The sequence below is a fragment of the Gymnoscopelus microlampas genome, assembly GCF_963454915.1.
Source record: "Gymnoscopelus microlampas genome assembly, chromosome: 15".
Classification (NCBI taxonomy): Eukaryota; Metazoa; Chordata; class Actinopteri; order Myctophiformes; family Myctophidae; genus Gymnoscopelus; species Gymnoscopelus microlampas.
The window spans coordinates 40793638-40854585 of record NC_139952.1 but is presented as its reverse complement, the minus strand read 5'-3'; the positions used below and the strand labels follow the sequence as shown (position 1 = coordinate 40854585).

Here is a 60948-nt window from a genome sequence, read left to right as displayed (position 1 = left end):
AGCATAAATATATATTAACAGATGTAAATAAGCGTTACATTTCAACCAAGGGAAAGGTGAATTCTCTTTTTAACCCACTACATTATGTTAAACTATAATCCACCCTTGCAGGCTAACTCACTACGTTTCTTTCAAATAATAACAAATGACCCTGTCTAATATAGACCCTCCAAAAAGCGCGGGCAAAAATCCTTGATTTTGCAGGCTAAAGTCCTTGATTTTGCGGGCTAAAATCCTTGATTTTGCGGGCTAAAATCCTTGATTTTGCGGGCTAAAATCAATGAAATATGTGTGAAATTGCGGGAAGTTGTGAAATATGCAGAAAGTTGCGAAATATGCGAAAAGTGGCGAAATATGTGAAATGTGCAAAAATAAAATCCATCGCAATTACCCCTGCATAATCTGCGCCATTTCGCGGATTATGCGATAAATTATGAAATAGCATAATCAATTTTTTTTCTGGAGGGTCTAATAGTTAATAATAATAATAATAATAATAATAATAATAACTGATAGCATGTTATTTAGACAGATGCAAGGTTACCTGGTAGCCTATATGTATATCTTGTTGTTTACACAGATGTTATAGGTTCATTGTTTCCCTGGTATCCTAATTTCTTGAGCCACTGAGTCACACTGTTCTCTCGGCATCCTATTCATATGATTATTTACCTTGTGTATAAGTTTATCTGGATAAGAGCGTCTGCTAAACGCTTACCTTGTAAATTGTATAATGACACATGTCATGGGTCTAAACTAATATCAAACTAATGTCAAACGGGCCAGTGTGGCTTATATTGTGATTAATAAACATGTTTATTTCCTCCTGTGTTAATGTGTGTGGGTAGTTTGTTCTCCTATGGTGTCAAACATGTGCAGGGCAATTAGTGCAGCAGATCAGATGTGTCATACATGCAGCATCTCTCTCTCCACGCAGGTCCCTGAGTCACTGCTGTGTTGATGCTGATCCTTAGTTTCAGAACCAAGGAGAGCTCCTTGACCCCGAGTATCTTCTTAACCACACACACACACACACACACACACACACACACACACACACACACACACACACACACACACACACACACACACACACACACACACACACACACACACACACACTTTTCAAGGTCCTTGAAGGGGTTCCAGGGGGTCCCAGCTAAAAGATTAGTTAATATAGCATAAAAATCATTTTAACCCTGTTTTATAGGCTATTCGAAAATAGCCGATCTACAAGCTCACAAGGTGTTGCATGACAATGTGCTGTGCATGAGCATGTTGATCTGCTATTTTTGAAAAAACTATAAATTGTGAAGAATTTTGGATATATTTTTTACACAAAGCTTTTTTTTATGGGGTGTCCCTGGTACCTTTTCCAGATGGGGGTCCGCGGACGAAATAGGCCACCTATATACAGTACACATCAATTTGGGCGGTCCTTGACATGAAAATGTTTCATAACCACTGGCCTTTACAGTAAAAGTAACAGGCACTAGGCGTGTGCACGCGCGTGCGTGTGTGTACAAGATGAGGGGGGGGGGGGGCTGGCCCATTATTTACAAGAAGTGAGGCACACAGTCACAAAGTAGCCGCAGTGGGCGGAGCGATACAGATGCCGCATTTTTCTGAATGAAATTACTCCAGTCTGGCCCCCACCCTACTCACCATCCTCTGTAGCGGCTCCTGATTGGTCGAGCCCCCCCACATGAAGTCCACTGACGTCAGGAGCTCGGTCTCATCTATGTGTGACGGCGCGCCAGAGATCCATTCATTCTGCAACCCTGAGCCCTGAGAGAGAGAGAGAGAGAGGAGAAACTCTCTGGTTGTACAAGCAGCCACATAAGGAGAGGAGAGGAGATACAACCAGCTATAAGCTTTTGATACAACCTTTGATACACAAGGCACAGCATCAGGCTTCGAAGATATCACAGACAATTAAAGAGCCAGGATTTTATACCTTATTGTTATTCTAAAGAAGAAGTACCACGGACCCGGTGAATAATTATAATAGGCATCGCTGCGCGTCTCTCCATCATCGCTTTAATTGGCTCGGATAATTAGGCTATAGTCGTGCTGATTTTATATTGGAGAGGAATCTTTGAGACTGAAGCACAAAGGAAATCGGCGATTATTGCATAAGGTAAGCTGCATGTGCATTCCATCTCTCTCTCTCATTCATTCTCTCCCTCCCTCTCTCTCTCTGTCTGTCTGTGCGTGCATGTGCCGTGATCGTGCACCTTTGGGACATCCTCTGGTGCAGCGGACCTGCAATTCTATTATACAACACAGTGCATGTGTCCTCGATCCTCTCTCCGCACGGGTAGGCTGGGGTATACCCACCCACCCCGCATGCAGGGGCATGGAATACATAATTCATTTTTACATTGATTGAACCGCAAAACGCGTTCTATGGTGGTTATAGGCTACAGCAAGCAACTGCCCGCCACGTTTTTCCACTTAAAAGAAAAGCGCGCTGCAGAATCAGCTGTTATTTATTATTATTATGACTCCGATGAGTGGAATCTTCATTCATTCATTGAATAGTTTGGCTATAATGTGCATCCATCGCAGCACTAGAAGAACACGTGCCGCTGGTACAAAGCACAGAAAGACACGGGGGGTCGGGTCAGTGAGATATGAGGCAGACAGACAGACAGACAGACAGACAGACAGACAGACAGACAGACAGACAGAAGGAAGGCAGTGTGATATCAGACAGACAGACAGACAGACAGACAGACAGACAGACAGACAGACAGACAGACAGACAGGCTGTAGAGACCCAGTAATTAAAACAAACAACATTATTACAATTCTTGCAATCCACTAATGTCAGCAGAAAAAGGAAATGCATGCAGCGATAAAAATGCATTATAGGTCAAGTGGTTCTCAGTGGGTTTTAATTTCAAAGACCAACCATAACTCTGAGAGCTATACAAATGGAACCAAATGGACCCTTAAAGGGTCCATTTGGTTCCATTCCTACGCTCTCAGAGTTACAGATCTGTAAAGTGTCCACTTGGAACTCCCTCCTCAAGGAACCCTGAGGGTCCCTGGAGGACCCCTATGTGCTGTGAATGTGGCATGCATGGCTGCCATAGAAAAAAAACGGTTAAAAAAAATAAGACAAACAGTGTGTGAAGTTCCTTAAATAACACCCTATAATAGCTGTTCTTCTGCTATGCAAGAAGAGACAGACATACAGTACATCCGGCTTGTAGAATCTCAACACAGAGGATGAAACAAAGGAAGTGATACCTATTGGATTGAAGACTTTCTTGAATTATTAGAACTAACCAGTGCAGGATTAACGGAAGGGCTTTTAGGTGCACCAACTTTGGGGGGGGGGCGAAACGACGGGTAGAAAGTGAAAGAAGACTGAGCTATCGCCGAAAAGCGGCAAAATTTAGAAGCAGCCGCTGCTGAAGGAGCGCTTAAACAGTGAAACGCACCGGTGAAGCGCCAAGCGCACCCCCCCCTCCCCCTGCTGTGACAAAACGGTCCCGAGGGGCACCGAAACGTGTTGTAGTACCAGGTACCACGAAGGGTTAATCCGGCCCATGGAACTAACGGCAGCATTTTGTCTCTTTGTGTCACAGGTGTGTGTGTGTGTGTGAGGTCATGATCCTGAACATCTCCGAGCTGGACTGGGAGGAGTCCTCAGGCTCCGCCCCCGTCCTCTTCGTGGTGGAGCCGCCGGGCCACGCGGGGGCGGCGGCGCCGCCGCCGTACGAGGTCCCGCCCCTCAGCCTGTGGGGCGTGCTCCTGTGCGTCTCCGGGACGCTCATCGTGGCCGAGAACGCCGTGGTGGTCACCACCATCCTGGCCACGCCCTCGCTGCGCGCGCCCGTCTTCCTGCTGCTCGCCAGCCTGGGCCTGGCCGACCTCCTGGCGGGCGTGGCCCTGCTCCTGCACTTCCTCTTCCAGTTCTGCGTGGAGCCCAGCGATTGGTCCGAGCTGCTGACCTCGGGCCTGCTGGTGACGTCACTCACCGCCTCCATCTGCAGCCTGATGGGCGTCGCCCTGGACAGGTACCTCTCCCTGAGCCACGCCTTGACCTACGGCTCCAGCCAGTCGCGGCACCGCGCCGCCGTCCTCCTGGCGCTCACCTGGCTGGCGGCGGCCGCCATAGGCGCCGGCCCGGCCATGGGGTGGCACTGCCTCAGCGAGCCCTCGTCCTGCTCCGTGGCGCGACCCTTGACCCGGACGTACCTGTCGCTCCTGTGCGGCGGCTTCCTGGTGGTGGTCCTGGTGACCCTGCAGCTCTACGCCGGCATCTGCCGCGTGGCCCGGCGCCACGCCCACGCCATCGCCACCCAGAGGCACTTCCTCCCGGCCAAGCAGCAGTCGTCGTCGGCGTACGGTGGCGGCGGCAACAAACACGGCGGGGGACACGGGCCCGGGCGGGGGTTCTCCCGGCTGGTGGTGGTGCTCAGTGTGTTCGTGGGCTGCTGGATGCCCTTCTCGCTGTGGGGGCTGGTGGGCGACGCGTCCAGCCCGCCGCTGTACACCTACGCCACGCTGCTGCCGGCGGCCGGCAGCTCCCTGCTCAACCCGCTGCTGTACAGCCTGCGGAACAAGGACATCCGCAAGGTGCTGATGCAGGCGTGCTGCCCGCACCGCTGCATACAGCGCAACATGAACATACACCGTCCTGTGGACGTGTAGTATAGGGCCTGCTGCTGCCCCTCCCCCCCCGCACCCCGATGCACCGCACACAGCATCGACATACAACCATCCTGTGGATGTGTAGAGACTGACTGACTGCCAACTCCCAAGCTCCCCCCACACCCCAACGCCAGACATATCATCCTTGAATATGCCAGGATTCCACACAGAGCTACAAAGACTGCCAAATGGAGCCACAAGTTCAACACACACAGACACACACACGTATTTGTATTACTTACCCTTGAGCGAGAAATAGACAATCTAAAAGCTGTGCCAACCCCTGAACCTAATCTCTAAATGCCTAGAGTAATCCTCCTAACCCTAATAATTTAAAGCCTAAACTAACCACACATTATTATTATTTTTGTAACCATAAAACAGTTATTTATCCTGCGAGGATCCAGGGAAATTGATCCTCACAATTGTCTATTTCTCAAATTCTACTATACTTGTGGGGACATTTGGCCCTCACACAAGTTTACGCACACACACACTCAAATCGCACATCTATCTATCTCTGAGTGATGGAATCCCAACTGCATATCTGAAAGCAATCAGAATGTACTGTACTGTACTGTCCTTCTGGCCGGTAGCCAGCCACCCACCGTGGAATGGCCGTGCTATCTGTCTATTGCAACAGAGACTGAATGTACCGTCTCTCGTGAAAACTCGTGCCTCATCATACTCTGACAATTGTAACGTCCGTCCACCGGATCCCCAGGATCCACCGAAGAAGATCCTTGGGGGAATCCTCTTAAGTCTACATGGGATTGCACTCCGAGAGAGAAGTATAGGAACTGAAACGAAACAGGCGTCTGCACTTTAAAAAAGAAAAGAAAACTGATAAAAAGAAAGAAACAGACCATTATGGGTTTGATATGGAAGCCGACATGGAACTTGAGATGGACTAATCACGATGGTTCTCAAACTTGTTTTTATTTTTATTTCAAGGACACCCCATAACTCTGAGACTGTATAAACAGAACGAAATGGACCCGTTTATAAGGGTACATTTGGTTCCGTTTGTACAAGTCTCAGAGTTACGGACTTGTGTAAGGGTCTGTTGGGAATGGGAACCCCCCCTCAAGGAATCCTGAGAGGGTCCCTGGACCCCCACTTTTTGAGAACCACTGGACTATCATATTGTTGTAATATCAATCTGTTGATCCAAAGGCCAATTGTTTGATTTACTTGAATGCCTCTTAAAAAAAAAAAAAGACGTCTCAGAGATTCTATTTTTTTGCACATGCTGTGACAGCTAAGGCACTTTGAACGATTCTTCTGACGATAATATGTTCTTGTTGCACAACCTTTTTGAAAAAACGACTGAATGTTTTATAGTGATGAATAATAAATGATTCTTTTTCTACCGAATGTCAGCACTCTCTCTCTCTCTCTGTTTTTACTTACTTACTGCCTATCTCTCTCCCTCAGACACTTAAAATAAATTAACTACAGCCCCCTGAGTGTTCCCTGTAGCTTGTACGCTAAATGATTTGGTAGTTTATAAAAAGAAGCTTGGACGTCATCGCTATCAGTCTATAGCCATCAAGTTCAGTTCCTTTTAAATCTACATTGTTGTCTTGGGACGACCAGGAGAAGAGAACAGTTACGCAAGGCGGATGTCTCGCTCAAATGCTTTCAATTATTTTCACAGTTCACTTCTACTGCCGCACAGTAGATATACATATGTACGTATGTATGTATATATATATAAATAGATTGATATAGTTGCTGTCGAGTAGAAACCTCTTATCTCCCTACCCTACTTGATAATACTACAGCGTCACCCAAAAAAATTAGCAGATCCACAAGCTCGAAACGCGGCGCTAAGCGACGTGTTTTGAGCTTGTAGATCTGCAATTTTTGATTTGAATCCTGAAAAGTAACAGGACATATGAGGTTTCCACCCGACAGATGCGATATATACTGTATAAATAGATGAAAATGATATATTTTGACAAGTGTCATTTGAACATACTGTAGCTAGATAAAACAAAAAATGTAAGGTCAATATACAGGTTGAAGCACATACAACATTATCCTGACTTTGTACATTTATGTTTTGATATAAACGCCAAAAATAATCTGCTCATTTTTGTCAGCTATATCATCTGTTCATTACATAAGTCACCTAAAAAAAACAACTACCATGGATTCAAGAAGCTCAATGGAATGTTTTTTTTCGCAAGGTTGGATGACTTGACAGAATTGAGTTTTTTTTTTTTTTTACAAAATACAATGTTCTCTTGGGAGTCCATAGCAATCTCAGATGTCATTGTAGCAACAACATGGAGCCCAGGGCACAGCTTATGCAGTGGGTTAGGTGGGTTGTGCCAGGTCTTCTGGGCATCCAGCACCACCAGGGGGCATCGCACAACATTCCATCAGATGGAAGGAACAACACGGTCTGCACTGTGATCCACAGGCAGCTGCTGCACATGTCTTCTGGTGTGCATACATACATACATACATACCACTGCAGGCTGCTCCACAACATGCAAGCTATTAGAGCCTAGTTACACTACATATATATTTTGCAGTGGTGGAAAAAGTACTCAAATTTTGTACTTCAGTAAAAGTATCAATACCGCAATGTAGAAGAAGTCCAGAATTCAAAAATGTACTTGAGTAAAAGCACAAAAGTATTGGCATGAAAATGTACTTAAAATACCAAAAGTAAAAGCACTCATTATGCAGAATGTCCCGTTTCACAAGTTATTATAAAAATGTATTAAAATCTTTTGAAAATAGCAGATCTACAAGCTCAGAACGCGTCGCAATGCGACAACGTTGTGAGCTTGGTAGATCTTCTATTTTCAAATAGGCAAAGTTTAAACAGGGCTGAAGTGGTTAATGTATGTTTTGTAATAATAATTCAAATCTACAACTAACTAAGTAACTATTGTAATCAAATGATATCCAAACATTTTCCCAAACAGTTGATCAATTCCAAACTTTTTCCAGGCCTGGAAAAAAATTTTTTTTTTTGAATATCAATATATTTCCAGGAATTTCATGAACTTGAGAACCCTGAACATAGCTATATACAAAGATTGAAGATCAATTTCATGCGATATGCAGGTTGAAGCTCATACACACAGCATCCTGATTTTGTATAGTTGAGAATTTTGCATTTTATCTTTTGATATAAACGGCAAAAGAAATATTTGTCTCATTTTGCCAGTTAAATCAACCTTTAACTGCATGGATTCAAGATACTCAACGGATTGTTTTTCTCAAGGTGGATGACATTAGATAGAGACATACAGTATACTGTATGTGTATCGTCTGTCGGGTGGAAACCTCATGTGTCAATAATCCTTTTCAGGATTCATATTCAAAAATAGCAAAAGTAGCAGATCTACAAGCTCTCAACGCTGCGCTTCGAGCTCGCAGATCTGCTACTTTAGTGTGGCGCTGTAGTGTGATCAAGTATGGTGTTAAAATTACAAAAAAAACACAACAGGTTAGAATATGGAGATAAGAGGTTTCTGCCCGACAGCAACGATAATTATACACACACACACAGTACTGTACATTTATTAGATAAGATACCGCAGGGGGGGAAAAAATACATCCCAAACAGGTCTGATATAATTCAAATTTTATTGATATTAATTATCATCATTTAGAAAGTTTAAGGCAGGAGAAAAAAAAAGAACTTTGGCTAATCATGCTGCTTGATTGCATCCTCAGCAGAGATTTAAGCTTAATTAATACTCTTTAACATCGTACGACAGTGTCACGTTGCCACGCGTTTGTAGATTGGCTATATTATTATTCGCAGAATGTTCGCCCTTCCCGAATAAAAGGAGGACGCTAGGGGTTCATTTGGTTAAAAAAGAAAATCGTTAATATGTTGTCGTTGGAAAGTGACGCCGTCATACTACAGAGTAATAATTAAGGCAATACTTTAGTTTTAAAATAAAAAAAGGCACTTGAACTATATATATATATAATAAACGGCCATGCTAATCAGCACTCCCTTCTGCATTGGGGTTGCCGATGGCAACGGTTAATAACATGGGGAAGAAAGCTAGGCTGATGATCGCAGACCGGTGTGCATAATAATCAAGTTCAGCCTGTAGACACCGACACAGAACATGTACAAAAAGCCTGTAGACACCGACACAGAACATGTACAAAAGGCCTGTAGACACCGACACAGAACATACGTACAAAAGGCACTTACAAGGGAAAAAAAGGGGGATAAAAGTAGATCATTCTATAATAAAGAGCACAAAATGATTGAAGGTCAGTTATCTGATCACCTATACACCAGATTCACCCGCCGAGACCTGCATTTTACTTTGACCAGTAGTCCTCAAAACAAGGACCCCCAAATTCATATGTATTTGACCACGGACAACCCCCCATCGGGAAAGATTTTGTGCCATACAAGATTTGTGTTTTAAAAAATATTCAAAATTTTCCCTTTGAAAATAGCCCATCTACAAGCTCACGAGTCACATCTCCGCGTGTTGTGGAGGTTATTTTCAGGTGGCCGATGTATGCATATATAGGGTTGAGGACCACTGGCCTTTGACCGCGGAGTCAGGAGGAACCACCAATATATTAATTCTCGCCGTTCTTACGATAACATTTAATTTAGGGGGGGTAACAAACAAAGCAGACATCTGCAAACATTAAGAGCCGAGACAAAATGAACCTGTGTGCCGTCTTACATGATAATACCGTTATGTTTGAATTTCTGTCCTAAAAAAATGCTTCTTGGGGATTTTTCAGGAGACACATAATTGTTTGCGAGTAGCTCCTATAATCACATACGATGACAAACACACAAACGACCCCGATTCACCTCTTTGACAGGACGCACGTCACCCTGTGAACAGTTTCCATGACAATCATTTTGAGGGGAATTCTCTAATATCGTCGCCGTCGTCGGACAGGAAACCTTGTATGTCCAAAACTGTTACTTTTCAGAAATTGAAAAAAAATAACCTGTGTTCTAATGGATCTAATGTAGTTATTAGTCACGTTTTTTTTTTTTTAATAAAGCAAAAAATACCCGATATACAAGCTCACATGAGACGCGTTTGTGAGCTTGTATTTTTGCTACTTTTGTGTGACACTCCTGTATGACAAAGTAGGGCATTGATTTATGAAAAACACATATAAAGTTGAAAAACAAGAGATACAAGGTTTTTCTGCCCGACGGCATTGTGTGTCTTTTTATGTGCTTGTGTCCTTAACCCATTAAGACCTGGAACTGTGTCATTTTTAGATTTGAGCTAAAAAGCATTATTTTACACTTTGGGCTATTCAAAAATAGCAGATATACAAGCTCGTAGCGCGGCACCGAGTGCCACGCTACGAGCTTGTAGATCTGCTATTTTTTTTAAATAGTGAAAATGTGTGCAAATCTTTGAATATATATATTTTTAAAGCGAACATTTTTAACTCAAATCTTTTCTTCTGGGGGTCCCTGGAACAAAATATTTTGATGGGGGTCCGCGGCCAAATGTATATAATTTTGGGGGTCCTTGACATGAAAAAGATTGAGCACCACTGATATAGAAACATGCGTTTTTCAGAAAACTGTTGAGATTTAGGCGACATGTAGAATCGGCTTCAGGTCTCAATGGGTTAAAAACTGATTGCATTCATTACCATGGAGTGGATGAGAGAGACATGTGATTTAGATAAACTCTCATCTAATACCATCTATTGTCCATGAAGGTGTGTGTGTGAGCGAGAGGAGAGAGAGAGAATGATTTGACGTCAGTGTTTCCCGCCCTTGCCGTCTCTCCCTCTATTCTCGGAGAGAGTAGCTATAAATACTGAGCACTTTAAGTTTGCATGTACGATACAGAGGCCGTGACACCATGTGAAAGCGTCACGGAGGCAAGCAGCACGGCACCGACACGTGTCATGAGAAAATACACAAAAAGGTCCAAAATAGAACCGACTAGCTGTGAGAAGATGTGTCAACAACAGCTCTTTTGTCTCGACGCATTTATTAGGAATGGGATCCGGGAATCTGAGGAACCGGATCCAACATTGAGGAACCGAAATCGGCCTCCATCACATGATTTGGAACAGTTTCCGGAACCTTTTTTTTTAAAAGTCACGCTGTCAGAGCTGGTTATGTGGACTTATCACGTCTGCTATACAATGCCAATACCGGTGGTTCTCAAACTTGTTTAAGGACCACCATAAATCTGAGAGTGTACAAGACTTGTAAGGGTCCATTTGGAAGGGTCCCCCTCAAGTAACCCAGATGGTTCTTGGGACATCACTTTGAGAACCACTACATTAATATGCACGCAATACTGTAAGTATGATTGATTTTGTGTCGCTACAGTTTTAAAAGGCGGCGATCCCCCCACCCACCCTATTTTTTTACGTGTTGATTTTTACGATTGACGCCTCCAGTGTGGCTGCAGCCGCTGTAAACAACCGGTGTGTTTGATAACGCGCGTGTCTTGACGTTTATGTGTGTGTGTGTGTGTGTGTGTGTGTGTGTGTGTGTGTGTGTCCGTAATTGAGGCATTAAATAGCTTGCTGCTTAGCAGAAATGGAAAGATATTTTAAAATACGGCTTCCTTTCCGGGCTTTCGGGGAGGTGTAGTAGTAGACTCTATATAGCATTCGGAAATTGTGGAAATAGTTGTCTGGCTACCGCAGACTAATATCATAATAACACAATAAAGCAAAACAAAAGCAGGTACTGTAGCTAAACCAATAATAGCGACGATGGATGGATGGATGGATGGATGGGGCGACTAGTCATTCCGGTAAATAGTAAATAGATACACATACAGCACACAGTAGAGTCAGACATCGCCTCTCGCATCAATAACTGTACACGAATAGCAGAAAGAAAACAGGATAATAATATAAGGAAATACACATGCAGCCCGCAAGCCAACACACACACACACACACACACACACACCTTTGAACTTCTGCCTCTTTCTTTGATCTTTGGAATTTTGGCCTTAAAATTGCAAAAACAAAATAAAGAATGTGGGCAGGAATGTAATTACTCTTATATATCAAAGTAGAGGAGACCTGAATAAGTGTACATAACACACACACACACACACACACACACACACACACACACACACACACACACACACACACACACACACAGGTTTGTATTACTATACTTGTGAGGATCTTGGGACATTTTAGGACAGTGATTTTATTTTAACGCCATTTCTTTTAACCATAAGCCTAAAAAATAGCAGATCTACGAGCTTTGCTTATAGATCAGCTATTTTTCGCGGCATGACGGTGGCACGCAACTATACGTATAAATCACGTTTTAACTCTTAATTCCAACCACTAAAACATCTAATCCTAGTCTCAACCCCCGACCTGAATCTTTTCCTAAATGTAAAACCAAAATCTCTAAAAAATATATTTTTCTTACAATAAATAAAACAAAAATTTCTGTTGTGAGGACCAGGATAACGGTCCTCCTCACAATGTCCGTTTCTCAAATTCTACTATACTTATATGGCAGTGGTTCTCAGACTCTTTCATGCCAAGGACCCCTATATTGATATATATTTGTCGACGGACCCCCCATCTGAAAATGTTTTGTGCCAGGGGCCACAAGAAGAGAAGATTTGCGTTTAAAAAATGCTAAATTCGTAAAAATTATTCAAACACTTTCAAGATTTTTTTACGAAAATGTTTAAAAACAATAGCAGATGTACAAGTGACACACTACATCTGCTATTTTTGAATAGCCAAAAAGGTACAAATTATGGATCAAAGGGGTTAAAATATATTAACACATTTTGCTGGGGAGCCCCCTCAAGGACCCTTGGGGGTCGCCGGGACCCCATTTTGAGAAACCAATGCTTATCCCATTAAGACCTGGAACACATCTGTGTCACTTTAGATTTCTTTGGCTATTCGAAAATAGCAGATCTACAAGCTCATAGCGCGGCACCGAGTGCCGCGCTATGAGCTTGTAGATCTGCTATTTTTGAAAAATCTTGAAAACATTTTTTTTTTTCAAAAAACTATTAGAATTTAGAAAACATTTTTAAGAATCGCCTCAGGTCTTAATGGGTTAAGGGAACGTTTGGTCCTCACAAGTAAAGTAATACACACACACACACACACACACACACACACACACACACTGGACCTCTACTCCATTGGCGTTAGAAGATAGGAATGGGACTGGGAATGCTGTGATATGGAGGTGACAGTGTTGCCTGGCAGTTATGATGATGATGATGATGATGACGATTATGTCATTGCTGTTGATCCGGTCGAGGGCGGAGGAGGAGGAGGAGGGCGGGGCTTATCATTCGGACCAATCGTCGTCGTCGAACTCGGAGGAGTCGTCCTCGCTGTCGCTGCATTCCACGGCGATGCGGCGGGACAGGATGGCCGCCACGTCGTTGCCGTAGTGGTCCCTCTTCTCCTGCTCGTGCTGCTCCTCCACCTTGCGGAGGTTTAAGCCTGGATGAAGGAGGAGGAGGTGGTCAGAGAGAGAGAGACGTACACAGATTTTAGTTGCTTGCCGAATATTAGGGCTGTCAAAAAAAATCGATTCATGAATAAATCGCGATTCTTAATGCCACGATTTTAAAAATCGATTCAAAATATTAAAATCGTTTTTTTTTATTTTTATTTTTTTATATAAAATCGCAATAAATCGCAGAATCAAGTATCAATTAATCGCAGAATCGCAATTTTAATCGAATCGGCACCCTAGAAAATCGCAATAAATCGCAGAATCGCAATTTTAATCGAATCGGCACCCTAGAAAATCGCAATAAATCGCAGAATCGAATCGAATATCAATTAATCACAGAATCGCAATTTTAATCGAATCGGCACCCTAGGAATCGATTTTGAATCGAATCGTGAGGTAAGTGAATCGTGACACCCCTACCGAATATAGCAGGAAATAGAAGATCTACAAGCTATGTTCCACTCTAGGCTATAGGTCCCAATGCATGAAAGAAGCCCATCCTAATAATAAATAGTACATTTTATACATACTTTACATGTTACATGGGTTAAAGCAAAAGAAAATCTCACGACTGAACATGTTTGTATGGTCCTTATTTGTGAAACAATATGGACAGAAAGGAGCCCCCCCCCCCCCCCGCCCAACCAGGTGAAGAAATCACAGATTGAGGCTTTAACCTTTGCTTTTACAAGAAATGTTCCCCACACGACAGATAGAGAAGTTAAGTTTTCTCTCTACGTCTCCATTCTCTCTCTCTCTCTCTCTCTCTCCGCCTCCCAAATAGGCTGCAAACGTCATATCCGGGTGGCTGTAGACGTTTTTCCGCCCCGCTGCCGCAGGGCATCTTAGCTTAGCTTATGCTCGGGTTTCAGATCGTTGGTATACACAACGACGATAACTGTTCGTCGTCCAGAGTAAAGAAATATACAACCGGAGCTCTGCTTTCGTTTTTTATACCGTGTGAAAAAAACGTGTTTTGCCCTATTTTGCCTAAAAATCAAAATGTTCAAGCTAAAACCGAAACCGGAAACGGAATCCACTGGATTTTGCATCTGGGTGAGTCAGAAGTAAGTGGAAAGGGAACCTGATCTCGGAATGTACAGAAAACAGCGCGATCGTCTATTAACACATTGGCTGCCATGGACGCAGATCTGCGTTCTTTTGCGCAAAAGACCCGACGCTGCCATGGACGCAGATCTGCGTTCTTTCCAAAGACCAAGGAGATATGATTTTCCAAAGATTTAGACTCCCATCCACTTCCTTGTAACTTAAAACTTAAAGATTCTGTATCTCGGCTCCCAAGTAATTTTTTTTTCTCATTGAAAAAGTCTGGCAGTCTACTGTAGGGAAAAAAAAAAAAAGATGGCAGCCAATGTGTTAAACCACAATTAAACAATAGAACGCAGAACGCAACTCTGGCAGCCCACCGATTAATTCAATAGAACGCAGATCTGCGTCTATGGCAGTCAATGTGTTAAGATTTCATGGAAGATGCTCCTGAACATATTGCAAGTTTGACCACTTCAAATGCTCTGATCTTAATATAATAACCGAAAACAGCCGATCTACAAGCTGACGCATTGAGAGCTGTAGACGTGCTTGTACACACATGTAGACATATCTTCCATATCTACAAGCCCCCCAACACATCGCGCTGCTACACATTGTGTTGTAGATCTTGGGCTATTTTCGGTGCTCAACAAATCCTTGAGAGTACGTCAAGAACTATAGCCAAGAGGACGCGGCGTGTTGTGAGCTCATAGACTGGCTATTTTTGGTGCGCAACTAATTATAAATCAATCCTTTCGATGATGAGAACGCCAAGAGGTAGCCATGAGAACACGGCGCACTGGGGAGTCTGTAGACTGGCTATTTTCGGTGCAAGCAGCCAAGTATGAATCATCCTTGCCAAGAAGAATGTGCCAAGAGTTAGCCAAGAGAAAGACACGAGGGACTCTACTTTTTCATGTCAAGGACCCCGCAAAATGATATGTATTTGGCCGCAGAGCCCAATCTCAAAATATTTTGTTCCGGGGACCCCCCAGAAGCAAACATTTGAGTTAAAAATGTTCGCTTTAAATATATATATATATATTCAAAGGTTTGCACACATTTTCTTGTATATGTGCTATTTTTGAATAGCCAAAGTATAAAAGATTAAAGTGGTAACAACTATTGTGATGCTATATGAACACATTTTGCAGATCTGTTCTTTTTGTCACGTCCGGTAAATGTTAGGCTGCGTTCACGCAGCCTGTTCGGCGAAAAAACACTTATGTTACATATTTCATGTAATGTTAATTACGTAAAAAAAACGATGCATTACGATATTGCCAATGATAGACAAACATTTTTTCCAGGACTCTTGATAAATTCCAAATCTTTTCCAGGACTGGAAAAAGTTTTTTTCAAATTTCAAAATATTTCCAGGAATTTCATGACTGTATCCATGAGGCATAAAAGAGCACCTGTCTACAATTTGAAACTGGACATGTACAAGTCCTCTAGCTCGCCCCCCCACTGTTTTTCTGTAAATATACTTTTACTGCTACGAGTATCGATGGTCTCTTGCACGGCATCGTATGTCTTGATGAATTGAATACACAGGACCACAATGGAATCGGAATTTGTGTTTTTTTGCAAACCAGTAAACCAGGGGTCTTCAACGTTTTCAGGCCAAGGACCCCCTAGCTGAGAGAGAGATGAAGCAGGGACCCCCTCTATATTGTAGTGTAAGTTTTTTTTTTTTACTTAGTCTGCTCTTTTTCCCCTCTACACCTATAGCCTCTTTGCCAAAAATAGCAGATCTACAAGCTCTCAACGCCTCGCAGCGCGAGGCGTTGAGAGCTTGTAGATCTGCTATTTTCGGCTAATGTTCCCCTCAGAAAAGGAATTCTAGTGTTCAAGTGGTTAATGTAAAAAAAACTAAATCCTATCACACAAAGATTTGGTGGACCCCATATAGTAGCTCTGAGGACCCCCTAGGGGTCCCGGACCCCCTGTTGAAGACCCCTGCCGTAAACAAAATCAATCAACCAAAAACTCACCTGATCTAATGGCGCTCAGGAGGTCACTGCGGGGGTCTATCTCGGGCACCGGCTTGGGCTTAGGGGCGGAGCTGGTGCCAGAGGAGGGGAGGAGGGGCGCGGGAGGCCCAGAGGCCGGGGGAGGAGGGCAGGGGGGAGGCGGGGGAGGCGGCGGCGGCGGGGGGCCACCGGCGCCGCCCATGGGCGGGGCCGGCGGAGGGGGAGGAGCCGCCATGGACCCACCACCTCCCCCCATGGGCGGAGGCGGGGGCGGGGCGGGAGGGGAGGGGTAGCCGGACGGGGCGGAGACAAGGGGGGGAGGGGCGGGAGGGTGGGAGGAGTCGAAGCCGCCGCCGCCGCCCATGGGCGGAGGAGGAGGGGGAGGCGCTCCCCCCGGACCCCCGAAGGAAGGGGGAGGGGGAGGCGGGGCGGGGGGAGGGGCCACGTTGGGACGGCCGCCGCTCGGCGGAGGGGAGGTGGCCATGGGGGGTGCGGGGGGAGGGTGGGAGGGGCTCAGCACGCTGGTGCGCTTCCGGTCGGCCGGGGCGCCGTACTGGCCGTCGTTATACCTGCAGACACACAAAAACAAGCATAAAGAAAACGTTAAGATGGAGATGATATTGGGGCGTCCGTGGGCCTAGCGGTACAGGCGCATACCACATATTGCTGGTAATCCAGCTTGACAGCGTGTCGCGGGTTCGACTCCCGATCCCGACGACCTTTGCTGTATGTCACCCCCCCCCCATCTCTCTCATTTCCTGTCAGCCTTCTATCCTATCAATAAAGGCAGAAAAAGACCCAAATAATATATTTTAAAATAAAGAGATAATATTAATAATAATGATATATATGATGAGCTATATAATATTATTATATAGCTCAACACACACATTTTGTTAACGTTTATTTAAAATATCGTGGCTGTTGTCAGGCAGAAACCTTGTATCTCCAAATTACCAACTTTTTATGTTTAACAAGTTGCAACTGCAAGCACTTGCAACAGAATCCAAAAACTGCCAATGTCCTGCAGGGGCGCTCTCACAAAATGTGTAACAGGAAGCGTGTCGGAATCGCTGGGGGAAGTGGGGAAGTCACAACGCGTCGCGCTGCGACACGTTGTGAGCTTGTAGATCGTCTATTTTCAGCACGCAACCAAGTGTAAAATCCAGGCATTACGATGCCATCAAGGCACCGCCAAAATACATTTTAGTCAAACAAACTGTAGATTTATATGTCGACTAATATGTTATATTTAGTCAACTGAAATTAAGACTAAAACATTTCACATGGCTAAAATATGACTAAGACTAAATGGAATTTTATTCAAAACACTATGACTAAAACTAAATCAAACTTTGCTGTCAAAATCAACTCTGCTTTCCAGCCCTAGTGTGTGTGTGTGTGTGTGTGTGTGTGTGTGTGTGTGTGTGTGTGTGTGTGTGTGTGTGTGTGTGTGTGTGTGTGTGTGTGTGTGTGTGTGTGTGTGTGTGTGCGCGCGCGCGCGTGCGTTGCATTCTTCTTACGACATGTCTGGTGGCGGTGGGGGCAGGTAGTCGTCGGGGGCGGGCGGAGGGAGAGGGGAACCGGGCTCAAAGTAGGAGCCCGTGCTCTGCTCCAGCCCGTCGGAAGTGAAGCCGTCCCCGGAGCCGATGCTGCCATTCATGCCGTCCCCCAAGTTCCTGGAACGGAAAGCGTTTGTGTGTTATTTGATGTTGACGGCTCATATCCTCCTCCGTTACTCCACTACGCTGGGGGAATTCTCATACCTCCAAAGTATTTTTCCAATAAAATTGTATTTGTAAGCAAAAAGGCATGGGCCAACTAAATCCCATTATGTGCTCCATTTTTTGCAGATTGTTTTCATTCCATTGCTAGTACAGGAAAAGTCCAACCTTTAGCCCAGTTTTAAACCTGAGACGTTGCAAATATGTTGTTATGTGGCCGAAATGTGATTGAGCTATCTATCATATCAGGACCAAGAGGTTGCATAATTGAATGTGTTCATACTGAACAAAAAAAATGCATACTCCTGCACACCTTTCTCTGCTTTATTAACCCATTAAGAGCGGGAACGCATCTGTTTTTCATTTTAAGATTTCTTTGGGTTACTCAAAAATAGCCCAAATTTTTGATATTTTTTAGTTTTTTTGTTAAAAGGTTAAAGTACTACATTCTGATAGTAATCATTGCTACAGAGAGTTAGTTCGGTCACAGGGGTCTCTCCTGCTCTTTAGTAAACAGAATATAGTACATTTTCAGGTAGGTGACAACATTTAAGCTAATCAGGAGAGAGCACTAAAATGCATTTTCTGTTTCATAAAGAGCTGGAGAGACATGGGAGACTCCTTTTACTGAACAAACACTCTATAGCAATGAGTACTATCAGAATATAGAACTATTTAACACTTATTTTAACCAAAATAAATCACTTACCCTACCTTTAAATAACCGAAAATAGCCTCTCTACAAGCGACCCCCCTCACGTGGGAACCCCTAGGGGTCCCGACCCACAGATTGAGAACCCCTGGCTTAGATCAGTGATTCTCAATCTGTAGGGCCCACTGGTGGGCCACGATAGTATTGCAAGTCAAGTTTTTTTTTTTTTTACCTTGACATTTTTTTTTCCATTGTGATACCAATAAATAATAACTTACAGTATACTAAGTCAGTTCCATTGACCAAAGCTGGGAAAACAATCGTTTGATTGATCATATCAAACTGTTCTGAAAATCACACGTATAATCATATAATCATGCGTGCCAACTTTGTTGGCTAATTGTTGCTTGCTAATCATGTTCTACTAATGTTTAATATTGTGTTACACATAGTTAGATAGGTAGGTACAAAATATAGGAGGCCTCGTATAAGCCCAAAGACCTGCTATATTTTGTACTGTTTTTGTATCATTTAAGAAATGTGTGCTAAATAAATCAAATCAAATCAAGTCATCTTTTTGCCTTTGCTCTATATGTTCAGTTAAGTTCAGCACATGTCTTTAATTGGAATGTGGATGATGTGCGTGACCTCCTTCCTTTGATTCAACATTCACTTCTCCCATTGGAAGTAATGGACTCATCATGACCTACTTCTGGTCTCCTAACGGGGCAGGCTATACCTGCGCCACACTCACGCGTACACAGGAAGTACAGCGAGATGGCCACGCCTGCCTTGCTCATTCCATTGATCTATGGCCCTGCCTTGCTTATTCTATTGTCTTTTTTTTTTGCTTTCTCAATTCTTTCACAAACTAACAAGGTATCGTACTTGGGCTCCACAAACTCCTCGCCCATCTTGAGGCGTTCCCACTCGTCCTTCCTGGTTTTGATCTTGCGAGGATTCAGCGTGCGCGGGTTCAGATTGTCCTTCTTCTCCCTCTACTCGGATGGATGGAATATGAGAGAGAGAGAGAGAGAGAGAGGGAGAGAGAGAAGGTAGGAGAGATAAGAGGAGAGTACTTAATGCTTTCCTGTGATAAGTCTATGAATGATTAATGACCAAATCATTGCTAATGTTTGTCGACTGCCATGACAATCTCTGTGTGTGTGTGTGTGTGTGTGTGTGTGTGTGTGTGTGTGTGTGTGTGTGTGTGTGTGTGTGTGTGTGTGTGTGTGTGTGTGTGTGTGTGTGTCTCTCTCTCACCCTGTGCTTGCGTTTCTCCTTCATGATGTCCTTGGTATCCTGCAGCATTTTCTCCTTCCACAGTTCAAAGAAGTAGGAGGGGTCAGTGTAGAACTTCAGCGCTTCCTTCCCGTCGTCCCTGTGGTCAAGACAAACAAGACTCACATTTAACATCTTTAGATCTCTTAAGATTGTATTTAAATGTCTCTGTTAATCCACACAGTCTGTTTATACATTCCTTGTGTTAGTTATGATATCATCATTTATTCACCAGCCAATCAAAGGATATGATTGAAAACGCAAGTGGAGGCTGAACCACACTCACTTTGCGAGAGAGAGAGAGAGAACTTGGTGATTAAACCACAGGTTCTCATATTGTCCGTCTTATTAACAAAGACAATGCCCACGTAAAAAGGAAACTGGATGGTGTGTTTTGCATCGTAGTTGCTGTCTATCTAGGCTCTCCACAGTGCTGTGGCGCATTTGTGCAGAAAGAGGAGAAGTGTTTCGGACACGTGGCAAAATACAACATATTTTCTTTTTTTTTTGCTGCCGAGCGGAAATCAAGGTGGGCGACAGAGCGAGGGCGAAGTTAACATGAGAGGAGAGCGAGTGTGACAACAGTCTCCTTGAGCGTGGAGCGGCATCCCCCCCCCCCCCCCCCCCCCCCCCGCTCCACTCACATGCTCTGTTCCCAAGGATACTTACTTATCGTTGCTGTCGGGCGGAAACCTTGTATCTCCATATTCTTCGTGTTCTTTCGTAAATTAATGCCCTACTTGATCATACTACAGCGTCACACAACAGTATCAAAAGTAGTAGATCCGCAAGATCCGTAGATCTGCTACTTTTACCGTTTTTGAATTTCAATCCTGAAAACAGTTTTTGACATATGAGGTAGGGATGCACCGATGTGACATTTTGGCCGATATCGATATCCGATATAATATATCGGAGTTATGGCCGATAACCGATATAACCGATGTCGATATGATCGATAAAAAAAATAAAAAATAAGTTTTATCCTTTCAGAAAAACATGTGTAAACACTGAATTTGAAAAAGCAATCCCATGTTTATTCCAAATTATTTTATATTATCATCTGGATAATCCCCAGAGCAAAAAACATTTGTGTCAACTGCAAAACGTACCAGTGACAGCAGCTTAGACACTTGGCAAATATATGTATATATATGATATAAAGAATAATATAATATATGATGTAAAGAATAAAATGTTTGGGCCCCAATACTGACCCCTGGGAGACGCCACAACTTAAGCAATGTCCAAATGATTTGAGCTGTATTTTCCCAGCTTCACAAACTGTTGAAGTCTGTCCAAATAACTTTGTTTTAATCCAGTCTACTGCAATGCCTCTAATACCAATTTCTCCAGTTTGTTTATTGATATGTTGTGATACATATCAATAAACACACACACACACACACACACACACACACACACACACACACACTCTTGAGTCCTGCAGCTGCAACAGCGAGACACAGAGGCAATCATCGGCTGTTCACATCGGCGCAATTTTGATATCGGACCGATACCGATTAATTAAAAAACGACTATATCGGCCGATATATATCGGTTGGCCGATATATCGCGCATCCCTAATATGAGGTTTCCTCCAACCGATAGAGACGTCATAGTATGTCAGCACTTTAAAGGACTTATTGCCATAACCAGGCTATCCACATGCACGTAGTGGCAGTCAACAAATAAGTTCAACGAATACAAGAATGCTCGCCCCAAAACACGCTCGCCCCGGGTCAAATCCGGAGACCGCTCCGAGGTCGCCGGATTTGTATTCCTACGCATAGCCTCAGTAAAACAGTGCCTAAACCTAACCTTATTATTCCTAAACCTAACCTCAGTAAAACTATGCCTAAACCCAACCTTAATATTCCTAAACCTAAACCTCAGTAAAACTATGCCTAAACCTAACCGTATTCCTAAACTTAAACCTCAGTAAAACTATGCCTAAACCTAACATTATTCCTAAACTTAAACCTCAGTAAAACTACGCCTAAACCTAACCGTATTCCTAAACTTTACCTCAGTAAAACTATGCCTAAACCTAATATTATTCCTAAAATTAAACCTCAGTAAAACTATGCCTAAACCTAACCGTATTCCTAAACTTAAACTCAGTAAAAATGAGGGCGAGTGTGTTTTTGGGCGAGCGTTCCGATTACCAGTTAAACAACGCACGTGCATGTGTGTGTGTGTGTGTGTGTGTGTGTGTGTGTGTGTGTGTGTGTGTGTGTGTGTGTGTGTGTGTGTGTGTGTGTGTGTGTGTGTGTGTGTGTGTGTGTGTGTGTGTGTGTGTGTGTGTGTGTGTGTGTGTGTGTTTTCCTACCTGTACTGGCTGAGGTTATTGAGTGGTGGAGGCGGATCACAGGTGACGTAGGTGTCCTGTAGAGGCATGGGCAGAGAGGGCCTGATGAACAACTGCTGGTCCTGGGTCAGATCACTACGGAAGGCTTTACGGGTGGTGATGGCCTGCAAAGAGACTGAGACACAGAGAAAAAGAGGAAGAGAGAGAGAGAGAGAGACAGGGCGATGAATTAAAACAAGACAATGCCAAAAGGTTATTTTAGGATGAAGTAATTTTGGCATATTTCACATTGTGTAACCCATGCTAATACAATGGGTAAAAGTTAACATTGCATTTAATAATTAAACCTTGAGTTTAATATTTAGTTTTTTTTGTAATGTTTAGTTAGATAAAAGAGTCAAGCGTGGCACGAGCTGGTATAATATGACTTATAATATGTCATTCTTGTTTTAACTACTTAAACCCTATATACACTGGACTGACCGGAGTCCCACAAGGGTCTACACTAGGACCTCTCCTTTTTCCCTCTACACTAAATTAGCCATTCTACAAGCTCACAACATGCTGCAACATTTGAAGTTAGTTTGGCTATTATTGCAGAATGTTCGCCCCCTGTAGAGTCTCTTGCCGTTTGAAAAGTAGTCAATATGCAGGCTGAGGATTAATAGATGTAGTTGTAACATCAATAAAAGTCTAATATCTATATTTAACCCATTTAGACCTGGAAAGCCTATACGTTGAATCCGGGAAAGCATCTATGTCTATGACATTTTAGTTGTTACTATATTTGTATGTTTTTTGTAAATTAAAGCCCTACTTCATCATACAAGAGTGTCGCACAAAAGTACTGAAAATGGGAGATCGGTCGGCTAGTTTAAATAGTTCCTATAAAATAATAAAAAGGAACAGTTTTGGGCATAAAAAGTTTCCACCCAACAACAACAAAATATATCAACATGATTTAAAACAAGTTGTTCAGAAATCTTAGGTTAGGATCTTGGCGTATGTAGAATCAGCCTCAATTTAGCCCCTAAATGGGTTAAAAGGTTGTATAAGTAAGTAATAATATAACAGTGTGCTGCTCACCTTCCTCCTCTTTGGGGTCCAGCTTGGTGACTTTGACCTGCAGCCGGTCCACTCGCTCTCCCAGAGTGTTCACTCTGATGGCGAACGCCCCAGCCTGCACAAACAGCTCGCCGAACACATCCTCTGCATACTTACCTACACACACACACACACACACACACACACACACACACACACAGACAGACACACACGCACACAGACAGACAGACACACACGCACACACACACACACACACGCACACACGGAATGAAGAAAATTAAATCTGATGACTGAAAATGTAATGATGATGTTAAGGTGTATCATTGTAAACCAAACATGGGCAACTGGCGGCCCGGGGGGCCACATGCGGTCCCCACCTTCACTTAATGTGGCCCGCAGGTTAATATGGGAATACTGATATATTATTGATTTCAGCTGTTAGATTTCCAAACATGCAAACGTGACCCGCTTTAATTACTTCAGTCTATGTTATAGTAGCTTAATGACTAGTATTAAAATTCCATTGTCTTTTTTATGTCCAATGTATTTGTATTTAAGTTCATAAAGTTAACATAAGAATAACTAAATGCATTTGAAATCAAATAAAAATGGTACTTTCCAGGATTCCAATTAAAAAATTGCAACAAAGGGGAGGCGGGAGGGTCCCTTTGTTTTTTGCTTAAGTTTGAGTTTTTTTTTTTCATGTTACCTGTCTGTTTTGTGTTTATGTCTGTTTGTTTTTGTTTTTTTTAAAAAGGAAGCTAAATGTACAACTATAACCAGGGGTGCACATAACTGGTGCGCATGCGCACCCAAAATAAAAAATGCGCACCACATCAGGCGACGCGAGGCGCTTTTGCGCACCAACAGCTGGGACAGGAATTTCCAAGCTTTTATTTTTTAGCAAAACTAAAAAATAAAAGCCTGGAGATCGAGGCTAGGAATTTACTTCCTGAAGCCACACTCACGCAATCACTCTAAAGCACCCGTCGGCCCCATGTACAGCCATTAGGCACAGGGGTAGAGATATGACTCGCGTCGCCTCGCATCGCCTCGCATTGCCTCGTTGCGTGCACGCAGCCAGCAGCGGCTGTTAGAGGCACTCGTCACCGATGATGAACGCACCGTAATGGTGCAAAATATGCCGCGAACGTCCCAATCTGGCGGATAAAATCAGCGCAGCAGCACAGGGCACCAACCTTGGGGGCTTTATCTAACAGCATGAGAAAAAAAAAACGGCGAAAATCGGCGGAATTTAGAAGCAGAGCGTCCTTTTTTTCTCGCCCCCCCCCCCCCCGGTTGACAAAACTGTCCGGTGGGCACCGTGCTGAACCCCCCCCCCCCCCGTTGACAAAACTGTCCGGGCTGAACCCCCCCCCCCCCCCCCCCCCCCGTTGACAAAACGGGACGGGCGCCATGCGCACCAAGTCACATGTCCAGGTGCTCTTCTGCGTACCAGACCTAAAAAGTTATGTGCACCCCTGACTATAACCTGTGCTTCACAATAAAAATATTTGAAACAAAAAATTGCAACAAAAAAACAATCAGGATTCCAATTCAAAAATAGCCGATCTACAAGCACAAAACGCGTCGCACTTTTGTGCTTGCAGATCGGCTATTTTTGCCCTCTCCATTGCCCTCTCCATCATCAAAGTTGCCCAGGCCTGTTGTAAACCTATGTTCTTACTGTTACAGCCAACCAGTTGAAGAAATCACAGATTGACGCTTTAACCTTTTATGACATTTCTGAGACCATTCATGTTCATGGAAGATGCTTCTGATTCTGAACACGTATTCTATTGCTAGTGTGACCAGTTCAAATACTCTTTCATGTTTAAATAACTAATAGCCGTAAAATAGACGATCTACAAGCTCACAACGCGTCGCAGTGTTGAGAGCTTGTAGATCGGCTATTTTCGGTGCATGACACGCTTCCATAGAGACATGCTGGCTTCTACAGAATCAGTCAGAACTTTAACACACACAGACACACAGAGCATGCAAGCAATTTATAATTCACAACAAGAACATTAAAGTTACATGAATACATGACAATTCAAACACCTTACTGTAGCACAAGCAAAATACTGTAAATTCTCACTTTTTTTTACACAATTCATAATGCACGACTACATTTACTTAACCCATTAAAGGCCTTTGCAGACAGGGTGCGATTTTTCACACGGAAAAAACGGACAATATAATTTTTTAAATGAACACATGGTTCTCAATGACCTCATGCACACCGGCACCGAGTGCCGCGCTATGAGCTTGTAGTCTGGTTGAAAACCACTGCTCTAAACACACAGATACTCACTGAGGCTGCCTAGCTGGCGGATGATGTTGGCCAGGCTGATGTTGGTGACGCACTCCAGCTCGCTGCGGACGGTGGTGGGGATGGTCTGGCGACAGACATGTCGCGGTTCGATGTTCCTGGTCACCAAAGGCATGGTGGTGGGGGGTTGGTGATGGGGTTGGGTCGGCTGGACCGGGCCCTGCTGGACAAAGAACACGGGCAGGGAGATCAGTCTCTCTCAAACACACCGTAAACTGAAATGCTGTGGCAGTCACACACACAGGGTGTCAGTGGCGTGCACAGACATTTTGAGGGGCAGGTGCTCAAGTAAATCATACTTTTTTTTGTTTTCTTGGTCTGCTCTTTTTTCCCCCTCTAGTCTACACCTATACCTCTTTGCCAAAAATAGCCGATCTACAAGCCCACAACGCCTCGCAGCGCGAGGCGTTGTGGGCTTGTAGATCTGCTATTTTTGGCTAAAGTTCTCCTCAGAAAAGGGATGCTAGGTTTCGAGTGGTTATGGTAAAAAGAAAAATCATATCACATAAAGATTTGGCGGACCCCCTGTAGTAACTCTGAGGACCCCCTGTTGAAGACCCCTGCTGTAAACTGATTTTTTCTTCTTTTTTTTTTTTTCAAAAGGGCACTTCTGGTCAAGAGGGCAAAGGGCAGGTGCTCTAGCACCACCTAGAGTCTATCTGTGCACGTCCCTGCAGGGTGTAATAATCCCTTTCATTGGGCAAGTAGAGGTTTGCTCATACAGTATACCAGTGGTCCTCAAACTCTTTCACGTCAAGGACCCCCACATTGACACATATTACCCCACACAGACTCCCATTTGAAAATAATATGCAAGAGAGAAGAGAGAAGATTTTTACGGCTATAGCAGTGATTCTGAACCATTTTTAATATCAAGGACCCCCAGTTTGATATGCATTATTTATTAGGCCACGGACCCCCATTTGATACCATTTTGATCTCTGGGATCCCCAAACTACACTGTAGCATCATCAGTGTTAATTTAACTCTGAGAGTTAAATACAAATACAAATGGAACCAAATGACTGGTCCTCAAGGTACCCTAGGGGTTCCCGGACCCCACTTTGAGAACCACTGCCGTATACAAGGGATTTGACTTGTAAGGTGCTTAAATATATACATCAATAGACAGAACACAATAATACAATCAATGTATAGAATTCAATACGCAGTATTACAACTAGAAATTTAACCCATTAAGACCTGAGGCTGATTCTACAAAATGTCTTCTAAATCCTAACTGTTTTTTGAAAAAACTTATGTTACTATGTCAGTGGTTCCCAATCTTTTTCATGTCAAGGACCCCCAAAATGTATATGTATTTGGCCGCGGACCCCATCTCAAAATGTTTTGTTCCAGGGACCCCCCGGAAGCAAAGATTCGAGTTACAAATGTTTGCCTTAAAAATATATGTATTTCAAAGATTTGCTCAATTTTTCACGATTTCTCAAAAATAGCAGATCTACAAGCTTGTAGATCTGCTATTTATAGCCAAAGTGTAAAATAATGCTTTTTTAAAATCTATTTACAGGAACATCATCGAGGTGCTACTGTATTGCACTTACAGTATAACCCAGTATAAAAACTCCAGCATGGCAGGAGGATGTACTGACTATTGTAGATCTTGTACAAACACATACCTAGCTATCATCTGTTACCTACATTCCTTTGTTACCCAAGTACCAACTATGTGGACTATGTGGCCGACACTCTACAAGCTCACAACGCGTTGCGTTGCATCACGTTGTGAGTAGGGGTGTGCCGATATATCGTCCCGCGATATATCGCGATACGTTTTCGCGACGATATGTATCGTTTTGGAAAAAAAAATATCGTTTTTGAAAAAAAAAAAATTTTTTTTTTTTTTACAATCATAATAATCAGGCATGCAAACGGCCCCGAAGTGAAAAGAGTGACAACATGTTTTTTTTTCGGGTCAGGTGTCATACTATTTGGATTCAAAACGGCTATTGTAGCTGAAAAGCTACAAGTTTGCATGTCTGAATAATGCAAAAACAGAATTATTTGTTTGCATTTTCTTTTTTTCTCCTCCATATATTTTCACAATAAAAAAAGTGCGTATCGTATCGTATCGAAATCGTATCGAAGTTGTGAGCCAAATATCGTATCGTATCGTTTCGTGAAATTAGTGTATCGGCACACCCCTAGTTGTGAGCTTGTAGATCGGCTATTTTTTTGGGCCTCCAGAATAGGGATGCTGGGGGTTCAAGTGGTTAACAAAAGTGCCATTTTAGGTGTTAAGCATATTTGGATTATCGCGATAATTGCAATAATTTTTGCCACAATAAATGGTGACATGTCATTTTCATATCGTCCCATCCCCAGAAGGGGTGCAGGGAGAGTGAAGCGCTAGAGGGCTGGGGGGTGGAGTCTGAAGAGGACGGTGAGTCTTCAAAAATAACGGCGAACAATTTGGGAAGTGAGTCTGCAGTTCTGACTGCAACGGGGAGTTTGTTCCACAGCGCGTCATCTACGGTGATCTACTTACTGGTTGAATGTGGTCTCCCTACTCTTCCACTGAGGAATTTAGACGCCGTAGAACATAGAAGTTATGGATTACAGCTTTAATCCATTAAGATCTGAGGCGATTCTTAAAAAAAATCTAAATCCTCATTTTTTTTTGAAAAAAAATAAATCTAAAACATTTTTTTTTCAAGATTTTTCAAAAATAGCAGATCTACAAGCTCATAGCGCGGCACTCGGTGAAGAAAAAGAGAGATTCCATGAACCGTAGTGTTTTTTTTTTTCTACTGTAAAATCCTGACTGTTTCATTTTAAACAACCACCAACGTAAGCCCTGTTTGGAGACATCGTCGTACGATGGTGTACCACTGCAAAAAATAGCTGATCTACAAGCTCACAACGCATGTGCTTGCTTGTGCATCGGCTATTTTCACAATTTTAAAAATATTTTAAGATTTGTGCCTATAGTATTAGTGACATTCCCAAAATAAGGACGCCAAGGTATGAAGTGGTTAATTCTGACCGATTGTGTACAAATGGACCAAAATGGTGTATTATTGTGACACACACAAACACACACACACACACACACACACACACACACACACACACACACACACACACACACACACACACACACACTCTAGGGCTGTCAAAAAAAATCGATTCATGAATAAATCGCGATTCTTAATGCCACGATTTTAAAAATCGATTCAAAATATTAAAATCGATTTTTTTTTTTTAAATTATTATTATTTTATTTATTTTTTTAATTTTTTTTTATTTTTTTATAAAATCGCAATAAATCGCAGAATCGAATATCAATTAATCGCAGAATCGCAATTTTAATCGAATCGGCACCCTAGAAAATCGCAATAAATCGCAGAATCGCAATTTTAATCGAATCGGCACCCTAGAAAATCGCAATAAATCGCAGAATCGAATCGAATATCAATTAATCGCAGAATCGCAATTTTAATCGAATCGGCACCCTAGGAATCGATTTTGAATCGAATCGTGAGGTAAGTGAATCGTGACACCCCTAACACACACACACACACACACACACACACACACACACACACACACACACACACACACACACAGTTGTCAGACAGAGACAGACAGCCAAAGCAGAAGCAAAACTTAAGGCTTGTTTCCATTCAGCACATGATCCAACACTCTCCAACTTCTTTTTTTGTGAACAACTCTGACATGACAGAAGTAACAGAGGCATTCATTCTCCCCACACACACACCACAGTTAAGTGAACACTCATCAAATCACTTCCAGAGAATTCAAGTCAAGTGCAATTAGGCCACACACACACCCACCCCTCCTCTGCCAAGCTCAAAGTCAGATGCTATCTATCCAATGACTGCTCCCAACGGATCCTTCTTCTTCTAGGACAGTGGTACTCTACTCAGCCAGTGGTCCGGGGACCACCAGTGGTCCTCCTTGAGAGGGGGGTTCCAGGTGGTCCCCAAACGATGGAGAGTTTGGTAACCGAATGGACCCATGGATTAAGTAGATCTTTAACTCTTACGTCTTGAGAGCGTAAAATGAAACCGAATGGACCTGGTTTCATTTTACACTCTCAAGAGTTAAATTATTGTTAAACATCTGCATTACTTAATTACAAGAAGTCTACACAATTAGAGAACGTAGAAGAATTGTTATTTTGATCAACGTTTGCCTGTCATCTCTCTCATGTTATGTTACCACATCAACAACACAGCATGGAATTGTGACACAATCTTATCCAACGAAATATTCAAAGTTTCGGGCAAAATCTCATCAAACGGTAGTTCCGTGGCTCAAACGCTGAATAAATAATGGACCTTGATATGAAAAAAAAAAGGTTGAAAACCACCGCTCTAGGACTCTAGAAATGATTGCTACTCCCTACAGCTGACACAGTGAATTTCAACGTAGCTTTGCAGTAAGTATACTCTGCAATGTTTCCTCTTCCCCATTTTTGGTTGTCTAATTACAAGTCATTTAATGTCAGGGTACTGCTGCTGCATACTAGTGAGGTCATGCATGCTGCAAATGTTCTTCAGCGTAGCATCACAAATGCACAGAGACGGCAACGGACAAAAAACGCTCCTTATTATCTCACAATGTCCTGGATATCACATCAGGGGAGAGGGGATTCCGTCTAAAAACTAAATTATGTTTTTATTTACATCTTCTGGTTAATCCATTAAGACCTGGAACGCATCTGTAATTTTTTTATTTGAGCTAAAAAGCATTATTTTACACTTTGGCTATTAAAAAATAGCTATTTTTGAGAAATCGTGAAAATGTGTGCAAATCTTTGAATATATATTGTTTTAAAGCGAACATTTTCAACTCAAATCTTTGCTTCTGGGGGTCCCTGGAACAACATATTTTGAGATGGGGGTCAAACACATAATTTTGGGGGTCCTTGACATGAAAAGGTTTGAGCACCACTGATATAGAAACATGTTTTTTCAGAATACTGTTGGGATTTAGAAGACATTTGTAGAATCGGCTTCAGGTCTTAATGGGTTAAAGATAGCTCCAATCGGAACCTCTCCCTCGCCTATATAGCTCAGAGATGAGGTTCCACGCAGCTCGGTGGCCGTTTGAGCAGTACATTTTCGAATATTTTCCACTATGTATGATTCTTCTTACCCTTTCCCGCACATCGTATCCAAAAAGTAAAGGTTTTCTGCACTGCTCTCAGATGTTTTAACTTTTAGCGGAAAAAGAAAAATCTAACTGAGTTGGAACAAGTGTTTAAATCACTTAAAATGTCAGCCTGTGGCCAGTCAACTCCCGTCCGCATGCGCAGTACTGCTCCCGTAAGATTGCATTGGGAAACATGGCCACAGGCTGACATTTTAAAGCTGCACTATGTGACTTTCCTCTTCTACCTCGGATTTGAACACGGTATCCTGCGCAAGTGCTGATTTTTTTATTTATTGAGCCAATAGAGCCTGCCTGCTTGCTCAAGGGACAAATTTTGACCTGAAGGTCAAAAGTCGTGTCAGATCCTGTGTCTAGGTGAGACATAATGACCTTTGACACGATTTAAATGACTCGATATAGCAGGGAGACTAAATACGACCACCCCAATTGTATAAGTTATATTGTATTAACATACTCTACCATGCAGATTGGACAAAATCACATTTTATTGTTTTTTTTTTATTAAAAGTAAATTACATATTTCCGCGTTAAATTGTCTATTTTATCCTATGTAAAAAGAAATAAGTTATATGGAAATTGTTCAGAACTCAGAAGTAATGTAAAGTATACATGATTTGAACATTTGAGACCTAATATTTCTCTCTTTTTTTCTATTTTTTTTTATCCCATGATTTTGTAACCCTTTTCTTCACCCGGTGCCAATTTTCTAAGTGATCCTGGGCACCAAGGACTAATATTTCCACAATTGCTGGTAATTGCTACAAAACCTGTGGCTATAGCCAGTCATTGTGGGCATAATAAGTAAGACCTTGAAGGGTACATTTAATTTAGGTCTGATAATAATGATGTACCGAGCATGTTAAAATCATGTATACTTTTACATTACTTAAAGGACGACTTCACCGATTTTCAACCTATCTTCATATAATTGGTCCTCACTAATGCTCATGATAAAGTGGTAAAAAAAAATTCTACTCGGTCTGTGTCTCAGAGGAGGGCTGTGGACAGTTCAGAGTCCCGTCTACCAGTGACATCATCAATGGGGAATCCAAGCTAATAGAAACTGCAGGCTTTCTATTCCTGGAAAGTTGCAATGCAATAAAAGAAGCCATTGTTCTCGTGTTAATAAAAATCTAAATAAAAAATGTGAAATCTTGTTTGAAAAAAAAATCATGCCTAAGGGCAAGGCCACACCACACTTTTATTTTACCTCTGGGGCAGAATCTGCCAATGCTTTGTCAATGCAAATGCGTGGATTCTTCTGCCCCAGAGGTAAAATAAAAGTGCGGTGGGAGCGCGCCCTAACGATGATGTCACTGGTAGACGGGTTTCTGGACTGTCCACAGCCCTCCTATGAGACACAGACCAAGTAGAAAAAAGTTGTACCATTTTATCATGAGTATTAATGAGGACCAATTATATGAAGATTTTTTTTTGCACTTTTTTGCACTCTCAACTGCTGTTGTTGTTTTAAGCTGCACTACAATGTTTTTCACCCACTGTTTTACTTGTAATTCATGTGATGTGACAATAAAGTTCTATTCTATTCTATTCTAGATAGGTTGAAAATCGGTGAAGTCGTCCTTTAAGACCATTCTCCAAATTCCTTATAATTTTACATTTAGGGAAAATTTGCCAATTTCACATTAAATGGGATAGTTCACCCCCAATATGACTTTTTTTCCTATCGATTAGTCACCCCATGGAGACTTAAATTCATGGATATTTTTCAGTTTTTGTCGCATTCCTAAGCCAATAATTTGATGAGCTGCAGCGGTTCCGGTAGGAGATACAAAGAGTCTCCTTCGTGTCTCCTACCGGAACCGCTGCCTACCGGTGCGCTGGTCATCAAATTATTGGTTCAGGAATGCGACAAAAACTAAAAAAATATCCATGAATTCAAGTCTCCATGGGGTGACTAATCGATAGAAAAAAAGTATCTTTTGAGGTGAACTATCCCTTTTAAAGGTGCCCAGCCCACAATGTTTTAAGGTGCCCACTCTTCCTGTATTGTATCTGGTACCACCCAAATTTAGAACAAACGTGGGGAAATTCTCATTCTACAACTCTGCCATCAAAATGTGGAATATGCCCAAACACTGTACCGTTAGTACACAGACCTATACAATATGTACACAACACTGTCTGTACTAGTCAGTATGTACGTACAAATAAACACTTGTCTACAGTCTCTATATCTGTATAAAAGCACTGTGTCCTGTACAATCAGACACACACACTGCTTATTATTATTTCCACTTACAGACAGTACAGTGTGGTCATCTTATTTCCACTGCTAATGGAATCTATTACAAGTGTCCAGCTGGATGAATGCAGCCCTGAAGGGAGGGACGCAGCTACTGTAATATTACGGCCACAGTGAACCTGAATAGCTGTGTTTGTGTCAAGGTTTTTTGATTGATTGATTGAATGAATACTTTATTAGCAGTTTTCAACAACAAAAAAAGGACAGGAAAGTACTAGCTGTATAATACAACTCTCGTAGACGTATTTATGATTTTGACTTCTTCAGTCTACGAGAGTTGTAGGGTTCACCCCCCATGGACACAGGGACCTTCAGCACTATGCCCCGTAGACACTCCAAACACGTACAAATTGAAAATAAAGGTGCTTACCCCCACGCCCCAAATGTTAACTCTGACTACGGGGTAGTAGTTTAATGTAATAATGCATATCTTTCAATAAAGAAGTGTTTTAATGCCGTCTGTGGCCGAACGCCATTTTTTCACCCTCGTTTACCTCCTATCTACATTGAATGTAATTCCGGGTTTCACCAGATGGGCACGTCACTACCGCCCATTGGGAACTTCAGACAGAATCGGCCACAGACGGCATTAAAACACTTCTTTATTGAAAGATATGGATTATTAGATAACTACTACCCCGTAGCGACAGATAACATTTGGGGCGTGGGGTTAAGCACCTTTATTTTCAATTTGTACACGTTTGGAGTGTCTACGGGGTATAGTGCTTTACGTTCCTGTGCCCATGGGGGGTGAACCCTACAACTCTCGTAGATTGAAAACGTCAGAATCATAAATACGTCTACGAGAGTTGTATTCTACAGCTGACACAGTAGGCCTACTTTACATGGGGTTTACAGTTTTTTGGGAGAGCCCTCTTGTCTTGTTTTTTTGGGGAGAGCCCTCTTGTCTTGGGCCTTTAGTGAGTCAGAGCAGGAAGTAAGTTAAAGCGATAACCGCCCTTAGGTCGGCACAAAAACATGACATTTTGTCCTTTTTAAAGCACGCAAAAACGATACGTATCGATTAAAATCCTTGGCTTTGCTTACCGTCAATGGCGTCGAGCTTCTTTCCGAACCAGTCCGTTGTGTTGTTGTCTTGTATGGAAGGTTTTGTAAGAAGAAAATGTACAGAAAACCACACAGAGAGACACAGTGTTGTGTAGGTGCTGCCCTGTCTGAGTCAGTGTTGCCAGGTTGTGTGAGAGAAGGAAGTAAAAGAAGGTCTAGGAAAACAAGTCCAAAAGAAGCCACATCATTAAGTACTTTATTATTAACCGATATGCATTGGCTATTGCATAAAAATAGCCGATCTACAAGCTCAAACGCGTCTTGATGCAACGCGTTGTGAGCTTGTAGATCTGCTATTTTTAAAACAAATTGACCAAAATCTGCTAAGGGGTCCCAGCTATTTTCAAACGAATCTTGAAAAAATATTGAATATTTTTTGAAACATTTTAACACAAATATTGTATGGCACAAAAACATTTTCAGATGTGGGGGTCTGTGGACAAATACATTTGAGGGTCCTTGACAAGAAAATGTTTGAGAACCACTGGTTTAAACAGCAATAGGAAAGAATCCCAAATAAGCAACTGCACTTTAGAAAGAAACGCGTCACAACTACTACCAATATTGACAAGCAACTTTACAGAAAAGTCGCTTATAATAAGCGGACATGGCAACGCTGCTCTCTACTGTGTCGTGCACACGGAGAGAGAAGTCACGGATTTGTGAACTTGTGATTGGCCAAGCCGCTGGCGGTCTCCGCGTCTATTGGTTCTCCTGGACTGTCAATCTGATCCTTGTAGGCAGAATATGGGAAATGTAAAAAAACGCAACGCCCCTGTCCCATAGCCTGGGGGGTAGATTTGTAGATCTACTAATTTATGACGGCATAAATCAACCCAACAAATCTACGCCGTTTATTATCATCGACTTTATTTTTGATATAAACATTCAAAGTAATAAAATGTAATAGAAGCATAGTACAATAAATAAATAAAAACGTTGACACATGGTGGATTGGTGGTGATAAGGGAAGACAAGAAGAACATACACCATTAACTAACACATAAATAGGCCTAATTTAAAGAAAAGAAAAAAGGAAAGCAATAACTAAATAATAAAATGATTATACCACGTCCTCTTCATAATAATTTTAATTAGTTTTCTAATTATTTACCCTACTATTGGAATCTTTTCATATAAAGATGGAACCATCTTTACAAAATATGCATGTATTTTGTTACGGTTGCTTGACAACCATCTAGCAAATCATAGCGCGAGCGTCCCTCCCACCAGCCTATGGGATCTAAGAGCTTACCAAAGCGCAGCTCCACCCTGGGCCGGTGGTGGTAAACATCTGTCCGTAATTTGCAGTGGTGTAAAGTAACTAAGTATATTTACTCAGTACTGTACTTAAATACAATTTTGAGGTATTTTTTACTTTACTAGAGAGTATTTACAGTTTTCTGTACTTTCACTTCAACTCCACAACATATCAGAGACAAATATTGTACTTTTACTCCACTATAATTATTCAAAAACGAGTTACTTTGTGGGTTTTCATTATTATTACAAAACATACATTACCCACTTTAGCCCTGTATACATTTCGGCCATTTGAAAATAGCCGATCTACAATTGCTCACATGCCTTGCCTCATGATGAATGAACTGTAAGGGCTGCCAAGTTTCAGGAAAATCTAGGAGTGAGACTTTAGTGTCATCACGTGCACGTGTGGCCAGAGCACCGTTTTTTCGCGGTTTTCCCCCTTTTATTTCCGGTTTTTATTACTTTAATTAGGTTAATTCGGTACAAAAAAATGTAGGCCTACTCCATGAAGTGTAGATGTGTGGCAAAAAGGAAATAGTCCTTGGGCCAAACCCCAAAATCTCACATATCGGTACCACCTGGGATGGCAAATTCTAGTTGGGATTTTTTTATTCCTACATCCCTAGATATTATTTTTGTATGATAGACCTTCCTGAGGCCCAGCTAAATTGGGGTTATCAGCTGCTAAAGTTACCACCCCCAATTGAAAAATGGCATTTTAGACACATGTGCATATCTTGGTATTTGGCTCACGTTCAGGACATATTACAATGTTTTATATTTTATGTTTGGTATAATTTTTAAGGGGACACTTTGAGCTTTCATTCAAGCCCTTTGGTGGTATGATAAGTACAGTGGTCACTGGAACTCTTCAAACCTTTAATAACCTTTTTTTTCTCACAATTTCCGCCTAAACCATATATTTTATTTTAGTTCTGTGGCATCAAGAAACATCAGAGACACAAAACACAACAACTGGAATACTGACATGACCCTAAGGATTCAGGAAATGTATAATTTACCCATAGTATTTCATTCTGAGGTGGTCATTTTCAGCCTTATCTTAAACAAGCACTTTTTATGAGAAATAGACCGGTCAATAGGCATATAAGAAAGGGTAGCCTACCACTAAACCTCCCTAGACATTGATACGTGTCTCGTCTATTTAATGTGACTCGTCTTGTAGCCCGCCTCTTGCGAGGGCCCCGCCGACACCTCTGGTGCTTCGGCAGACGCTGCTTGCAGCCTGCGGGCCCGACCAGGCGCGGAGGGACCACGTGCGGAGAGGCCTCGCTGGTCTGTCCTCCGCACTCCTCTGCGGCCGACCCTGTCCTAGCGAGCCCGAGACGCCCCGTCTGACCTAGTTGCCCAGCCACGGACCGCCCGAGGGCCCCCGGCGCGCTCCGGAGACTCCGTTTCTCAAACCCTGCTTGCGTCGCGTACTCCGGCGACCGACCAAACAGCTGCGCAACGGATCACGGGCGCCGATCCCCCGTAGCATGCCGTCGACCTGGCTAGGGGGCAAAGGAGGAAGTGGTGACCATCGCAGTGCGCGCCGCCGGGAGACAACCGCCGCCCGCCCCTCACGGGGTGGGCCTCGGCGGCCTCCGCGGACCGGCAACCCCACGGGTCTGCAAAAAGTGTCCTCTCTCCATGGTCTGCAGCATTTACTCTTGTGAAAGAAATGTAAATGCCCGCTTTCCATGCGATACCCATAGGCAGCATTCAAAATAATTGCCTTTTCCAAACTCTCCTGAACTTGAATGCTGCGTTAATGAAAGAATGAAAGAAATGCCCTCTGAGTAGAAATCCCTGCCGTATGTCGCATCTCTGACTTAACAACTGCAACTGAAAATTCCGCTTTGATAACCAATAATCCTACTGGATTATGTGGACACATTTATTCATGACAAGTACTGTATAAATGTTACGTCCCTAATAGGTGGTCTAGGGGATAGGGGAGGGACAATAACAAATACCCAATGTCAGATTTGAACCGGATGGATGAGTGAATTCAGTGTTTTACATTGAAGTGCATAGAGCTGACAAATAATGCCAACTTAACAAACACAGGGAAAAGGAAGGACCTAAATAAAGGAAAGACTTAACCTCATCAAAGATAAAAAAAAACTCCCTAACAACAAACAGAAATGACAATGGGTGGCACACCTCTATACTAGTGTGAATTAACAGAAACGTATCTACGTGCAGTAATGCCGGGTTACCCCGGAACTAATTAAAGCTACCCTTCCCTGTACCAACAGAAGGCTTAAATTACACAATTTAAAAGGATTAACTTGAACCAAGAGTGCAACAGGTCTGTCTCAGAGACTCAGAGGAGGTACGGCAAGGGAGAAACATGGCTTTAAGTGATTGGTGGAACGATGACTGGAGGACCAACTGGCGTTGAGAGGCGGAGTTGAATGCTGATTGAATGATGAATGACGAGTGCATGGACTGGACCTGGGAATGAATGATAGACAAGAGGACAAAAACAGGGAGATGAAAACAGAAAACGGCAGTACACGTAACAATAAACCTAGTGTTAATTTAAAATGAGACATTCCTCCATATCTGGCTAGGAATGTCAAAAGAATTTTGCCGGCGACCTAGGTCGCCACAATGATGTGCCCTTTTGGACATTTCAGCCCCTGCCCCTCTAATTATCTCTGCACGTCCCTGAATCTGAGGGCGGAACACACACGTTGCATGATGAACCGGTTTATTAATTTGATGGGAGGGCATCAGTGAGCTGTCACAAGCATCCAGCCAAGCACTATATAAATGGTGAACACAATATGAGCCGCGTCGGAGAAGCAGAATTATTCAACTCTAATAATTTACTAAGTAATTCACTCTTAGACTATCTCTAATAGGACTTCTCAAGACTATTCGCCCTCAAGCTTTGACTAGAGATCTAGGATGGTCATGGCTCAAACTAGCTGTTTCCGGCCACCAGGCAAAAGAGGGGCCTTTTGTCTAATAGTCACGGGAATGTTGGCCACCACGGTTATCCTATTCCACCTGTCTTCGAATTGGAAGAATGAGGACCTAATCCACCAAATCCACCTGTCTTCGAATTGGAAGAATGAACACCCGCCTCCGGCTCCGACAGTCCCGTTGGCCCGGCCGTGTCCGAGAGGAGCGATTGCACCGGAATTCGCTACGACAAATCTTCGCTACGACAAACCCAGCGCCCTGACTGGACGCACCGACGTTGTCGCGATGACGCCCTGGTTAGCTCCCATAGTATGGCAATCCACATTCGAACCCGCGCTGTTGGACGCCATCTACAAACCCTACAACATCACCGTAGCAGTCACCGTTTTTGCCGTTGGTGAATACATCCTATTCCTCAAGGATTTCCTGGAAACCGCAGAGAGCCACCTCTTCGTGGGATTTAAAGTCCATTATTACGTCTTTACGGATAGGCCAGAGCAAGTCCCCTCCGTTAAGATGACTACAGGACGGGAGTTGTTTGTCAGGCCGGCGCCAAACTCAGAACACTGGCAGAACATAACAGCCAGCAGGTTCAAAATCATTGCCAATTTGATCGAAACGGATCTGCGCGATGGCACCGACTACATCTACTGTTTTGACGTTGATTCGAAGTTCCATGACCGCTGGGGAACTGAAGCTCTAGGTAAGCTGGTCGCCGTGTTGCACCATAATTTCTTCGACCTAGAGCGCAGCCAGTTCATCTACGAACGCAGGCCGGAGTCTAAAGCGTTCATGTCCGCCGACGAGGGCGACTTCTACTACCCCGCGGGCGCGTACGGAGGGGATCCGGAGTCCGTCCGTCACATGCTGTCGACGTGCAGCGACAACTTTGAGCTGGACGCCCAGCAGGGCATCGAGGCAGCGTGGCAGGAAGAGAGTCATATGAACCTCTACCTTTGGCTCCACAAACCCACCAAGATTCTGTCTCCAGAGTATCAGTGGCATGACTTCCACGCCACAAAGCCACAGATCAAAATAGTCAGATTCTCTGCAGTCATCAAGGACTACCGTAAGGTACGGACAGGATGGAGCGGCGGCGCGGATTGGTAGGAAGAGAGTCATCACTGATGAAGAAAAATAAATAAATCCCAGGCTATTCAATGTCATTTGAACGGCTAGATATAAATCTATAGCCGTTCAAATGACGTTGAAACCACATCTAAGCTTAGCCTAGAGATGTTGAAAAAAAGTAAAAAACTTTCATTTTTAGACCTGTCATAAACCAGTTTTAGCCTAGACGTTCTTTAGACGTCTAATAACCTGAAAAATGCTCAGTGGGTTAAACACAGTTATAGACTATAGACGTTGTTCAGACGTCATGTAAACGCCTATTTAATTATAAGGATATTAATATACTTAAAATGTACTTAAAATACTATAAAATTAAATCCAGATGTTTAAATAACATCTAAACTTGTAGGCATTATATACCTTTAAGATCTATAAAATTATTCACAAGAAACCTATTAATGCATTTAAATGCTTTAATAGGTGTGGTTGGATACGAAATATATATTTTCTCATTTTATTTGTATTCATTGCTTTCAATAATGGAACTGTCTAACTTGACCTGAAAGGAACTACATATTCTGACAAAATTTAAGCTGTTTGGTTTGTCTGTCCGTTTGTTTGTCTGTTTTGTCTTTTTCTTTATTGTTAAGTGATTATTATTATTTATTCTTTTTTGTCTTGTCATTTGTCTTGTTATGACCTTGGGGGGAGGGTTGGGGATTTGGGGAATAAGATGTCATACATAAAGTCATATGCCTGTATTTTGTTTGCAATATATGGAAAAATAAAAACAAAGTGTTTAAAAAAAAAAAAAAAAATACATACATACCAAACCTTGTACAATCGTTTTTTAATTACTGCACCTCTTAATTGCTTTAAGCCATTACAACCCGTCATGTTAGATTTTAAGTGTTGGAAAAGTTACTCAAAACCAGTCATATATTACTTACTACACATTACTTGGTTAAAAAGTAATATCTTTAATTTACATATTACTTCCTGCCAAAAATAACCAGTTACTTATTACTTTACTTTACTTTTTTTTTCTCGTCCACAGTAATTGCATCCTTTCTCCCCAAAAGTCTGACTTTGCATTTTCAACATTAGCAGTTGTTTTTTCCTCTTTTCTGCAGCCTACTGAAAGCATCAGGAGGACTCAGTCAGGACACAAAACACATTCAAACTGAAAATAATAAAGAAATCAAAAGTGTGTGCATACAGCAGCAACCAGTTAAACAACAAAACCTCTTCATAAACTGGTATATTTAGTTGTAAACAAAATGGATTCTAACAAAATACAAAAAAAAAAGCTCCCATAGCAACACATATCATCGTGGGTTTCTGACAGAATGTAGGAGCAAATGCAAGAAAAAAAATCAATCATTCTGTATGACTGCTGAACATTTCAAAGAAAGTCAAAAGTGTGTACTTGTTTAAAAAGTAATATCTTTACTTTACATCATACTCCCTGCCAAAAGTAACCAGTTACTTATTACTTTACTTTTTTTTTCTCGGCCCCAGTAATTGCATCCTTTCTCCCCAAAAGTCTGACTTTGCATTTTCAACATTAGCAGTTGTTTTTTCCTCTTTTCTGCAGCCTACATTGTAAAATCCTCATTGTTGATTTAACTCTGAAAAGTGTTCTGTACACATGACATGATGGGTCCATTTGAATTAAATTAACACTAAGACGTTTATAAGACGTTTCATACTGTGTATGAATTCATAACTTACAGACTAAATGAAAACGATTTGACTATGAATTGAATACTGAGGACCTCAATGGAAACAAGACCGCAATTACTTTTTTTGGAAGGACCTTTTAGACAAAGTATTTTAAATGTATTTAATGTATTTTTTGCCTAATAAAATATTCAAATTCAAACACCTGGGCCCAAACTGATAATGACTCATCATGAGACACAATCTTTGAACAACTTCTGTTGTTTATTAAAGCTCCAAACAGTGGCCAATAAGGCTACATGTGCCAGAGCATTTCAATGCAATCCAAAAATATAGAAAAACTAACATTTCTATATGACTGACTGGCCATCAAAACTGAAACATCAGGAGGACTCAGTCAGGACACAAAACACATTCAAACTGAAAATAATAAAGAAATCAAAAGTGTGTGCATACAGCAGCAACCAGTTAAACAACAAAACCTCTTCATAAACTGGTATATTTAGTTGTAAACAAAATGCATTCTAATACAATACAAAAATAAAAAGGCTCCCATAGCAACACATATCATCGTGGGTTTCTGACAGAATGTAGGAGCAAATGCAAGTAAAAAATAAAATCAATCATTCTGTATGACTGCTGAAAATTTCAAAGAAAGTCAAAAGTGTGCTAACAGCTTACAGCTAGGCCTATGTACTAGGCCTACAGTTAAGTGGGCATTGGACAATATGTCCACGCACGCACGCACGCACACACACACACACGCAAATCTTTGAATGCATGTTTTTTTTAATTAACATTTTTAACTCAAATCTTTGCTTCTGGGGTATTCTACTAATGTCTAAATTCTAACAGTAAAACAAATATATAATATATAATATATATAGTATCAGTGATTCTCAAACTTTGTTTGTCAAGGACCACCCAAAATGATATGCATTTGTCTCCCCCCCCCCCCCCCCCCCCCCCCCCCCCATATCTCAAAATATTTTGTTCCAGGGACCCCCAGACACATTTCCATTTTTTCCTTCCAAAAATAGCAGATCTACAAGCTCTTAGCGCGGCACAGAGTTCTGCGCTATGAGCTTGTATATCTGCTATTTGTTGAACTAGAGTTTCGGGGGGCTACGCCCCGCTCAACCCCAGCCGCGCACGGGGCTTTGCGTTTGTTGGTCCCTCCGTGTCCCTGTGTCTGTATCCGTGTAGCTGCAGCACAGAGTGGGCAGTATAGATGGGGATTATGGCTGTTAGAGGCATGTACGCGCACGGGGCCCGCGTGGGCGTGTGTATATGGGGGTAGACAAATTGTCTAAGTAACATTTGCAAAAAGGGAAAAAAAAAAAAAAAATTGTAAGAAAGTGTAATGTAAAAGTTACAAAATGATGAAAAATAAGTAGAAGAAATAATATTTTGTATGTTTCGCGGACCACCAGGGGGTCCGCGGACCCCCTGGTGGTCCGCGCGGAAATCGTGGGATGAAAATTTCCAAAAGGGAAAAAAAAAAAAAAAAAAAAAAAATATGAAGGTGGTTGCTTGTTTTTCTGAAAGCTGGCGAATGGCAGCCCTTTCTGCAAGATGGCGGCCGCCTGGTGTTGTTGTGATTTGGTCGTGCGCACGTGCTCTCGGTTACACAGCGTTGTACTGGCGAAGTATAGTTCTCGCTTACACAGACATGTCCAGACATGTTGTAGGTCCCTCCGTGTCCCTGTCTCTGTGTCCGTGTAGCTGCAGCACAGAGTGGGCAGTAGAGATTTCTGGCGCAGGCTGTGCAAACCTGGCAACCCAGCGCATGCTGCCGCACGTTACACCAGAAATGGTGCCTGGAGAAAATGGTGACCAAAAAAAAAGTTTGGAAAAAAAGGAAAAAACCCCCGCAGCGGCTGGCTGCTGTTGTGGTGATGAGGTCGTGCGCACGGTAAACGGTACGAAGCTGCCTCCCCTTCCGTTTTGTCCGACATTTGGTGAGTAGAATTAATTATGTTGCGCGGTGGAAAAGGTGTAGTGAGCAGTGAGATGTCCCCTACGCGAGGCGTAAATTCAGCGCGGCCGCCGTGGCGAGTCAGTTGGCGACATGTGGTCTGGCGGTGCGTTGTTTATTCGATAACAGAGCTGTGGGGTGTCGACACCGAGGGTGCGGAAGTCGGTCGCCATTTATATAGTTAGATAGCCAAAGAAATCTTAAGTGACACAGATGCGTTCCCTGTCTTAATGGGTTAACAAAAAAAGACAAGTCTTAACAAAATGTTTCGACCAAATAATAACATTGGATTTGCTTCAAGGCGTTGCCCTCTTCTTCTTGTAACCCCCTCCACCACTTCTACCAGGCGCCTGCTTGAAGTGATCAGAGATGGCAGCGCTGCAGACCAGGTCCTCCATTGTCTCTAAATGTCTTCTGAACGGCTTCTGCAGTCAAAACAAGGACAAATAACTCTCAGACTGACAGTAGACATTACAGAGGTTATCTAGTATAGGCCTATGTCAGTCACACGTGTACAATGTGAATAAGCAATCAACCGCAAATAACTAGCACTGACAAAGTTATTTTTACCATTGATGACAGATAGAAGGCAGTGCTTTTGATTGACAGGAAACAGGGAGGGAGGAGGGAGAGAGAGAGAGAGAGACGACAAGTGACACGCAGCAAAGGTTGTCGGCTCGGAAATCGAACCCACAACTCACTGTCAGGCTGCATTAGAGCCAACGCCATCGTCTTTTACAAATTTGATTTTTTTTTTCTTTTTACTTGTCAACATGTGTCACCATTTCACCAATAATGAAATGTGCAAAGCAGGTGGAAAAGCATAAAAACACAAAAAGATACATTGCGTAAGAACATCTTATACAGAAAAAGGTTTTAAAAGAAGATTCAGCTTACCGTACCTTTTTTTATACTTTCCTACTTTACTTTTGTACTTTAATTCCGGACTTTTACTTGTAACAGCGTATTTCTACATTGCAGTATTGATACTTTTACTTAAGTAAAGAATGAGAGTAGGCCTACTTTTTCCACCAATTTGCTTAACGGAGGTGGGTGGAGGCTCCATCCAGGCGCATTCCTGCACCCTGCTGCGAGTTGTAACGCGTCCGAGGAATGACTGGCATTACACGTCATCCATGACCATGAATACTTAGGCCTATTATCCAATATCCAGTGATGAAAAGTACATTTACTCAAGTAGTACTGTACTTAAGTAAAATGTGGCGAAATAAATAAGCAAACAATAACCATTTACTTTCAAGCACACAACTTCTGGAGTAGTTGTGTAGGAAAGCCCTCGTTGACACAGCAGTCCTCGTTGACACAGAAGTCCTCATTGACACAGAAGTCCTCATTGACCCAGCAGTGCTCTGATGCACCTAATTAGTGATTAGTTTCAGCTGGTGTCCCTTACCCAGTCAGTTGATGCAGACCCAGCTTGTGTGCTTCACTCAGTCAGGTTTACTTTGTTTGACATGAGGAGCAGTGCTATTTCTCTGACTCTGTTTTATGTTTGTGTGTGTGTGTGTGTTCATGACTGTAAAGTGAGTGTCTTGTTGTTTGTTTAGAATATGGTGCTTTCCTTTATATGTTATTGTCATGTGCTGTTTTATATTGTGTATGTTTGATATTACCGTGACTGTACTTTCTGTGAATTGTTTGTTGATAGCTGCTAGCTGTGCAGTACCTACTGTTTATTTGAACCATGATGTTTTATGTAACAATAATATTTGATTGTTGACTGTTATATTATATGCTAAAAGTGATTTGTATTTTGTGTTTTGTAGACCGCACGTAACATCAGAAGTAAAAGCCACTGAACCAAGCTCCTCTCTTGTGAATCTTTTACCGGAATCACAGTCTATAGTGTACCAGCTCTACTCTAGCAACTGTAGAGGTCCTAGTCCTCTGTTTCAAGTTGAATATTGACTAATAAATCAAATTAATATAGGCTTGAGTGTCTTCTTGACACATTTCTTGCACAATAAAAACTGTACTATTGCACTGTCAGCTTTAGATTGGAGCATAATAAACTAGAAAAAGTACTCCTCGGAGCACAGGTCTCCGCCAGGTCAGGTAAGTTATTGTGGCTTCCTGGTGGCGCTATAATAGGCCAATGTGAAAAGGGTGCCATTTCTTCTTAGGCCTTTCTCGGCAATCGGACACGGCATTCATGATTTGAGGCATTTTGTTCCAAAAATGTGTTTTGCTAAATTAGACATGCTAGTGGCACTATAACAGGCCAATGTGAAAAGGGTGGCATGTACCGATTTGCGTGATTTTTGAACAGAATCTGAAGGAGTAAGAAAAATGTATTTTTACAAAACTCAGCCTCCTGGTGGCGCTCTAAAAGGCATATGTGAAAAATGCAGGGCAAAGGTTTTTCCTTGGCCTCTAACAAGTATGCATGCAAAGTTGCACGCAGATCGGTGCAGTTATAGCTAAAAACGTGAATCGGCCTGTTATAGCGCCACCATGAGGCTGATTTGAAACTTTTCAAGTGACATTTTGGGAATGTACGTGGAAAATTGCACGGAAAGTGCATGCTGCGTTCATGATTTGAGGCATTTTGTTCAAAATGAACCAATCCTGCAAACTTTGGAAGCCAATCTTAGCCAATCAGGATGGAATATGGAAAATTGGACAGATCCGTGTTGATCACAGAGATATTGTGTACCGATTTGCGTGTTTTTTGGAGAAAATCTGTAGGAGTAATATAAAAAAATGTGTTTTGCAAAAGTCGCCCTCAGGGTGGCACTATGACAGAATGATCTGAAAAATGTGGGGCAGAGGTTCTGCTGTGGCATCCAGGGAGTGTGTGTGCGCAGTTTCAGAGCGAACGGGCCAACGGTGGCGGAGATTAGCTGCTCGCAGACAGAAGGACGGACGGACGGACGGACACATGGAAGGACGGACGGACGGACAGGGGGCAAAACATACTCTCTCGCCATGCCCCCCCCCCCCCCCCCGTTTCTCTGAATGTGTTATTCACAGATTATGATAACCATGTCCAATTTCAGTTTGCAAAGTGGGCCTGGGGTAGAACGGGGCCTTTTGGGAAATAGTGGGCCCAGGGATAACAGAGCCATGTGCAATCTCGATGCCTTCGTGCTTAAGCGTCAAGTTAAATTATTTGATTAATGTTTCTATGACTGTTGTGTGCCTGCTGCTTACTTGATTAATGCTACCTGAATTGAATCATGACATCTCTCTCATACTCTCTTCTCCATTCACTTTATTGTCTCAACTGGTCTGAACTATTATGCACACAGTCAGCCATGTGTGTCCCTATATAGTATTCCATCACCACTCTACACTTCCTGTTTTCCTCTATGTGACCTATCTCTAAAGCCCAGTTCCACACCAACGATTTGCAACACAACTCGTTGCAACTTGCAAATCACTTGCAACAGAATCGCCAAAACTGAGGCGATCTGCAACGCTCCCAAGCCCGGTAACAGATATAAGACGTAAGTGATAAGACAACTTAAGAATAGTTTGGTTCAGACATACCAGAACTTTGAATAGTAACCTAAATACGTTTGTCCATAAAAATGTGTGGTATATATTAATTGTGAAATTAATCACTATCAGTGAATAGACCAGATCAGAATGCTTGAACGTTTCTAAACAAACGGGTATTGTGTAAGTGTCCTGTTCTTCCATAAATAAGGTTAATGAACAGTACTGCTGCCCCAATGCGATGCTGTCTGCGTTATCTACCCGGAAACCACATTTTTGATTGTGCTGACATCATATGATTCGGCCCTTTCGTCCTGCTACCTCTAACAAAAAAAATGTATTGTACATCTTCTGACTTTACACCCATTATGTTTTTGATCCTAATCTGCATGGACTGCGGGGTATAAAAACACAATTTACTCATTTATTTCCAACATAGGCTACTTATTAGTAGCTTTGTATAACATTGCGTTACAATGTGAAACGCATCATCATCATCTGGGGTCACACAAAATCGCTAGGGTGTCTTTGAAAGGCATAGTAATACAAACTGGTAGCAAAAGCAAAACGGAAAGTGATATCTACGGTCAGATCTTGTATTTCAGTATGTTTTTAATTCACAGTTGACAGTTTTACATTATTCATGGAAGCTGGCGTTGTGAGCTTGTAGATCGGCTATTTTTGGTTAAAGTTCTCCTCAGAATAGGGATGCTAGGGTTCAAGTGGTTCATGTAAAAAAAAGAAATCATATCGCGCTAAGATTTGGCGGCCCCCCTGTAGTTATTCTGAGGACCCCCTAGCCCCTAGGGGTCCTGGACCCCCTGTTGAAGAGCCGTGTTGTGGAATTTAAAAGAAAAGTAGATTAGAAAAGTGTTAATTCCTTCCTGCCAGTGAAGGTATTTACCACAGTATTGCATCAGTAAAGAATTTGGCAGCCTGCCTTCAACATTGCTCCATGCAAGCTTACTGTTTTGGTATTTATGCAAGTAAAGCCAATTAATTTTAAACCACTTTAACCATTATGTTATACTTTGGCTATTAAAAAAAACAGATATACAAGCTCATAGCGTGGCCCAGAATGCAACGCTATGAGCTTGTAGATCTGCTATTTTTTTTTAAATCATGAACATTTGTGCAAATCTTTGAATATATATTTTGTAAAGCGAACATTTGAAAATCTTTGCTAATGGGGATTCTACAAATGTCTTTACAGTTTTTGGAAAAAAACTTATGTTGCTATAATCAGTGGTTCTCAAACTTTTTAATGTCAAGGGCCCCCAAAATGATATGTATTTGGACCGCGGACCCCCATCTCAAAATATGTTGTTCCGGGGACCCCCCAGAAGCAAAGATTTGACCGCTTAACACGGCAGCCGAATAAGCAGTCAGATGAGTGGGCCACGAGCATTTTCAGAGCATGTTTAATTTAAACGACCGATCAATCGATTGTGTTCCGGCTTAGGTCAATGACACGAAATAGGGTACTTTAAGTTCCTATTCATCGGTATCACAATAATAACTCATCTTTAAAGAAATAAATACCATGACATTTTGTTTACATACATTTTTAAATATTAACATATATTATCCACAAACTTTTGGTGTTTTGCCAAATATTCTCCCAGGTTCTCCTAAGGTCTTGAGGTTCTCCCAAGGTCTCTGTAGCAGCCAGTCAGAACAACCTGCAGTTGCATGTGCCTCCACCAGAGGGAGAGCCACTGCAACGGGATCATTAGAAGTGGACTTTGGATACATTTATTTGTTTGTTTGTTTGTTTATTATCACTTACAAGAACATTTAAAAATGATACAAAGATTCGGTAAAAATGTGAAGGAGAATGCCTAAAAATCCTCCAGGGGCTTGAGAAGTGGCATTCTCCGGGAATATTTGTACATTCATAGGATAAAATTAACATCAATGTGGAATATACATATCCATTACATTTTAAACATTAATAAAATAAGCTCCCCCAAAGTTTGGGGGTAAGGATGGGATCATTTAGAGTTGCGTCATGATGCTTTGCGAGCTTGTAGATCTGCCATGGTCATCTTGGCTCTACGCTGGGAGTGTCAGTCGCACTTTAATCAGGGATATGGGGGGGGGGGGGGACAAAAAGTACCTCAAAATTGTACTTAAGTACAGTACTTGTAAATGTGTAAATGAGTAAATGTACTTAGTTACTTTACACCACTGCTTGTTTCAGAATCAGAATCAAAATCAATCTTTATCAGATTACAAGTACGGTGGGTGAAATTATGAATTATGCAGGCCCATCATTGCAGTTAAAAGATAGAGTGTCATCATAAAATAAAAGAGGAGAGGGGGGAGGCATAAAGTGCATAATATATGACAAATCTGCATAATAAATTAATGGAATGCCTCCTACGAGACTAAAGTGCATAATAAATATGAGTCATGGATGTAAATAAAAGGGATCGTCTCTTTAAAACACAGTTCAGTTCAGTCTATGCAGTGGCAACAGGCTTACCTGTTCAGCAGCCTATAATAAAAACTGTCCAAAATAGAGATCTCAAGCTAACCTTTCTTACATGTAGCCTATATACAGCTTTTTCGAACTAATGCAATATAATCTATTGTAAACATATGTTTTCTCATGTCAATAAAGCCCCCTTGAATTGAATTGCATTGAATTGAGTGTGAGGGGGGGGGGGGAGAGAGAGAGAGAGAGAGAGAGAGAGAGAGAGAGAGAGGGGGGGGGTTGCTGTCTTATAAGATATTGAAAAAAAATCGACAGCACTTATATTACTGTATATTGTGCCTGGCACAACATATTTTCAGACGGGGGCCCGCATATAAATACATATGTGGGGGTCCTTGACATGAAAATGTTTGAGAGCTAGTTAAACAATATTAGGAAGGAAGCCCAAATAAGCAACCACAGTTTAGGAAAAAAGACCTCAAAAACCGCAACTACCAATTATTACAAGAGACTTTACAGAAACACAAGCCCAAAGTCACTTATAAGCAGACATGGCAACACTGACTGAACCAAGTACACTTACACTACAGACTAACACAAAAACACCTCACATGTCCTCAGTAGGTATAAGCACACACACATGATGTCGCCATACATGAAATAAAGAGGAATGATCTAGGTCCTTGATAAATAAATAAATAGGTTAGAATTGGATGAATGTAGTACTATTTTAATAAAGGGAAACAGTTGACTGATGTTAGAGGGAGGCCGGCAGGCAGGCAGGCAAGCAGGCAGACAGACAGACAGACATGTATGTAGCATACTTCACCTCCTACATTACTGGCATGGATGTGTTATAGCAGTTTTCTTTGCATTATAACATTTCAATGTCTGAAACAATGCCAACGCCATGTTACACACCAGCAGCGTATGGTGAATTTTATCGTTGACCGGGCCAGGGGGTGGTTCGCGCAACAACGGCTGATAAGTCTATTGAGAATTAACGAGCCATTCCGGGTGGAAAACGGAACGCTCGTCCCAAAACACACTGCCCCATTTTTTTCGCGGACCGAGGCCGCCGGTTTAGACGCGGGGCAGGGTGTTTCAGGACGACGGTTCTTCTTCTATTATATTTCTGAATGGAGAGGTGCTTGTCTCTGCGCAATGGAGAACCAGTTTGACGGCGAAACTGGTTTCCTAATGGCCACTCATTAACAATTCGGCCGAATGCAAATGAGCCCCATTTGAAAACAAAGGCGACTTCTCATTTTGATAGGATTGGATGGCTTAGGGTTGAGGACAGAGTACAGCAACTTGCTATGGGCCTGGTCTTCAAGATACGCTACAACATTGGGATCCCCCTGTATTTGTCAAAATACTTCCAAAATGTGAATCAAGTCCATGATCATAACACCAGAGGCAGCTCCACAAATCATGTTCAACCCAGATTTGGCTCAACAAAGGGAATGAACTCGTTCTCATGCTATTCATCAAACATGTGGAATGCCCTACCAAAAGGAGTAAAGGAGTGTAAAACCCTACTCACTTTCAAAACTTCCTTAAAGATACACCTTCAGGAGGCTGCAATTGAAAAATGGCCCCTGTCCAAGTCCTAACCTACCCCACCCCCCTACCCCCCCCCCCCCTCTTTCTTTCTTCTTTTGTACATATTTTTCACTCTTCATACCAGTAACCTGTAAACTGATTGTATGACATTCTATAGTAGTGTGTATATCTGTCTGTCTCTTATACGTCATCATGATTTGTGTGCGTGGGGAACTCATTTGAAACAAGCCCAGTGCTTTAATGAGTCTTCCAGTTTAGTAGACCTCGCATTGTGAATTTGTACTTCCATGTACTGTTGTTCTCATGTCTTACTAAATAAAGTACATCAATCAATCAATCAATCAATCAATCAATCAATCAACTTCAAGGGTGAGGGGCTGCTAATGTTGTTATGTTGATTTTTTGTTTTTTTCCCCTGGCGGATCTGGGTTTACACAGACCGGGCCATGGCCTCGTTGGCCCCAATGACCGTACGCCCTTGTTACACACACACACACACACACACACACACAGTCCAGTTTTCCTCTCTTCTGTAAACAGACCATTCGCTTCGCGAGACACAGGAAGTGAGAAGAAAATAATCTAATAATAATATCAAATCATATTTCGTCTCATCTTTTTTCGTGAACTAAAATGGAGAGAGATTTTAGCCGTATGGTAGAGAATGTTAATACAATATAACTTATACAATTGGGGTGGTTGAATTTTGTCTCCCTGCTCTTCTATTGAGACATTTAGATTGTGTCAAAGGTCACGTCTCACCAAGCTCTGAATCCACAAGCCTATGAACAAATTGTATTATACCACTGCTCCCTATCACAAACGACACATTTATACTTGTTAAAATAAGAATAAGTGAGTTGGGGTGTTGGCTTATTAGCCATGCAGGGATCCTTTTAATGGTTACCAGTTAAACGGAAAAAAATAATAATTATAAAAATAATAATAATAATACATTTAAAACATAAACTGAGGGGGCACAATTCGAAACTGAGGGTGCCAGGCCCCCTCAGGCACCCCCGTGGCGCCGGGCCCGACTCTCACTCTCAAATGGTGAGACTTCGCAGCTCAACTGGCTTGACATGTTTGACATTTCAAATCCGTTTCAATATGCAACTCGACCTGTATTGCTAGAAGGATGCATCCCAGATCATTTAAGTGCTGAATTCATCCCTAGGTGTGTGCAGAAACCGGTTTATTAGTTTCATGGTAAAGCAAAGTAGAACATGCACATGCAACGGCCACGTGCCACGAGCACGAACAAGGTGCCGTACAGCACGTTAACTTAAATTTCTTTGATAAGACTTTCAGAGGTATTTTATCTCTCTTTCTCTTTCTCTCTCTATCCTCTATCCTATTGAATGATTCTATTCTATAGCGTAATTTAACAAGCCTGTAATGGCTAAGCCCAGACTTGTCCAGGAGAACGGACGCTCCGGGATCTGAGCCTGTGATGGAGGAACAATCTTTACCTGTCCTTGACATGAAACGGGAACTTATAATCAAAAGAATCTATTCAGTCAGATGAAACGTTTTTTTGTTTAAATAAAATTAAAATTAAAATTGTAGGTGGCCTACATGAGAAATGTGACAAGTAGTATAGGCTACCCTAAGTTTTACTGTGTCTGGTACCAATACAACAAAAAAAACCTGGTCTGAACTTGTAGATCTGCTACTTTCGCATTAAAACGGCGATAACAAAGGAACGCAGGCTTGCACCGCATACAACACTGCCTGGCCAGGAGTCGGTGCATTGCTTCCCGGCCTGCCTACGACCGACAGACCTCCGCCGCGGAGGCACAAGGGGGCTATTGCCTCCTCCCATGCCCACCAGGGGGAAGCTCCGCCCCGGGTAGTGGAGCCGGGCGGCCCCTGGTCCATGCCCGGGCGTAGGCGGGAACCACATGTCAAAAGTTATATTCCGATTGAATGCTTTGGGATCATGTGATTTAATAAAGTTAAATCAGATTTCTTGGTGGTTCAAAAAGGCGTTCCGCAAGGATCGATATTAGGTCCTTTACTTTTTTCAATTTTCATTAATGATCTTCCTAAAATATGCACCAATTGCTCCATCCAGTTATATGCTGATGACACGGCTATTTATACAACCGATACTGATATATCTATAATTCAAAGTTCTTTGCAATCTGAATTTAATTTGGTTCAAAAATGGCTTTTAAATAATTGTCTCATATTAAATAAGAAGAAGTCGTACAGCATGTTGTTTGGTTCTAGGCACTTTCTCAAACGTACATCCTCGGAATTTACTATTTATTTTGCAGATGGATCACCACTCAAGACAGTGGAGACATTCAAATACTTAGGCCTTTGGTTAGACTCTGAATTATCCTTCAAACATCATATTGATTCTGTTAGGAGTAAAGTAAATAATAGTCTCAGATTAATGTATAGATCAAGAAATTGTTTTACTTTTCAAATAAGAAAACACATTGTTCAGCAGCTTCTACTCCCTATCATTGATTATTGTGACATCATCTATCAGAACACCTCAGAGACCCATCTTCATGCATTAAATGTAGTCCACAATAATATCTGTAGATTTGTACTTGGGTGTCCCTACAGTACACATCATTGTGTACTGTATGATACGCTAAATTGGCTATCGCCTCGTGATAGGAGACATTTCCATTGGCTGCTTTTTGTTTTTAAATGTATTTACTTTAATTATCCATCTTATTTAAAAGAGCTTTTACATCCACACAGTTCAATTTATCCATCAAGACACACTCAACAACCTTATTTTGATACACCTAGTATACAAAAAGAAATTGGGAGACATTATTTTAAGTTTAAAGCTCCTACTGACTGGAACAATTTACCAATTGCAATTAGATCAATTATTTCATTTCCTGCTTTCAAAATGTCCTTACTTGATTCACTTAAAACGAACTGTTCTTGCTTCTGATTTTTGTTTTTGTTTTTGATTGTATTTAGATCACTTTTTACTTTTATTTTCTCATTATTTACTTTCAGTTTTTAGATGACATGTGTTGCTGATGTAGTACGGTCTGGGATGGTGTGAGAGCCCTTATGTGTATGTCTCATGTGTATGTTTTGTTGTTAGTGAATGTTTTGTGATTTTTTTTGTTTTTTGTCATTGTTTTTATGTTGTGCCTGAGGACCCCCTGGAAGACGAAATGATACATCTCAAGGGATTTATCCTCCAATAAATTTTCAAAAAAAAAAAAAAAAAAGTAAACTAGGAATACTTTTATTCAGGTTCCATGTAGGAACAGGTGGGTGGAACAGATTATGAATCTCTATTCGGAATGAGTTCATTCTGAATGAATACATGATGTCCATGTAACCGCAGCCATTGTAGATCAGCGCAAGTGAGTCCCTCACGCGATTAAACATTTATAAAGTAAATAGCCAACTCTCACGTGTAATGAAGAGAATCAGAAGTTTGTTTACAGTTTAACCTCACGACCAAAGGCTAATAAAACTTGGAATGGATATTATATTGTTACGTCCCCTCCATAAGCAGGGCCTCCATAAGATGAATCTAGCCTGGGAAGCATTCCTTTTCGGGTATATGATCCGGTCGGGAGCGGAAGTAAAAAAAAAAAAGTGGCCGGATGGGTAGAACCGGAAAGACGTCTCACCCCAAAATAGGTCCGTCCTAATAAAATCCTTGATGCGGCATAGTTTAGCTTATTTTTTAAATGTAAATGTGCGTGCACTATCCGGAGACTATTTAGCGTCTGTATTATCCCACAGGGAAATTCTATTCCATTGGGGAACCAAAACAAAGCGGCACCGCAAAACCGGATGAGCAGAATCCGGAAAGAGGATTCTTTTTTCTTTCTTTTTTTCAGTAGGCGTGGCCTAGACCGGATCATAGGGGTCTTTAGTAACGCAGACCAGGCTTTCCTCCGAGGTGGAAAGACTGGTAATGCGAGGTTACGATGAGTCTGAGGGCGGAACACACACAGCAGAAACCGGTTTATTGATTACATGGTAGGGTATAAGTGAGATGTCACAAGCATCCAGCCAAGCACAAGCTTTGACTAGAGATCCAGGATGGTCATGGCTCGAACTAGCTGCTTCCGGCCACCAGGCAAAAGAGGGGCCTGTTGTCTAATAGCCACGGGAATGTTGGCCGCCACGCTTATCCTAATCCGCCTGTCTTCGAATTGGAAAAATGAACACCCGCCTCCGGCTCCGACAGTCCCGTTGGCCCGGCCGTGTCCGAGAGGAGCGATTGTACCGGAATTCGCTCGGACAAATCTTCGCTACGACAAACCCAGCGCCCTGACTGGACGCACCGACGTTGTCTCAGTGACGCCCTGGTTAGCTCCCATAGTATGGCAATCCACATTCGAACCCACGCTGCTGGACGCCATCTACAAACCCTGCAGCATCACCGTAGCAGTCACCGTTTTTGCCGTTGGTGAATACATCCAATTCCTCAAGGATTTCCTGGAAACCGCAGAGAGGCACTTCTTTGTGGGATTTAAAGTCCATTATTACGTCTTTACGGATAGGCCAGAGCAAGTCCCCTCCGTTGAGATGGCTGCAGGACGGGAGTTGTTTGTCAGGCCGGCGCCAAACTCAAAACGCTGGCAGGAGATAACAGCCAGCAGGTTAAAAATCATTGCCAATTTTATCGAAACGGATCTGCGCGATGGCGCCGACTACATCTTCAATTTTGACGTTGATTCGAAGTTCCATGACCGCTGGGGAACTGAAGCTCTAGGTAAGCTGGTCGCCGTGTTGCACTTTAATCACTTCGCCCAAGAGCGCAGCCAGTTCATCTACGAACGCAGTCCGGAGTCTAAAGCGTTCATGTCCGCCGACGAGGGCGACTTCTACTACGGCGGGGGTGTGTTCGGAGGGGAGCCGGCCTCCGTCCATCACATGCTGTCGACGTGCAGCAACAACATCGAGCTGGACGCCCAGCGGGGCATCGAGGCAGCGTGGCAGGATGAGAGTCATCTGAACGCCTACCTTTGGCTCCACAAACCCACCAAGATTCTGTCTCCTGAGTATCAGTGGCATGACATCTACCCCAAAAGGCCACCGATCAAAATAATCAGATTCTCTGCAATCATTAAGGACTACCGTAAGGTACGGCCAGGATGGAACGGCGGCGCGTTAATGTAGTCCCATGACGTTAGCTCATAGCGCGCCACCGAGTTCCGCGCTATGAGCTTGTATATCTGCTATTTGTTGAATAGCCAAAGAAATCTTAAATGACACAGATGCGTTCCCTGTCTTAATGGGTTAACAAATAAAGACAAGTCTTAACAAAATGTTTTGACCAAATAATAACATTGGATTTGCTTCAAGGCGTTGTCCTCTTCTTCTTGTAACCCCCTCCACCACTTCTACCAGGCGCCTGCTTGAAGTGATCAGAGATGGCAGCGCTGCAGACCAGGTCCTCCATTGTCTCTAAATGTCTTCTGAACGGCTTCTGCAGTCAAAACAAGGACAAATAACTGTCAGACTGACAGTAGACATTACAGAGGTTATCTAGTATATGTCAGTCACACGTGTACAATGTGAATCTAGTGAATTTGGCTAGTGAATTTAGCGTCTATAAGTATATCATGCACAGTATACATACATTGCTGCTATGCTCAGGCACCTTAGTTTGTTTCTTATCTCAGGTACTTTGTAAATATGTAGATAACTTGTTTTTGGCCTTCTATTGTTCTCTTGTTCGATCTCCTTCCCACTTGCCCCCTACCCCTCTTCTTCTTCTCTCTCCCCACTCTTCTTTCTACGGAATTTAACGTTGCGATGGGAGTGATGTACAAAAACGAATTTCACCCACTTTTTTACCTTGTAAACCTGTGATGTGACAATAAACTGATTCTGATTCTGATTCTGATTCTGAATAAGCAATCAACAAATAACTAGCACTGACAAAGTTATTTTTACCATTGATGACAGATAGAAGGCAGTGCTTGATTGACAGGAAACAGGGAGGGAGGAGGGAGAGAGAGAGAGAGAGAGAGACGACAAGTGACACGCAGCAAAGGTTGTCGGCTCGGAAATCGAACCCACAACTCACTGTCAGGCTGCATTAGAGCCAACGCCATCGTTTTTTTTTTTTTACAAATTTGATTTTTTTTTTCTTTTTACTTGTCAACAGTGTCACCATTTCACCAATAATGAAATGTGCAAAGCAGGTGGAAAAGCATAAAAACACAAAAAGATACATTGCGTAAGAACATCTTATACAGAAAAAGGTTGTAAAAGAAGATTCAGCTTACCGTACCTTTTTTTATACTTTCTATTTTACTTTTGTACTTTAATTCCGGACTTTTACTTGTAACAGAGTATTTCTACATTGCAGTATTGATACTTTTACTTAAAGACGCACTGAAGTGACATTTTCGGTCATTTTATTTTGAATGTTCAGCCCGAAACGTTGGCTCAACGACTCTAAACCAATCAGAAGGTCCCATCCCTTCAGGCTATGGGACGTTGGATCTCAATCACTTCAGCCGTGCTGGCACACGGCTAGTGTTTGTTTACAAGTGAGAGAGAGACGGCCAGTGAAGCACGTTTGCTACTACCTGGCTTATTTCGAACCTATAATGTTTTCAGATACATATTTTAGTGTGCAGATGAAGTTTAAAATGAGTAATACACTCATCTTCAATGAGATTCAAAACGGAGTATCTCTGTAATTAAAATCAGCTGTGTTTGAAGAACGTGCAGCTATGGGAATCAAACAGGTGCATGTAATCAAGATTCATTTATATTCGTGAAGGCTGTATTATGTCATCACGCAGCACGTTTTCGTTTACAGGAAGTAATTAAGATTGGCTTTTTAGGGACTTTAGATGTAAAAATTCACAAAAAATGTTTTTTTTTCATTTTTGTTGGCATCTATTGTTAGGTATGCCCATATGATGACCACGGATATGCTCTAAAAGTGTGAAAAACATATTTTTCATTTCACTACACCTTTAAGTAAAGAATGAGAGTAGGCCATACATTTACTCAAGTAGTACTGTACTTAAGTAAAATGTGGCGAAATGAATAAGCAAACAATAACTTTTACTTTCAAGCACACAACTTCTGGAGTTAGTTGTGTAGGAAAGCCCTCATTAACACAGCAGTCCTCGTTGACCCAGCAGTGCTCTGATGCACCTAATTAGTGATTAGTTTCAGCTGGTGTCCCTTACCCAGTCAGTTGATGCAGACCTAACGAGCCATATGTTCAGCCTGTGTGCTTCACTCAGTCAGGTTTACTTTGTTTGACATGAGGAGCAGTGCTATTTCTCTGACTGTGTGTGTGTGTGTGTGTGTGTGTGTGTGTGTGTGTGTGTGTGTGTGTGTGTGTGTGTGTGTGTGTGTGTGTGTGTGTGTGTGTGTGTGTGTGTGTGTGTTCATGACTGTAAAAGTAAGTGTCTTACTGTTTGTTGGGAATATGGTGCTTTCCTTTATATGTTATTGTCATGTGCTGTTTTATATTTGTGTGTGTGTGTGTGTTCATGACTGTAAAAGTAAGTGTCTTGTTGTTTGTTTAGAATATGGTGCTTTCCTTTATATGTTATTGTCATGTGCTGTTTTATATTGTGTATGTTTAATATTACCGTGACTGTACTTTCTGTGAATTGTTTGTTGATAGCTGCTAGCTGTGCAGTACCTACTGTTTATTTGAACCATGATGTTTTATGTAGCAATAATATTTGATTGTTGACTGTTATATTATATGCTAAAAGTGATTTGTGTTTTGTAGACCGCACGTAACATCAGAAGTAAAAGCCACTGAACCAAGCTCCTCTCTTGTGAATCTTTTACCTGAATCACGGTCTATAGTGTACCAGCTCTACTTTAGCAACTGTAGAGGTCCTAGTCCTCTGTTTCAAGTTGAATATTGACTAATAAATCAAATTAATATAGGCTTGAGTGTCTTCTTGACACATTTCTTGCACAATGAAAACTGTACTATTGCACTGTCAGCTTTAGATTGGAGCATAATAAACTAGAAAAAGTACTCCTCGGAGCACAGGTCTCCGCCAGGTCAGGTAAGTTATTGTGGCTTCCTGGTGGCGCTATAATAGGCCAATGTGAAAAGGGTGCCATTTCTTCTTAGGCCTTTCTCGGCAATCGGACACGGCATTCATGATTTGAGACATTTTGTTCCAAAAATGTGTTTTGCTAAATTAGACATGCTAGTGGCACTATAACAGGCCAATGTGAAAAGGGTGGCATTTCTTCCTCGGCCTAGTGGGAATGTGCGTGAAAGATTTTACGGAAATTGTACGCTGCTTTCATGATTTGAGGCATTTCTTTCAAAACGGACCTCTCCTGTAAACTTTGGAAGCCAATCTTAGCCAATCAGGATGGAATATGGAAAATCGGACAGATCCGTGTTGATCACATGGCTATAGAGATACTGTGTACCGATTTGCGTGTTTTTTGGAGAAAATCTGTAGGAGTAATATAAAAAAATGTGTTTTGCAAAAGTCGGCCTCAGGGTGGCACTATGACAGGCTGATCTGAAAAATGTGGGGCAGAGGTTCTGCTGTGGCATCCAGGGAGTGTGTGTGCGTAGTTTCACAGCGACCGGGCCAACGGTGGCGGAGATTAGCTGCTCGCAGACAGAAGGACGGACGGACGGACGGACACATGGAAGGACGGACGGACGGACAGGGGGCAAAACATACTCTCTCGCCATGCCTTTCGGCCTGGCGGAGACAACACAGGCACAAACATAATCACTATAGGCTAGGGTGGCCTGTACTGTAGACTCACACGCATAGCCTACAAACACACAAAAAACAAAAAAAAGCTAGTCCTAAATGGTGCGAGATCATTATTATTTTTACATCAATTATATGTGTTCATACTCTGGATAAGATCTCACAGACAAACACTTTTCACTATCAATCCCCCCCCCCCCCCCCCTGTTTCTCTGAATGTGTTATTCACAGATTATAATAACCATGTCCAATTTCAGTTTGCAAAGTGGGCCTGGGGTAGAACGGGGCCTCTTGGGAAATAGTGGGCCCAGGGATAACAGAGCCATGTGCAAATTGAAATATATCGATGCCTTCGTGCTTAAGCGTCAAGTTAAATTATTTGATTAATGTTTCTATGACTGTTGTGTGCCTGCTGCTTACTTGATTAATGCAACCTGAATTGAATCATGACATCTCTCTCATTCTCTCTCACTCTCTTCTCCACAGTAGCGTACGGTGGGTTCTAACGTGGACCGGGCCAGATTCTTAACCCCCCCCCCCCGCCGGGGGGGGGGGGGGTTTAGAATCGGGGGGCGGGTGGGGGCTCGCGCAACGATGGCTGATAAGTGACTGTCTATTGAGAATTACCATCAGCGTTAATGCAAGCGAGAGAAGCGTGAATAAAACACAATATGCAAGTATAGTTGGGAAGCGGCTTAGTTTGGGTTGAGTTGCTGGCTCGTCGATAGCAGAGAGGTCTGTAGGCGCAACTGCGCCGCTGGAATCCGGGGAGCAGGGGCGCACTTATGGTGCTGCTGGCCGCGGAGATGGTTGCTGGTGGTGGCGGGTCTGGCGTTGTGGTGGGCGCTGCTGGTTGTGGCCCCACTGGCCCCCCACCAGCAGCCGCTGGTGCCTGGCAAGAGAACCGGTTTGACGGGGAAACCGTTTTTTAATGGCCACCCATTAACAATTCGGCCGAATGCAAATAAGCCCGATTTGAAAACAAAGGCGAATTTCTGTGGTTGGCAACAACAGAATAGGGTGTGGGGTGCTAATGTTGTTATGTTGATTTTTTTGTTTTTCTTTCCCCTGGGGGAGCAGAGTTTTATAGACCGGGCCATGTTGGCCATGTTGGCCTCTATGACGATACGCCCTTGCTTCTCCATTCACTTTATTGCTTTATTGTCTCAACTGGTCTGAACTATGCACACAGTCAGCCATGTGTGTCCCTATATAGTATTCCATCACCACTCTACACTTCCTGTTTTCCTCTATGTGACTTATCTCTAAAGCCCAGCTCCACACCAACGATTTGCAACACAACTCGTTGCAACTTGCAAATCACTTGCAACAGAATCGCCAAAACGGAGGCGACCTGCAACGCTGTTGTTGCAGCTGTCTGTCAATTCAGACCGCTGCAACTGGTTGCAAGTTGCAACGAGTTGCATTGTGAATAATTTGGTGTGGACTGAGCTCAATACATGACAAAGACTGTCTTATTGCAGTATCGAGTTTAATTATTTGATATTAAGCACACAAGGTGGTCCCTGGGTTACTGTGGTATAGGATATTGTTGCTGTTGGGCAGAAACTATTTTTTTTTTTACTTTTTTTGTTTTTTCATAAATGAATGCCCTACTTGAACATACTACAGCATCACACTAAAGGATCCCAAAGTAGCAGATCCACAAGCCCGAAACGCGGCTCCCAAGCCCGGGAACAGATATAAGACATAAGTGATAAGACAACTTAAGAATAGTTCGGTTCAGACATACCAGAACTTTGAATAGTAACCTAAATACGTTTGTCAATAAAAAATGTGTGGTATATATTAATTGTGAAATA

At 42.3% G+C, this 60948-nt stretch overlaps 4 protein-coding genes across 7 annotated transcripts; 3 read left to right on the top strand and 1 right to left on the bottom strand.

Annotated features, from left to right (window-relative positions):
* Positions 1-3621: 3621 nt before the first annotated feature.
* On the top strand, positions 3622-4668 carry gpr3 (G protein-coupled receptor 3; the record flags this gene model as incomplete). The annotated part of the gene is made up of 1 exon (XM_084080496.1): positions 3622-4668. One exon carries the CDS (start codon positions 3622-3624, stop codon positions 4666-4668), a length of 1047 nt encoding a protein of 348 aa, XP_083936622.1.
* A 3595-nt stretch (positions 4669-8263) lies between these two features.
* wasf2 (WASP family member 2) lies at positions 8264-34148 on the bottom strand. 4 transcript variants are annotated; one of them, XR_014602491.1, is made up of 10 exons: positions 34012-34148; positions 25518-25695; positions 23222-23356; positions 22157-22310; positions 19807-19924; positions 19432-19541; positions 17691-17846; positions 16189-16736; positions 8791-13125; positions 8264-8756 (listed from the first exon to the last, which is right to left on the bottom strand). XR_014602491.1 is itself a non-coding variant. In XM_084081272.1 (10 exons), exons 3-10 carry the CDS (start codon positions 25648-25650, stop codon positions 12968-12970), a joined length of 1512 nt encoding a protein of 503 aa, XP_083937398.1. In that variant the 5' UTR covers positions 25651-25695; positions 31909-32049; positions 34012-34148; the 3' UTR covers positions 8264-12967. The 4 variants fall into 4 exon arrangements, 3 of the variants coding, with proteins under 3 accessions (XP_083937398.1, XP_083937397.1, XP_083937396.1); XM_084081272.1 differs by adding an exon at positions 31909-32049 and having other exon boundaries at positions 8264-13125; XM_084081271.1 differs by having other exon boundaries at positions 8264-13125; positions 25518-25698.
* A 3924-nt stretch (positions 34149-38072) lies between these two features.
* On the top strand, positions 38073-41263 carry LOC311062434 (histo-blood group ABO system transferase 2-like). Its single transcript, XM_084081475.1, has one exon. The coding sequence runs from the start codon at positions 38221-38223 to the stop codon at positions 39346-39348; it is 1128 nt and encodes a 375-aa protein (XP_083937601.1). The 5' UTR covers positions 38073-38220; the 3' UTR covers positions 39349-41263.
* A 13219-nt stretch (positions 41264-54482) lies between these two features.
* On the top strand, positions 54483-55565 carry LOC311061798 (globoside alpha-1,3-N-acetylgalactosaminyltransferase 1-like; the record flags this gene model as incomplete). The annotated part of the gene is made up of 1 exon (XM_084080495.1): positions 54483-55565. One exon carries the CDS (start codon positions 54483-54485, stop codon positions 55563-55565), a length of 1083 nt encoding a protein of 360 aa, XP_083936621.1.
* Between the last annotated feature and the right edge of the window lie 5383 nt (positions 55566-60948).

Bases quoted from the DNA above. Each gene is read 5' to 3' on its own strand.
- wasf2 (XM_084081272.1), bottom strand. From the start codon at position 25,650: ATGCCTTTGGTGACCAGGAACATCGAACCGCGACATGTCTGTCGCCAG. The intron at 23,357-25,517 runs GTGAGTATCTGT...GTGTGTGTGTAG, and splicing joins CCGCCAGCTAGGCAGCCTCA to GTAAGTATGCAGAGGATGTG. The intron at 22,311-23,221 runs GTGAGCAGCACA...TCTGTGTCTCAG, and splicing joins GGACCCCAAAGAGGAGGAAG to TCTCTTTGCAGGCCATCACC.
- LOC311062434 (XM_084081475.1), top strand. From the start codon at position 38,221: ATGGTCATGGCTCAAACTAGCTGTTTCCGGCCACCAGGCAAAAGAGGG.